We start from the raw sequence: 72,089 nt of genomic DNA, 5'->3' as shown, positions 1-72,089 counted from the left end.
ATTGGTCTGTCTAGTAAGTCACTGACCTATTACCCTTCAGTGAGCCACCTCTGGTATATTGACTTAGAAGCCTCTAACCATATGACAGGGGCTACTCTCGGTTAGTATTCCAAATCCCATCTTCCCAATAGACATATTATCGCTGCAAATGGCGAAAAACCTAACATACTTGGTTGTAATGATTTGTATTTATCTACCGCTAAATCATCTCTGTTTCATTTATCCAAAACTTTATTTGTACCTAATCTTACCACCAATTTGATTTCTGTTGGCCAACTTGTAAAGGAAGGTAACAATGTTCCACTTACCTCTAATGGTTGTTTGATACAAGACCGACAAACTGGGGAGGTGAAGGGGAAGGGGCGTAGACTGGGAAGACTATTCACCTTGGAATTTGAGAAGAATAAGACTACTCATGCTTCTACTTCTTATTTGCTTTCTACTACTTCTAGTTTTGGATCTTTTAATTGTAATAATGATTGGCATTTTGGCCATCCATTTTCTAAGAAACTTGATCAGTTAGTTGGTTCTAGTAGTTTACCTGTTTTTGTTGTTTCTTTTAAGAATGTGAGTAAAGATTGCATCACTTGTGGTTTATGTAAGAATCATATGTTACCCTTTCCTTGTCATTCTGAGCATGCGACAATTCCTTTATATTTAATACATAGCGACGTCTTGTCATCTCTAGTTGTCTCACAGCGGTGGTATAAATACTTTATAACCTTTATTGATGATTGCACTTGTTTCACTTAGGCTTTTTTTCTTCGAAAGAAATCTGAAGCATGCACTGTATTTAAACACTTTCACACCTATATTACTATCCAATTTGATGCTCGAATTTATATGCTACGGTCAGATTTAGGGGAAGAGTATATTCATGGGGATTTCCAAAATTACCTAAAACAACATGGAATTCAACCCCAAAAATCTTATCTAGGCACCCCACAACAAAACGAGGTAGCAAAAAGGAAGAATGGGCATATCTTGAGTGTAGTTAGAACACTTTTATAGGATTCCCTTGCACCCTCTAGGTTTTGGGTGGAGGCACCAAGCACTGCTATGTATCTCATAAATCATCTTCCATCATCTATTTTGAATAACTCCTCTCCTTTTCAATCTCTCTTTTACAAACCGCTAGACCTATCCATGCTTAGGGTTTTTGGTTGTACTTTCTTTGTCCACCTTCCACCTCATGAACACACAAAATTAACTACACAAGCAGCTTTATGTGCCTTTATGGAGTATAGTTCTAAACATAAAGGGTTCCTTTGTTATGATCCTTTGGTTCGACATCTTAGAATCTCTCGTAATGTAGTTTTTCTTGAAAGTGTGTCATATTTTGAACATATTGTGAAATTCCCAGGTCCTATTTCCTTATTGCACAGTTTTGATTCTACAGGTACCCCAAATATTCCATTGTCACCTCCGCAACAGCTTTCAAACCTACTTCAGGAAGCAATGGCCTTCTTCAATCTCCAACCCCCCTCTACTTTGCCTCTAGCAGTCACTTCGGATGCCTCAATAAGTGTACCTGACCTTCTTCCTGAACCTAGTTTACACCATTCCTCTAGAATTTTTCATTCACCTAACCATTATGGTTATTCACCGGACCATAGCTCTATTATCTACCACAGAAATTCCCAGATCTTACCAGCAACCCGTAGCAAAACCACACTAGAATGATGCCATGGATTCTAAGATTCAAGCCCTTCTTGAGAATGACACATGGGACTTGGTCAAAGCTCCATGCAAGACATCTCTCATAGGAAGTCGATGGTCTATTCTGTGAAACTAAAATCCGATGGGAGCCTAGATAGATATAAAGCTAGGCTTGCTTCGTAGGGTTACAAACAGGAATATGGGATAGACTATGAGGAGATCATTGCTCTTGTAGCTAAAATGACCATTGTATGACTTCTAATGGTTGCATCTATAGCCAAACAATGGACAATCCATTAGATGGATGTCAATAATGCTTTTCTCCATGGGGTGTTGAAAGAGACTGTCTATATGAAGCCCCCTCTAGGATATTGTACAGACCCCCAGCTTGTTTGTCATCTAAAAAAGTCACTTCATAGCCTGAAGCAAGCTCCTAGGGCCTAGTTTGAGAAGTTCAGATTCGTCATCACTGATGTTGGCTTTACCCAGAGTTCTTCTGATTATTCCTTATTCATCTTAAGGTGGAAGCAGGGAGTAATGATATTACTCGTTTATGTTGATGATATACTCATTACAGGGGATGGCATAGAAGGAATTTCTAGACTACAACAGTTACTCAGTGAGTCCTTTAAGATGAAGGACTTGGGGCCTTTGACATATTTCTTGAGACTTGAAGTGAGTAGAAACTCTCGGGGTTACTTTGTTAATCAATAGAAGTATGCACCTGATCTTGTTAAATGGCAAATCTTAGTGACTCTAAGATTGTGGACACCCCACTAGAACTGAACCTAGAACTCAGCAAAGATGATGGTTCTCCTCTTGAAGATCCTACCCTTTATCGTCAGATAGTGGGCAGTTTAATCTATCTCACCATGACTCGGCCAAATATAGTTCATTAGATCATTAGATATGCGTGAGGCACCCTGTCACGCGGAATATATTCTTTTCTTCCTCATCCCCTATTAATCTTATGGCCTATGTGAATGCTGATTGGGCTGGATGCCTTGACACCCGACAATCCACTACTAGTTGGTGTGTTTTCGTAGGCAACTCTCTTATCTCGTGGAAGTGCAAGAAACAAGCTACTATGTCCAAATCTTCCACTAAAGTTGAATACAAGGCTATGTCTTCCGTGTGTAGTGAGATCATATCACTTCAGGCTCTTCTATTTGAAATACTTAATGAGCCATCATCGTGTGTCCCTCTCTATCCAGACAATATTAGTGCAATAAAAATTGCTTCCAACCTCATCTTCCATAAGCGTACCAAACACAGAAGTTGATTGTCATTTTATCCGCGATTTCCTTCTTGAGGGTACCATATCTCTTCCTCATGTCTCCTTCGAGCTCCAGCTAGCAAACTTATTCATATGAATCATATTGAGGGGGAGTGTAGATACTTGAAATCTAGTCGTAGGGCTATTTTTGTACTTTTAATTTTCTTTATTGTATAACCATTATTTGTACTATCTTTATCTTGTACATTAAGGGCGGATTTATCCTTTTACCTTTTAATATAAATATATCTTTTAGGGTATTGACTAACACAAGATGTCACACCCACCATTCAATTGTGTTCTCTCTCTCTCTCTCTTCTAACTTTCGAACTAACTCTAACAACTTGTTTACTTTCTTTCTACACTTGGTTTAGGTGAAAAGTTGAAACAAGTATCATGACCTTTTGTTGTTGGGGTAGAGGCATTCTGTAGTAGTGAAGTTTCAAGTTAGAAAGGCAAAGATGGCATGGAACATAATGCCTATTGCTACGTTCTGAGGAATTACGGAGGAAATAAATAGGAAATTCCAAAACAAGGCACAGTGAGCCAGACACATTGGTACAGAGAATTGTAGAGAAAATGTATTTATGGTTAGCTATTCATAAATATTACAAACGAAGTGGTTATAGTTCATTTTTTTGTATATGATTTAGAAAATGAGGGGGATTTTTTTGTACAACCACTTGTTGTATAGGGGCTTCATATTTTGAATGAAATTCTATATGTTCCCTTTTCTCAAAAGAAAAGTTTTTATTTGCTCTTGTACTTTTCTTTTACCATATGTGTAATGAAGTTGCCATTTTCAATAAAGAATGAGAATGAAATCCCTCTATTGAACCTTTTGATACCATTAAAGTGGGCTCTATCCATTTATATAAATTGCTTTGACATGCAAAAACTATGGAGAAGTGTGTCTTTTTACGAAGGGCTTGATGTAATTGAATAGGCACAAGAACAGGAAAGACAAGAACTTTCTGCTCTAGAATTTTGTAGCAGCCTGATTATAATTTAATTGAATGTCAAGTCTTGGTTCTTGCATCCACTCGAGAACTTGCACAACAAATGGAGAAGTGTCACACTTATGGACATTTGGTTGGTTGAAAATGACTTGCATATATAATGTGTATATTAAAAAGTGGTTTTCCTACTCATGATTTTCTACCTTGGCCCGGACCGGCCTGCAAATTTCCAGGCGGATGGATCAATGTGATGGAGTACTGGAAACCATTCGAAGTTGGTGCGAGCAACAAGAGAGAGATGTTTATTCACTATTCATGCATGTATGTATATGCAACTATGCATCCATAAATGTATATATTTATATATTTAATTATGTATTTTTTCACCACAAGTACTTATTTATATATCGAGACATGTATGCATGTATATTGTATGTTAAAATTTTAAGTTTAAAGGCATTTTGTTGCAAAACATAACAACCATACTCTTTTACAAATAAGCAACCAAGGGTGGCTCAGTTGGTATATGGGCTAGCTTGTTCCAGCGGAGATGCAGATTCGGTTCCCATTTTGGGAGAGAGTCATTAGTGTGATGTTGTGCTATTAAAAAATACAGCCCCTATGGGGGATTCAGGTGTATAACTAAATACCAATATATATATTCTTACAAATATGCTTAATTAACATGAACCTTAGAGTGTAGGAAATAATTACAGTTGGCAAAAGGAAGTAGAGAAGTCGAACTAGCCTGAGACTAACCTGAACCCAACCTATAGTTTTGGGGTTGGTTAGGGTTAGAGTTGGGGGTTCAATAACTGGGATTGGGTTAGGATTGACCTCAATCTGACTTGCACCCCTAACTATACATGCCTAATCTACTCGTGTTGGACACAATATGCATGTGATACAACACTTGGCATGCAACAGCCTTCTCTGCAAGACTGCAAGCAAACACTCTTTACACACTATAAAAGCATGGAAATCCCCTGTACATTGGAAACATCTTCCCATGAATTTAACATAGATGTACGGAGATATTCTCAATGTGCAGTTGCATGCCATGTGAGCAAAATTTTTGCCTCCAAGGGAACCGGGCTCCTAGCATGGACACAAAAAACCAATTAGCCATACTTAGGCCTTGTTTGGGAGTGCTTAAAAATAAGTGCTTATTCAAAATAAGTGCTTATTTGGGCCACTAAGCACTTATTGGTATTTGGGAAATAAGCCTGAAATAAGTGCTTATTTTAAAAATAAGAGCTTATTTTAAAAATAAGGGCTTATTTTTTAAGCCCAAATTTCCAATTTTTTTAAGTGCTTATACAATAAGCACTTATTCAATTTTTTTTCTTCCAAAATTATCCCTAGTTGAATTTTAAAATACCACAAGTGTTTTTGTAAAAGTGCTTTCAAGAAAAATGTTTTTATAAAAGTAATTTAATAAAAGTGCTTTCAAAGGGTATATTTTGAAATTTTGAATAAAAATGAAGGACAAAATAGTCATAAATGCTTATTTAAGTGCTTATTAGAGAAAAAGACTACCAAATGTCCAATATAAAATAAGTGCTTAAAATAAGCACTTGAAAAAGTTGGGTACCAAATGCAAATAAAAATTTATTCGAATAAGCACTTGTTTTTAAGCACTTATTCAATAAGCAATTATTTTTAACTTAAGCACTCCCAAACATAGCCTTAATAGCATTAACACTTTTAAATATTAAAAGTGTAGGTTTTAATAAATCATACTAAGAAATCTACAAATATTTAAAATTTAATCAAATTCAGACATGACACTTTGCTTCAAAAATTACATATAGAAGCACTAGTTATAAAAGTTGCAAGAATAATATTTTATCTCAACAACAAAATAACATATTGAGTCTAACTATTCTCTCTCTCTCTCTACCTATCTATCTATATATCTATCTCTATCTATCTATATATTGTTTAAGCGAAAGTTAAACAATAGAAATACATAAGAGTATATAATTGTTTTATATTTTAACCTTTCAATAACCAATCCGACCGAACTCAACCTGAGTTGGTTGGTTTTTTAGTATTTCTTATCGGCTTTGGCTTAGCAACTTTCCAACTCAACCAAGTTAGGTCAGTTTCGATTTGACCATTTATAAACCGACCAAAACTTAACCGACCAAACTATGAATATATATTAATATTTTATATTTTAAGTTAATTTTTTTAATACGGGAAAATTCTCATATTTCTTAGTCTAAAATATTTTATATCATGAATTTAAGTTTTTTTATTTTTTTTTAATATCATTGAAATTTATGAAATTTAAATTTAATTTTTAAGTTTAAATATTTTGAACAAACAAACCAAACCGAAAATAGACCCAAATCGATACAACCCGAATTGGTGGGTTTTCACTAATGGTCAATCAGATTCGAGTGACAAACTCTCGACTTGACTAGGTCGATTTGGTTATCGAAACAACCTGCAACTAAACTAAACCAATCCTTAAACGCTCCTAATTTCAACTAAATTAATAGTCTAATCTCTAATAAATAACAATAGTTTAATTTCTAATAGTTATTGAAAATTTATAGCAAAAGTACACAATCATTGAAAATAAATTTATAATGAAAATATAATAGGTATCTAATAAAAATTCAATAATTACAAAAATATAATACATACTGAAAATATATTAAATTAGTCAATAAATAGTGTAATATCAAATAATAGTTTAATATCTAATAAAAAATAATCTATAAATTATAAAATATATAATTAATAAAAATAAATTTATAACAAAAATACAATAAATACTATTAATGCTCAGAATGGGCTGAGGACAACTCTATAGCTTCGCTTTGTGGACGAACTGGCAGATGGGAGAGTCCTAGGGTTGCTAAGGCTGAGGACTAGTGGAGTCCAAGGTCCACTGTGGTCAAGGACCTATGGAGTCCGAGAACTACTGAGGTCGAGGATTAGTGGAGTCTAAGGTTTGCTGTGGAGTCTAAGAACTGTTGAGGCCGAGGACCGGTGGAGTCTGAGGTCTGCTGTGGCCGAGGACCTGTGGAGTCCAAGAACTGCTGAGGCTAAGGACCAGTGGAGTCCAAGGTCTGTTGCGGCTGAGGACCTGTGGAGTCCGTCCTATAGGGAAGGGAACGTTAGAGGCCCCGGGTCAATGCTCGAGGCGGAGACTCCGACGGTCAAGTTAGTAGGAGTGTGGGGACTCTGAAGCCAAGCCACCACCAACAAGGCAATGATGGTCCTAAGGGTGTTAGGGGCAAGCTGGCTAATGGTTATCCCATACCACCTCAACAGCTCAGAGTCGAGGAGATGGAGGGGAAATCTGAGGCCAAACTCCAGGAAATGCTAGTAGACACAGATCTTCCCCTCCTCCGGCGTCCATGGTCGATCACTAAGTCTATAGGACCGAGGGATGCAGTACCTCCTAGTTAGGGACTCTACCTGGTCATAATTTAGGATGCTATCATGTTCTGAGTGCTACAAACACTCTATGGTCACCCCTCGAGCAGCATATTCAGCCACTGTCCTCGGGCTCGTCTTGGCAACCGGTTCCCCCTCTACCACTAGGGGCACCCCTCGGCCTCCATTGGCATCATGGATGCAGTGTTCTCACAGAGAGAATCCTCACCCCCCAGCTACACTCAGTTGGCGAGAGAAGAGGTCCGATAAAAGCTTGCCCCCGAGAGATCCATAAGTTCATAGCACTTAGGGCTAGAGTCAGAGTGAGACATGGTGGCGAGACGTTTACCTAAGAAGAAGGAGACGAGGCCTAGAAAGTTCAAAGGAAGGCAGGTAGACGAGGGCTCTGGAAGTAAGGGTCACTCGAAGACAAAGGCGTCTGGAAGCAAATGGTGAGAAAAACGCAACTAAGGCCCCTATTTAAAGGAAAACGGATGGCCCATATCACGCCCGATCCAATGGCCGCGCAACGACCGCCTTTGCGTCCCTATCTGCCGACCGACACAGTGCAACTCGTTGGTTCGCCCAACCACGACGAACCAGAAAATGCGCGACCCGACTCACATGACTCCTGTCTCCCTTATGGGCGAGGCTTCGCAACCCAACTTGCAAGTCCGAGCGCCCATGCCGCGCATGATCCGCACCCGCCATCGAAACCCCGTCTCACTCACGATTCGTAGGCTAACCACGGCAGGTTACACCCGGTAAGAAGCTAAGTCCCAAGCTTGAACTTCCCAGTCATTCCCTCGGCACCGCTAGTCGAGGCCGAGGCCCCCACGAGTGCACCTACACAACCAGAAAGCAAGGTAGGGGGCAAGACTCCCTCCTGCCCATCTCTGACATGAACAATGGCCAAGGTCGAGGCTTCCTAGCGACGAAAGCCCTCATGACATAGCTCAGGGAAGGGAACGAAGGGTGAGTCAACACCACCGCAGACCACATCATGCTCATCCATGACAAGCCAAGGCCAAGACTCTTATCCAGAAGGTCCAACAGCGCCTCCCAGCTTGATCGATACACTCCCTTTGGCTGAAATCGATGCCTTCAGCCCAGACCTCCACCATGGCCTCGGGAGTGGGGGGCAAATGATGTAGGCGCTTGTGGTCTAATCCAATGAGAGGCTAGCATGCGTTAGGCGACGGCATCCAGAGCAGACCCAATCAGCATGCGGGTGCAGCAGTGCTCAGCGAGCTCTCCGGGACCAATGGCGCGAAGTCATCTAAAGGTCTTGGATGGCTGCCCTCCCCGCGTATGGATTGCATCCGGACTGTCTAAGCTTGTCCACCTCCAAGCAGCCTCAAGTATAAATAGGAGGTGACCCCCTCAAGGTAAGGATCCAAAACTTAAGACTCTTGAGCTACACTTGAGAACTCTTATTCTCCCTTGCGACCTCGTCTAAATCCTCGTACCTTAGACCTCGGTCATCTCGTACCGACCTCGTACTAACTTGACCGTCAGAGTCTTCGCCTCTAGTATCAACCCGAGGCCTCTAACATGTTCTCTCTCCACTCCTTGCAAGGCCGATCTACCCACCCTCAGCCACCTTGGACCTCAAGCAACTTGATCTCACCTCGGCTTAGAAGCAAATTGATAGTGTTGACCTCGGCCTATTTCGAGCATCAACAAAATAAGATAAATTAAATTTGAAGAGTTAAATAATAGTTGTTTAATCTCCAATAATAATTGACAATTTTCTGTTAAATAACAAAACAAAAATAGATTTATAAATAATTATTGAAAACATATTTATCAAAAATATAATAAATAATTACTGAAAATAAATAAATATTACGAATATACACTATTATTGTAAAATTATTACTAATAAGTATTAGTTTTCTTTGAAAGTTATTTTTCATAATTATTAATTGATATAATTAAAATTAGTTATTTACAATATTATTTAGTTATTTAAATAATATTGTTATTTAATTTTTTAAAATACCTTAATAATCCATAAAATTATAATTAGTACTATTATTACATAGTTCGTTATTTATTTTTTTTAAATAATAAATTATTATTATTAATACAAATATTATGAAATCTATTATAATTAATTTTCTACTTTTAAGAAATTTCTTAAATTTATTACATAATTTTGTTATTTTAACTATTTAAAATTTAGTCATGTTAAATATTTTGTTATTAAAATATTTAAATAATATGTAAAATTTTCATATTTGAATTTTATTTATTTTAATGTTATTACACAATATTAAATATTTTTATATAATTATTTAGCTATTTTTAATGTTTTGTTATTTAAGATATTTAGTTATTGAAATGTACATTTAAATAATGTTTTATTTTTTTATGTTAATTTTTTATTATTTGAATAACATTTAAATTGAATAATTCATAAAATTATAATTTACATTGTTACTACATAATATAATGATTAATTTTGTAAAAATATAGAATTATCAATTATATGAATGTTATTAAATCTATTGTAATTAATTTTGTGTTTTGAATAAATATTTTAAATTTAGTATATAATTTTTGTTATAATATTTAAATAATTATGATTTTTTAATTGAAACTTTCTTAGATAGATATAGATAAAAAAATAGGGGAGAGGATAAATTATAATTAGAGATAGTTTAGGAAAGAATATCTTTACTAAATTAGAGATAATTTAAGAGATGATTAGGAGTTAGAGATAATTTAGGAGATAAATAAGAATTAGAAACAATTTAGGAGAAAGTAGGGGAAAGTGGTGCCACTTGGCTAAACATTAAAAAAGCAAATCCCACTTTCTTTATAATTGTTAGAAATAGTTAAGCTTATATGATTTCCTTATTGGCTTAATGGATACTTATGTGGAATAAAAAAATAAAAAATTAAAAAAATAAGAAATTATGAAGGGGGGTTTAGAACAAGGAGAAGCATGGTGACGTGGAAACTAGGCATCTACACAAAAAAAGAAGAATCTTGATTGTATTCAAAATCCCTATGATTAGTTACAATAGGCACTACAAATGGCATAGAAATAGTGGATCTAGTCAGAGACCACCAAGGTACTAATGCACTACATATGTCCGTTTCATCCAAAATATGTCATATATATCATAGGTACATGTTTTATACATATGTGTACATATTATTTTTTGTTATTATTTTATATTATATAAATGTTATAATATGACACCTATAATACATATTACATACAATGTTTTAGGGTTCGACTATGATATAAAAAAGATATTATATCCAAATAAAACTAATCAATAAACTAGAATGAATAAGGTGTTATTGATCAAAATTCATGGGTGGGTTTTGATTGGTCAAAAGTCAAAACTCTCACCATACCATATCTTTTTTGGCATCATATATCTTCCCAATGTTTGTCTTATCAATATACATAGCCCTTATCACAGGTGTAACTGTGTAAAGTCTGGCCCATTCACCCCTAGTATCATGCCGACTAGGACGCAGGTATAATCGCTCAACAAAACCACGAATTACATCTCAAGAACTCAGGAACTATGGACCATGTTCTTAAGAAGCGATTAAAAATGACAAAACAGGAAGCTCTATGGGCTGCCAGATTACAAGAGAGATGAAAAGAAAGAGCACAAGAACCAAAGGAAGCTCTAAGGCCACATTTTTGGCAAGTGAGACCTACAAATGGTATGTGTAAGTGGAACCTACAAATGGTATGTGGGGCCCACCTTGGAAACTGTATGTGGGCCCCACATACATGTCCACACATGGACCTACATGCATGTCCACTAATGGCATGTGGAGCTCTCATTGTAAATTATATATGGGCCCATATGCATGTCCATACATGGATCTCACATACATGTCCACCAATGGTATGTGGGACCTACCTTGGAAATTGTATGTGGGCCCCACATACATCCACACATGGACCCCACATGCATGTCCACCAATGGTATGTCGGACCCACCTTGTAAAATGTACGCGAGCCCCACATACATGTCCATACATGGACCCTGACCCAACATGCATGTCCACCAATGGTATGTGGGGCCCACCTTGAAAAATGTATATGGACCCCACATACATGTCTACCTTGGAAATTGTATGTGGGCCCCACATACATCCACACATGGACCCCACATGCATGTCCACCAATGGTATGTCGGACCCACCTTGTAAAATGTACGCGGGCCCCACATACATGTCCATACATGGACCCTGACCCAACATGCATGTCCACCAATGGTATGTGGCACCCACCTTGAAAAATGTATATGGACCCCACATACATGTCCACACATGGACCCCACATGCATGCCCACCAATGGTATGTGGGGCCCACTTTGAAAAATATGTGGGCCCTAGATACATGTCCATACATGAACCCCACATAAATGTCCATACATAGACCCCACATGCATGTCCACCAATGGTATGTGGGGCCCACCTTAAAAAATATGTGGGCCCCAAATACATGTCCACATATGGACCCCATATACATGTCCACCAATGATGTGTCAAGCCCACCTTATAAAATGCATGTAAACCCCACATATATGTCCACCAATGATATATGGGATCCACCTTAGAAAATGTATGTGGATCTCATGTGTTAAATGAAAGATTCATTGGCCTACACACAAGACATTCATATATACATAATACACATATTTTCATCACATTAACAAACGGCCTTCTAGCTTTTATAATTTTTCATGAAATCTATAAAAAACATTTCAACGAAACAGTATTTAATCTTCCAATATCTATTTGCAAAACAGGCACTAAAATGGGATTGAAGTTGTTGGCTTACTTGGAATTTCATCTTTCTTCCTACAAGAAAAGCTATATACAATGAGACATAAAATATGCAAACTAGGTTTTGTATCATAATTACAATTGATTTGTTTCCTCTTTTGTTTTCCTATGTTGTACTCATTCAGAAATTGACCCGCAAATAAACCCCTCCTGATTGGATAAACGCCATGGTTATTCCACCATTTTTTTATTCTTTTTCAAATTGTAATCCATCTCTCTCTCTATTCTTTATGAATGGTGTGAACTTCTATGGTTTACTGAAAATAAAATATGCTTTCCTCTAGGTAAATGGTAAAAGTACAAAACTACCCCTACAACTATATAGAATTACAGCATGTGTTTAAAAGCACTTGAAAACTCCACTTATTTGTTACATTCCCAAGCAACAGCTGCATCCAAAGTTCAAAATTTTGATACAATACACCTGTATTTTATTGGGAGTTTGCCCATTATGTAGAGTGTAAAATGGTTTATATAAATTGTAAAATTGGGTTAGTTTTATATTGACAAATTTACCTTCTTATCAAACAGACTTTTATCTGTAATGGATGCAAACATGAATTCCAATAAAGTATATGTTTTTTTTATCAAAAGTCCATTTGAATGCAAATTTACTTCTTTTTTATAGATGTACTTTTACATCTTATTATCAATGTAAATATGGATTGATCTGTCATTTGTCAATGCATAAATGTAAAAAAAAAAAAAAAAAAGAAAAAACACAAAACAAGTTATCACTTAAATATTTTGATGAGAGGTGCCACAAGAGAAACATCATTTGAATCTCTTCCAATGAGTTGAGTCCTAATGAATCCCTTCATATATGGTTGATTTGATTAGATTATGATCAATTCAAGGGTGTTCAAACTTTCAATCTGTGGGGTAATTTTGCTTATTTAGGGGAACATGCTGTCTGCCTAGTTAACCAGTCAACTCTAGCTAAATGAGTGTTTTCACATCCATTGTTCTAAGAAGAGATGTAGTTGGGATACAAGTATTTAATGCTTATTTACCTCATGAATCTGCTTATGTTGTGACTTAGAGATGGAAAAATCTTGATTCACCAAAATACCAGAGCTTCTCATGGTTTCCACCTTCCATCTGGTTTGACCAAGAGAATGGTGAGACATTATTGGGATAGGCAATTCTTGATTTGTATAACCAATAAATACAGGTTGCTTTTGGGGTTCAAGTTGCATCAGTTTTACAAAGAACTATATTGACATACTGTGGAATAGAACTTCTGTCTTGTAACTCCTCTACTTTTGTTCTAACAAATGATAAATCTGACCATCTGAGGGTGAGGGAGTGAACTGAATTAAGGGTTCGTTTGGTTCGTAATCGGAATTGGAATTGAAATCTTCTGGAATCATAATCAGAATGGTTCATTCTCATAATTTGTTTGGTTCAAACAGAAATGAGAATGGGAATTAAAATCAGCAGGAATGGAATTACATTCCCAAGGAAGGGGCAGGGAATGGCCATTCCTTCGAATGGAGGAATGAAATTTCAGCATGAATGGAAATGGGATGTCAATTCCTCCCAACCAAACAGTTTGAATTGGAATAGCTCATTCCTATTCCGATTCCAGACCCCTATTCCTGCTAACCAAATAGACCCTAAATTCTATATTAGGCTGTTTTAACATGTTCTCCAGTGGCTAACCATCGAATATTTAGGGAGGTGTTTGGTACAGTTGTGTGGATTGATCAATACAAATTTGTATGTGTAGTTGAGAGAGAGAGAGATTTTGTGTTTTGGGTAGATCAATACAAATTTGTGTATGAAATAAAGATTTTTACACCTGAAATGTTTTGATTTGAACAATACAAATCGCCATTTTTACCTAAAATGTCAACTTGATACTTCTCCAGCACATCTGCACATACATTCTTCTAAGTGAGATGACACTCATATCTGATGTGGCAACACATGTTTATCAAAAATTTGTATTAATCAACCCAAAGCGCAAGGGCAATGCAATATCACTCTACCAAACACCCCCCAGCTATATCTATTCAGTAATAGATTAACAGTGCTGTCCATAGATTGGATCATGATCCAAATATGGATCAAACATGAATTCTACATAGTTTTCCTGTTTATGATCGGACCACTTTTCAGATTCACCCCACCTGATCCATTTAAATTTTACACATGAATTCACTAGTACAGTTTATTTTGTCATTGTATGTCATATTTTAAACTAAAAGGTTGTAGCTAGGATCAAATATTGTGAAAGGTTTCATAAATTGAGTCCAATCAGAATCTCTCTGATCATATTCTGCTTGAATTTGATTTCATGTGTGTACAACCATTGACAGCCTTAATTTCAGTAGAGCCCTGGTCCAAGTAGACAGAAAACTTTCTGCAGGTACCCGGATCCTGATATCAGAGGACCCGCAGAAAAAAGACAGCTTATAAGGATGTACTCTCATCCACATGGATAACAAGTGAACCTCCTCTCACCTAAAAATACAAAAATAAAATAAAACAGAAGTACAAGGGCAACCCCTTTAATGATAAGATAAGCTTGCTGAGAACCGGGCAGTTTCTTACACTGACCAAGTCTCAACTGATGAGACCTCACCAGACCCACTACTTGATGCAAATAGATCGGATTAGATTTGAATCAGTATATTCAAATTTGGTCTGATAATATTAAGGGGAGATCCAATCAAATCTCATAAACGTGAATTTAAATTCGAATCTGATGAAATCATTGGATCTTCGGATCTGATCCGATTCGATCTGATTTTTTTAAAAAATAAATAAGTTATTAAAAGAAAATAAAATATAACAGTTTAAATAAAGAAACACAAAAAGTAATATCTTTTCAACTATTTTAATCATATATATACATATTTTTTGTAAAAATAAATAATATAATAAATTTACAAAAATGCAACATAAATAATATATTTATAAATAAATAAATAGCATATATATATGTGTGTGTGTGTGTATTATTTATATAAATAAATAAATAACATATATCGGATCAGATAGGGGGTGATCTGAATCCGATCCAAAGATCTGAATTGAAGAGATCCAAATTCGGCAAAATAGGATCGGATCTCAGATCATAATCTGATCCATTTGCACCCTACAAAGAGAAAGAGACCCTTTTCCTGCACATGGGTTTCCCACAATGTCAACGTCAAGATGCCCCACAGCACATCCCAACTGTGTATTGGGAACATCTCCTCCCTACAAGGGGCCACTCCACAGCACACCCCCGTCGTATATTGGGAACATCTCTCAATGATAGTACCAGAACTGATGAGATGTTCCCAATACACGATTGGGATGTGCTGTGGGGCATTGTGGGGTGGCCCCTCGTGGGGAGGAGATGTGAACCCACCCTATGACAATGAAGCATGGGAGAGAAGTGCATGTGGGGAGCGCTCTGTGGGGCGCCAATTGGAACTCCTAGACTTGGGGCTGTCAACCTTTAAATCTTGATCCCTTGATAGAAGGAGCTTTTGTTCATCTTTCCAATATACTACAGAAACAGTGGGAAAAATGGCCAGCTCTCAGTCAGCTGTGGTCCATTCCCTCCATTCATGAATCATGATGAGTCATGTCCCTTTGGCAGAAGATGGAGGAGGAACCTGTTCACACACGGGAGAAAGGATTTTCCAGGCAATATTGGGACCCACACGAATAAATAATTGGAAAGAAGTGGGAAAGACTTTTCTGGCTTCAGACACATAGAGCCAAGCTCATGAACAGTTGTGTTTATGGTACATATCATGATACTACATGAAGAATTTCAGATTTTTCTTTCTCCCTTTTCCACCCCACAATGAGTTGATCACACCATCCCGAAAGGATCTGATCAGATGATCAGACCATCACATTAATGTGGGTTTTGGATCATTCGATCAGTGGCCCCACCTCCTTGATACACGGTCAGATCTAGAGCTAGTGATGAGAACTTGAGATTGTTGAGGGAATGATGGTGTCATGAAAAGCTCCATATGACATCATTGATTTTTAAAGCTATAGTATGATTTTCTTTTTTAACTCTCACTGTCTCCGCCAAAAAATCAGATAAATAAAAAGTTTGTTAGAAAGTAGAAAGCAGAAACCACAACTGGTGGATACCCTCTTGGCATTACCTGATCAGTCCAAAGCCCATATTCATACCAGGCCCAAGCCCACTAATTTTGAAATTTCAATTTTAAAATATATTTATTAGTTACTGTATCTGGGTCTGGCTGCTCTCCAAGTTTCCTGCTTTCCTTGTCTTATACTGTTTTTACATGTTTCCACATCGCTGTCCTTTTCCTTCCGGCAACCAACCGGGTTCTTGGAAACGCAACCGGTGGGCCGGGCCCACCAGGTCCTCGGAAAGGCAAACCCACATCTCATGAAGGTACAGGAACAGGAGAGACGGATCTGCTCCTAATACATGTGCCTCACACCAATCGCACAGGCACATCCCACCGTGTACTGTGTGTTATTATGTATAGGAGATATTTCCAATGCACGTGGGATATGCTTGTATGGTCGGTGTGAGGAGCAGATCCAAATTCCAGGAACAGGGGGTGGGAATTACCCGGAGGCATCGCCAAATGGGCCAGCCCACCAGGAATTTCTGTAAAGATTCGGGCTGTCCTCAGGCTTGGGCCAATTCGAATATACTAAACTCTGGGCCCAGGCCTGACAGGGTAAGTCTTTTAAACCTTACAGCCCGGGACTTACTCCGATCAAGTACAACCTGGATTATTACAAAAGTGTTTTTTGCGCTGTAAAAGTGCTACGGCCTTTTGTGACTTTGTTTTTTGAGGACAGTTGATAATTGTTAATTTGTTATTGAAGTCTTATAGACAACCACTATGCTCTATAATACTCATAAGAAGTATAGAGAGTATACATCTGAGTATCTGATGCATGTTTGTGTTATTTGTTTATTCATGCAAGTGGTGCCCACATTCCAATAGATTCCCACATGACAAATCTTAGTGGCCAAAAAACTATTATTGATAGAACAGAGAATTCCCCAAATAACAAACCAAACCCATCCAGTATCTTACTGCTGGAATATTCTTTAAATCAAATGGTCATTTTGTTGCAATATAGATAAAAATATTTGATTAGGGCTAGAGCTAAATATACAGACCAAGTACCATAATATCATGAATCATCCACTGGAGTGGCGGATCCACCTGAGAAACCATAACATCATGAATCATCCGCCAATGTATAGACCTAAGGTTTGTATCGTATCGGGAGCTTTCCGATACGCCCCTACAGAGAATATCGGGGTTTTGACCGGTTTAGGGGTGAATGGACCTTAAACCGGCCCCTTTGAACTGTATTTGAAAAAAAAATTAAAAAAACAATTGATATTGCTCAATATGCCACTACCAATTAACCGAAATTAAGGTTGCAATTTGGGCAGGGTTGGCCCGAACCTAATCCAAAAAAGTTGGGTTGGGATTTATGAACCTGACTTTTACTTCGGGTTGGGTTAGGGTTGACCCCTTAGCTAACCCGACCCAACCCAAACCCGACTCTATAATACATATCATATATAAATATATGTTATATGTAATATATAACATACATGGATTTGTTTAGATGCATGATATTTGTATAGCTCCCATCATATAGCATCATGTATTTCTTTCAAGGTAACCACTTCATTTTATTCTAATAAGAAAGACTAAAACCTTAATAACATTATTTATGTTTTCAGAAAATTTTATTCTTTATCTCCTCTATGTTGTTTGTCACCTAAGAAAGATCTATCATAAGTCATAACTCATAATAAACTATAGTCATTTTTGACACTTGTTTTTCTAAATTTTGTACCAAAAGAACGAAAACCAAAAAAAAAAAAAAAAACATCAACAAATAAATACTAATGAAACATAGAATTAATATATGTAGTGAGAGTTGAGTTAAGATCTAAAATCGAGAAATTCTATGAGGTTTTAAAGGATGGGAAGAAAGTTGGGTTGGGCCCAACCCAACCTAAAATTGACTTCAGATTGGGTTGGGTTGGGTTAGGGTTGGGTTGGTTTGGTTGAAGGTCGGGTTGGGTTAAGGTTAGGGTTGGGGTTTAGAACTTAGGGTTGGCCTCAACCCGACCTAACCCGGTCCAACTTGGAACCCTAACCGAAACTATGTATATGTTTGGCATCGATGATGCAGATACAACACTGTTTTCTAATGTGTGGGTTGGAAGCACTATTTTCTAAGAAAACAATGTCTTTTTTTTTTGTTTGGAAACGTTGCTTCCAAGTAGGGCATTTCTTGGAGCAACAACAACGTTTTCTATTTAGTACCAATTCTCCAGGAAGCATTTTCAGCATTGGTACCTATTATCCAGTGCCACATCATGTCCCTGTCACTACCACCTCATGTCCTTGTTGGCATCAATGAGTTGTAGCTCTAGGAAACGCCAAATTCAATGTTGCTCCAAGCCATGTCTTCTCGATTTTCAATGAATAACTTGGAGCACTGTTTTTTACAGAAAAACGGTTCCAAACAAGCAGGTGTTTCCTAGAGCACTGTTTTTTCCAACGTGACACTGATGTGTTGCCATTTTATGGAGCAACGACATCGATGCCAAACAAACTCTATAACAACGTTTTAAAAAACGACCCGGAAATGAAACCGTTCTGACCACCGGTTTCTGGGTCGATGGTCCAACCATCCAATTCAAACAGACGATCTATTTTGACAAACAATTTTACAAAATAAAAAATGGTCAAAACCATTAAATGAGTCAACGGTTCGACCACTACATCAATGGATCGTTGACTTTTTCAACGTTTTTTACCAAAAGCAGGTTTAAGGTAAAACAGAATCGATTGCCTAGACAGTTCTCGAGTCGAACGGTCCGACCGTCAGATTAAAGGTCTGTTCGAAAACCTTGCTCTATAATAATCAATTCAAATTCTAAATTTTTCCGTTTTTCATGAATGTAATGATAACTGATAAGAAACCGGTAGACTCCATCACTGTTGTAGAAAATTTGGAGCCATGATTTCTTCTAATGTAATGACACTCGTGTAATGATAACTGATAAGAAACCCTACAAGATCTCGTTAGAAAAAGTAGAAAAAGAAATGGGTCAATTTGGATGGTCTATAAATCTGTGTATCGAATTTATGGTTTGCAACAGTTGGAACAGTGGAGCAAGAGGGCAAAGTGGGAAACTTGGGATTCCAATTTGGTGGTATAAACAGAATCCCAATCCCCAAATTAAATAATGAATTTCTTCATTTGGCAATCTTGCACAGTTCACAACAACAACGTCGACAAGTACATTTGGATTTTCAGTCCCCCCATAAACAAACTCAGAGACCAATCTTTAAACTAAAGCCCTCTTTTTGTTTGTTGATGTTTTGGTCCGTCTCTCCTCCCGAGTATTCAGTATTCTCTCCGGTTCGAACTTCATGGGCTATCTGTCTTGCAGAGCTGACTCTGCCGTCCTAACCTCCAACTCCCACACCACCACCGGTACCGGCACCGGCACTGTCAGAGCCCAAAGGAACAGTCACAAAGGAGAAACAGAGAAGCCCATCAAAATCCAGCAATTTGAATACAGTGACCTCGAAGCTGCCACAAATGGTTTCTCGGAGCAGAAACTGCTGGGTAGGGGCAGCCATGGCTGCGTCTACAAAGGGGTGCTCCGCAGTGGCCGCCTCGTGGCCGTCAAGAAACCCTCTCGAGGCGCTGCCCCACATGTAGCATCAGCAGCGGACAACACTAATGAGGTAGACAACGAGATTGATATCCTCTCCAAGCTCTACAGCCCTCGGCTCGTGAATTTGGTGGGCTTCTCCAATGACTCGAAGGACCGGCTTTTGGTCGTGGAGTTCATGAGCAATGGCACCCTTTACGACGTTCTTCATACCAGTCCTCGTCCGCCCACTTGGGGTCGAAGAATTCGACTTGCCCTTCAGACTGCCAAGGCCATAGACACCCTTCACTCGTCCGTTCCTCCGGTGATTCACAGAGACATTAAGTCGGCCAATGTGTTAATTGATCGTAATTTCAATGCTCGGTTGGGCGACTTCGGTCTGGCATTGCGGTGCCATGTCGACGATTTCCGGCTCCGGTCGACGCCGCCTGCAGGCACAATTGGGTACCTTGATCCTTGCTACGTTACGCCGGATAATCTGAGTACTAAGACAGATGTGTTCAGTTTTGGTATTCTTCTGTTGGAGATTATCAGTGGCAGAAAGGCGATTGATGTCGGGCATTCTCCTCCTTCAATCGTGGATTGGGCTATACCGCTTATACGGAAAGGGAAGCTTCTTGTTGTTTATGATCCAAGAATTCCACCTCCGAAGGACCCGTCTGTAAGGAAACAATTGGCAGTCCTCGCAGCAAAGTGTGTGCGGTCTAGCAAGGAGCGTCGCCCTTCCATGAAGGATATTGTTGAGTGCCTTACTCTTCTGAGTAAGTCCGTTCCACTCCATTCATGGAATGGTTTCTCTGTTAATCCATGCTTGATGGTTGATATAGTGGGACGCCCTGTTGGACATGAAAATACCCACTTGAATTCAAGGCCGAGGCAGCAAGTAGGAGAGAATGGGGATGTTGGGGATACCAGAAGTGCTCGACAGTTGAGGAATTTGAGAAGGGTGTATTCTGATTTGGGCTTCGGTCCCAGGAACAATTTGATGGATCTCATGGCTGTGATGGAAGGGGAGTCCAGTTTTCGTGGTGAGACCTGTGGAGCTCAACCTGTTCCTGTAGCATTTCAAGGTTGTGGCTATAGAGTGGGGAGTGGAAGATTTGTTGGACGGCGGAGAATTCGTTCTGTAGCTCGTGGTTTTGATAGGGATGTCTTCCAATTGAGGAGAAACCAATCTGTTGGGAGACGCTTAGAGACATTCACCAGAAGGAATGGGGCTGTTCATGAGGATAGTACAGCAGTTAATGCTCAAACTAAGGACCCTGTTTAGTTCTTCCTGATATTTAATTGAATGGCTATGTGGATCCTCTTTTTGCAATTTGACAAGGGATCATGGCTGAAGCTTACAACCTCCACTTGTCGGTATATCATTGTTGTAGAGTAGTAAGTAGTTCATTTGTCAATGCCTTTCATTGGAGAGGCCTTTCTATCATGTTCATATGTTATTGTTTTGTTGAATTAATTATCAGCCTAAATGTAAATGGAATGGACATCTCCCATGTCCCTATTATCAATGTGTTCATCCTTGTCTCTAATTCACTTCCTTTTTGTTTTAAGCTGATTCGCAATGTTTAGGTTACTGAAGATCTTAATCGATAAGTTCAGTTAGCTTCTATGGAACTCAAAGTATTTAGGTTGTAACGCTGTTGAGCTTACATGACTACCTGCTACCTTTTTTCTTCTATGTCTGCTATCATCATTGTTCTTCTTTCCACTATTGCCACAGCAACTGTAAATGGTGTACACCACAGAGTACTCATTATGCTGGATCTTCTGATGGATGTTATGTGACTAGAATTTTGAACCCCTGTTTCCCTCACTTCTATTTGAATCCCTTGAAAACATTACTGGAATTTACATATTACTTATGGATGGAACTCTTTCATTTTGGAAGTAGAGTGGCTCCATGTATAAGGTTGTTGTAATTTATACAAAAATGGTCTCATCTCCCTTCTGTTAGATCAATCTAAATTCTTAAACTGGAAAGTTCCCCTGCATCTTATCTCTGTTTTTGGGCCAGGAATGGAATGTCAGTGGCTTAACATCTCTGAATTTTGGTAACCATTGAATTGATGAATTCTCAAGATGGCATTGAAGTAATTTAATACGCATTATGGATTCTGGGTGATGCCCTCCTCCTTGAGATAGACATTCAAATTCTGAAAGCCAACAATTCCTGCACTTCTATCAGAGGCAATCTGGCAGGCATTTCTTGCGGATATGTAGTTCCTTACTATGTTATTTAGGTACTTTTTTCCCCAAAGTGCAATAAGTTGTGACCTTTTATGTTATAGTAGGAAAGAGAGCTGAAATTTGAGTCTTTGAAGACAATCATACTTGGAGAAGGGTTTCAAGGACTTGTCTGACAGTTGGTAACATATGTCTCTTAATCAAATATGAATCTGCTTATACCTTTGAATGGGTTTATGTTTTGTGGGCATTTCATGGAAAAACTAGAGCTAAATGAAAAAAATTAGCAGCATGGAGATTAGTTGCTGAACATCTGGCACTTGGATAGCAAACTTGGTAACCAATATTGCTTATACAAGAACTGACCATAAGCTGTCTAAGATAATCTCCTTTGAGATTTTGTATCTCAAACTCATTCCCAAATTTTTCTCGTTTACATCATTGTATTATCAGACATAATTAATGAATGAGCATGAGTGGGCCTTCTGTCATTATTCTTGTTATGCTATTATTTTCTTTTTGGTTGACGTGTATATTCAAAGTTTCTAAACAGTCATTTAATTCATCTACAGTCCTATCTGATTATTAAAACACTATACTGAGGTTCTTATGATAATTGAACGAACATTTCTATTTGGAGTCAATTATAATATTTTCTTCTTCTCTTAAGAGGAATAGTTCTGTGAATTGTAACTATTTGTCTTGGTCACTGGCTTGTGATTTGCCTATGCAAGAGGTTAATACCCAAAACCTAGCTTTTCTCACTCTGATAATTCTATATTTCATTACAAACCAGAATAATTCAAGAAAATTGAAACTTCTCTTGTCATCTCTTATGCTTCCCATGCAATCAAGTATTACTTGGACACAAGAAGTTAAATGCTGACTTTAGGATGCAACAGAGATCAAGTTTCTGGTTTCACATGCTGAGGCCACTTCATTTAATTATACATTTTATTTGTTAAGACTATTGGATCTTTCTTCTTGGACTAGCTAAATAGCTTGTGGGACCGTTCCATTCATTGAAGTTGTTTACTGTATTACAATGGGCACAATGGGCAGTCTTACAATTTGTAATACTTGATAATCTGTATTAGTCTAATGACAATAATAGGTAGCAGAGTGGTTGTGTCATGTATTTAATATTTAGTTTTATTTTAATATACACAACCTCTTAAATAATAATGGGGATATACATAATTATATTGTTATATAGGCTATTTTTAATGAATGACATGCTTTCTAGTCTCCATAAATATCATGTGCTTGCTTTTATTTTATGTTCTTACCTTCCTTTCCATTGAAGAATTGTTTTCAGTTGCACATAATATTGTACTTGTTGCTGTCGTCTCTTTAATCTAACGATATCCAACTTATGTTAGAAACAAAACCTTCTACATGTGTATATTTTCTTTTTTATCTTTTTTCCTGAGAAAATAGTATGACTGATGACTGGTTTTAGCTTAGTTGGAAGTTGTCACTACTAAGATACCGACTCATATTTTATGAGACACTTTGTCATTGGTAGCTCTAATATTTAGGTTCCTAATTTATTACTCCTGATATCTAATATAAAACTTGCTCCCATGAAGTATAATATAATAGAAAGCCCACAGTTTGCCATTTCATGGAGGGCATTATTTATTTCAACTTACTTTTTTGTTGGACTTTGTATCGATGTGTGTAGGGTGGGAGTGATTTAGTCTTTGGTTATGTCAACCAGTACATTCATTCTATTGCTGATAGATATTAATCATCCCCCAAAACATGCAAAATCTTTGAAAGAGAGGATTTAGAGATGCATCCGACCATTCTACCCAAAGTCCAACCAAATACCAAAACAAACCAACCTGTTTCATATAGAGATTACAGACAAAGGTTGGAGTTAAGATGTTTATGTATGTATAGGGAGAATAGATGTGACAGGGATTGATCAAACTTGAAAGGAAATACATGGTTTCCCTAGCAAGAAACAATAATTCAAGAATTGCATTGGATTTACAGCTCACAACTTCCCATTTGCATGTGCTGCATTCTTCATCTTCACCTTTCAATTGCTGAAAACTTGTGTTCTGTTGTGCAGTACATGTTGTAGACACATATGTATCTACACTTTATCTGGGTTAGGAGAATGGAGGTAAGTCTAAGCGTCTAACTAATTACAGAGGTCAGTTCCCCCCTCCTCTCCCTCTGTTTTTAACTTGCAGACATGTCATCAATCTCAATTTCTAACCAGGATCTTCCAACCGCGTAATGTTCGATTTATTATTATTTAATTTCTTTCATTGGTGGTCCAAGATCTAGCTCTGAGTGTGTTGGTCAGGTGTTGGGGTCCATGATTTGTGTTGTTTTCTTTTCTAACTAAATCATTAAAGAGTTGTCTTTTTGAGTCTTGAAAGAGAAAAGGTGTAACATCTCCATCGACAGGAAACTTTGCTGGTTTTGACCTGCTGGATCTTGGCGCCAAGTCAGCATCACTCATTCCTTCCCCTAACCCGTGTTTGTTGGTACTTCTTTGTGGGCCGTCCAGATTCCATTCTGAGCAGGCGATAAGAATTCATGGGGGGCCCTTTCATTTGGTAGCACATATTGCCAAAGATTGGATCAAGTGGGTGACTTGTTATTGTGTACATCTCTTCTGTCATTTTTTGTCCACTATTTTTCCAAGAGAAATGCCTAGGATACCAGAATTCTTTTCCCTTGTACCCCTTGAATATACAATTTTAAACTGCTAGGACCCACCTGAATCAATATGATATTCCATATGTGTGGTGTACAATTCATTTATTAGTAGAATAAAAACATGTCTCCTTCAATTGCTTTTTTTTCCCAATTGAGAACTGAGGTCCGTGAACCAAGAAATCTGTTTGATACTTCTTTTCTTATCCAAATAAATAAATAAGAAAGCATTATATTTGCAGTTAATACATTTTAGAACTTGATTAAAACTTCACCAAAAAAAATGTAGTGGGTTTATCAGACTTGTACATTTTCAGAATAAATATGGTGAAATCTTTCCATCGTTGGTGAAAAAATAGAAATAATATATATATATATATATATATATATATATTTATCCCAGTCAAGAGTAATTCTACAGTGCAAAAACACCATTTGCAGCACCTATACAAAAACACATTTACACCTTGGGTTGTAAACGTTACTCCCTTTGTTTGCAAACGATATTGCATCTGTGTGCAAATCAAGGTGCACTCCACAGATTCCACAACATTGTTTCTGATCACGGGATGCAATGTTAGAAAGTTGTAAGTGCAAAATTTACAGCCCAAGGTGCATTTCACAAAAGTGAAAAAATATAATAAACAGGAAAGTGCGTTTGGTGGGTGGGTCTTTTACCGAATCACATTTGTTTGACAATTCTTTTGTTTTTTACCATATAATCCATTTCTGGTAGTTTGGTACCAAGTTGCACACAAACATTCCCTTAACATGTGGCCCATTTTTTGGACCTGTACAGACTTCAAGATCATTTGATTTATTTACATCTCAAATTCTCTTATATTTTGTATTTAAAATCATGCAATCATACTACTTAGTTCGTTTTATTTGCACTTGCAGCAAACAACTGGATCTGATCAAAGCCGGGCCCATCCTAATGTTGCACAATGGGTATAGAGAAGTTCTTGATGGGTCTATTGGATCTTAGTTCCCAAATCCAATAAAAAAACAACAGCAGTGAAAAAGGTGTATTTGACTAGGTTTCACTTTCACCTGAAGGTCCTGATTTCTGAACCTTCAGCTTCAAGTTGGGTTGGAATTTTTTGTCCAGACATGAACTGGCCCAATTTTTTAGGCCCCCAGTACTTGTTTATATCTAAATTAATCTTGTCCAACCAATGTGGCCTGATTCAAGCCGGTAAGTGTCTTCTGAGCAAAACCCATCTGATTGGAATCTTTTCTCTTGGGAATTGGGATTGATTACGACCAGCATCTGAAAGGAATCCATGGATTGGAATCTTTTGCTTTGGTATAGCCTATAGAGGGTCATACCTGAATGAATATTCTTTAAGATGCCAGTCTGCTTATTATCAGCAAATAAAACCTATTTTCTTTTCAAAAAAAAAAGAACTTTTTATTGTCAATGCTAAAAAGAAGTAAAAGAAAAAAAAATATATTTATTAAAATTTCTTTCTCTAAAAATAGGTCTAGATTTCTTCTGTCAGACCCCTTGTTCTCATACAGCTTTAGAAGAGGGAGAAGAAGGTTAAGGTTGGTTGTGTGACATCAAAATGTGGTGATGCCTTTATCATCCTTCTGTTTGATTTTGGAAGTAGTTGGAGTGTCCCATTCAAGGGCAATCTACAATTTGGAAACACGTTTTGCAGGACCAATACTGTGAAATGCACCCTTCAGCTGTAAAGAGATGTAGAGACAAGTGATATTTTTTCTTTTTTTTTCTCTCTCTTTTGCATTAATTGTAGTTTTTCAGCTTGATAAATGTGATGGATTTATATTTAAAGAACAAAAAAATTAAAAAAAAAATCCTACCATGTTATACACTAATAGAGGGCATTTTTGTCTAAAAAATATGTGCATGCTGCTACCCTCATGAGAGTATGGAGGAAGATTAGATTTCCCCAAAAGTATAAATAAAAATATCATGTGAAAATGTATTATAATGTATTTTAATAGTTTAAATATACATGTATATATACATTTTTTTATACGGGGCTACGCGATCAGATAGCCCGTTTCCCACACCCATGACCCCTTACCCTGGTGAAGGTGGAATTTGATCTCAAGTCTCCATTACACGTCTACAACCAGACAGAGAGACCTTACCAACCGATCTAATTGAACCTTTACACACACGTAAAATATAAGTTACAAGATGGGTGGGTTTGGATCGAGCCATGCTTAAGTTATTTTCCTACCTGAAAATATAACACTCCTTATGCTTTAGGCCATGTTTGGGAGTGTTTAAGTTAAAAAAAAAAGTGTTTATTCAAATAACCACTTATTCAAACAATTGCTTGTTCAAATAATCACTTATTTACATTTGGGACCCAATTTTAAATAAGCACTTATTTTATATTGGGCGTTTGGTAGTCTTTTTCTCTAATAAGCATTTGTGACTATTTTGTCTTTCATTTTCTTTTAAAATTTTAAAATATGCCCTTTCAAAGCACTTTTAAGAAAGTACTTTTATGAAAACATTTTTACAAAAGAACTTTTATAAAAGTACTTTCATAAAAATACTTTCACAAAAATGCTTCCATAAAGCACTTTTATAAAAGTGCTTTTGTAAAAGTACTTTTATAGAAGTGTTTTTGTAAAAATACTTTCATAAAAGTACTTTCTTAAAAGTGCTTTCATAAAAGTACTTTTATGAAAACATTTTTACAAAAGAACTTTTGTAAAAATACTTTCACAAAAGTGCTTTCATAAAGTACTTTTATAAAAGTGCTTTTGTAAAAATACTTTCATAAAAGTACTTTCTTAAAAGTGCTTTCATAAAAGTACTTTAAAAAATTCAGCTAGGGATAATTTTATAAGTGGTATTTTAAAATTCAACTAGGGAACTTGAATAAGCGCTTATTGTATAAGCACTTAAAAAAAGATGGAATTTTGGACTTAAAAAATAAGGTCTTATTTTTAAAATAAGCACTTATTTCGGACTTATTTCCCAAATACCAATAAGTGCTTAATGGCCCAAATAAACACTTATTTTAAATAAGTACTTATTTTTAAGCACTCACAAACATGACCTTAATACTTCCACAACAAGCTCATGTATAACGTATGCATAAGCGAATCGCATGTTTATTGATTATTCCATGATATGGTCTTTCCGCCAGTTTATTTGTCCACCAAAGTATTTCCCTTATTCTTGTTTTACCAAACTAAAGTTATTAATTATTAGTTACCATTTGGTAACTATTGAAAGCAGAACGCTGATTATTCCCAAAAGAAAAAAAGGCTTAAATTCAAGGATATTATGATGAATTGTGAAGATGCGAAGATGAGCGGCTGATACTTGGGCACTCCAAACCTGCACATAAAGTGAGAATGGCAGTTGCCACACAATATGGGATTCGAGACACTTATCCCTCAAATAAAACACAAGAGAGAACTTCTAAATCTAGATGGGGCCGAAAATTGGAGGTTACTTGACCTTCTAAGGTATCTTATTTTTTGCACACCTGCTATCATACATATATAGATCTCTTTCCAACATTCCCTTCCTTGTTTTGAGGAGGGAACTTAACCAACTTGAACGTTTGGGGTGAAGACCAAGTCAAGGCCTCTCCAGAGACGAATGTCTCATATTGGCCAAGGATCTAACCACTTGGTCATAAGGCTGCAACTTGGGCCAGGTTGGCCCGAACCCAACCAAAAATTTGAGTTAAGATTGGGTTGGGTTGGATCGGGTTGATGTTTGGATTAGGGTTAGGGTTGAAATTCATGAACCCGACTTTACTTCAGGTTTGGTTAGGCTTAAACCCTTAGGCAATCCAATCCAACCCGAACTCGACTCTATAGACATGTCATATATATATATATATATATATATTGATTTATTTAGATGCATGGTATTTGTATAGCCTCCACCACATAGTATCATGTATTTCTTTTAAGATAATTACTCACTTAATCCTAATCAGAAAGACTAAAACCTTAATAACATTATTTTATGTTTTTTGAAAATTTTATTCTTCATCTCCTCTTCGTTGTTTATCGCCTATAAAAGATCTATCATAAGTCATAGCTCATAATAAACTATAGTCACTTCTAACACTTATTTTTCTGAATTTGTACCAAAAGAACAAAAAAAAATGTCAACAAACAAATACTAATGAAACATAGAATTAATATATGTAGTGAAATTTGATTTAAGATTTAAAATCGAGAAATTCTATGAAGTTTTAAGGGTGGGAAGGTTGGGTTGGGCCCAACCCAACCCGAAACTGACTTTAGGTTGGGTTGGGTTAGGGTTGAAGGAATTTAGTTAGGGTTAGGGTTAGGGTTGGGTTGGTTGGGTTGAAGGTCGGATTGGATTATGGTTAGGGTTGGCTTCAACCCGACCTAACCCAGCCCAACTTGTAGCCCTACTTGGTCATCTAGTCTAGACTAGGTCAAACGGATATCCATTGACCCAATAAGAGTTGGAACTAGGATCCAGAGTAATCCAACAATATTGGTATCTCCATGCAAAACATTTTCAAATAAATTTCCTTTTATTGAAAATAAATAAATAGGTAATAATTTAAAAAAAAAAATGATTGTGTGTAAAAGTATTGCATAGAGATAACTATAAAATAATCATCTTCCATCAACATATGCCTTGTCACATGGCCATTGAATATTGGAACATGTTGAGGATCAAATGAGGGCCTATGACCACTCTACCATCATATATATTAATTGTTGATACATGATAAATTTTTTAAAGGTAAAACAGTCACCCCAAGGCCCCCAACATCTTTGTTTTGTTCAGCAGGTCTCGAGTTGCTGAAACCTGAAATGCTGAATGATGGATTTTTAAATTTGCTATCTCTTCAACATTCTGCTTTCTTAACTCTTCTTCCAACAATATCACCTAATGCCATCTCTCTCTCACACAGTTGAATTTTAAACAAGTACTTAGGTTGGAAATGCCGAAATGGTGATGCCAAATAATAAAAAACAACAGCACGCCTCCCAATTGGTGATGCCAAAGAATAGAAAACAAACAACACCCATTCCAATTGGTGATGCCAAATCTTAGAAAACAACAACATCCTTTCCACATTGGTCATTAATTTTATTTGGCAATCAATACAAAACAACACCACCCTTTCTACACTGAGTAATTTTTATTTGATAATCAACTCCAAGGTGGCTGTTTTTCTTTTGGTGTTGTCTTCTTATGCTTTTGTCCAGAATTGATTAACTAATAACTTTATAACAATTGCACATGTAGGGTGACGCAAGTGTGGAGAACAATTTCTCAGCTTTGGCGCTTTTTCTTCTCGTATTCCAACTTCCAAGTAGGTTAGTGTTTCATAATTTCTTTATTTGTTCAAGCTGAACCAGAATCACATCCAGCACGAGTTATAGGATTCGCCCACGGGTGTGAACTTGTCAGTTGTTTAGCCGAGGGAAGAAGTCCCTCAACCACCAGAGTAAACTAACCTTCACAGTTCAGAGTAATGCAACTTGGACAAGGCTGGGATTAGTTGGGGCCATCCTAGCCGTAGGACTGTCAACGGGTCAGGTTCAGGCAGAACTGGATCCAACCCAATAAGACATACTAAGGATCCGGAACCGAATCAGACTCGATAGAGTTTGTAATTTTAGATCCAAAATCGAACCAATCAGTTCTTAAAACAGTTGGGTCTGACTCGATGGATTCTATTATAATAAACCTGATGTATATATCAGGTTGGGTCTGAATCGGTTTGGTATTGTATAGAATTGATTCCAAACCAATAATAATCGGAACAATATATCAGGAACCGGAATCAATACTGATCCGATCAATTCAGGTCCATTGGGTCTGTCTGGTCGGAGCCAACCCATTGACAGCCCTACCTAGCCATATGGCTGATGATCCTATCCTAACTTGATGTATCTCAGCCCATTTGATTGGAATATTCTCACTTGGTAAATGGGATTGGTGTAATAACATACTTGCAACCATGGTTTTAAAAAATGATCTGGAAATAGAACCATTCTGGCCAACAATTTCCAGGTCAACAGTTCGAATGGATGATTCATTCTGACAAAAAATTAAAAATAAAAAACGGACAAAAACCGTTGAACGGGTCGATGGATCGATCGCCCGGATCAACAGGTTGTTGACTGATTCAATGGTTTTTTACCAGGAACCGGTTTCCTGAATAGTTCTCGGGCCAAACGGTCCAACCGTCCGATTCAACAACAGTTCGAAAACCATCATGGGTTGAAATAATCTTGATCCATCTAAATTTGATGCCCACCAATGACCAATTTATAGTGCTGTCAATGAGCCGGGACTGGGCCAGAACCAACCCGACCTGAAATGATGAGAATCCAAACCCAGAAACGGACCCGATAGAGTCCATAATTTTTTGACCCAGAACCAAACCGATTAGCTCCCAGGACAATCAGGTCTGACCCCACAGACTCTATTGTAATAAATAAGAAAAAAAGAAACATATATGTTTAATATATTAAATATTCTCTCTCTCTATCTATAGTATGACCCATTGACAGCCCTACCTCTTCCGAATGGTAGGATGATTTTGGACTTGTGAGCGCCCAGACCATCTTATGGGCCCTCTAGGCCCATGCTTAAAACATATTGGCTTCTTATTATGAGCCCTTATTACATTTTTCCCCATTTCATTGGCCTAAGTTCTACAACTGCAAGTCTGCAAAGCATGTCATCTAAAACTCAGAATTAATAAACCCACAAAGTAGATCTCTTAAACAAGAAGCAAGTTGTTGAGATGCTTCTGAGCATTAATTGACCAGAAGGAATTCTTTGAATCTTTCATGGAGGGAAAATTTTATGCCCCCACCCAAAGGTTTTGCATTTTGAACATGAAACTAGCATTAATTGTATTAATTCGGTGTTATGTAGCAATGTACTTCTTAAACTTTGCTACATTAAAATGGCAGAAATATTTCAGTCACAGAGTCAAGGAAGTTCTTTGGTTGCCTATGCTCTCTATTCCTTTTGGCCCTCTCTTTTGCTAATAATTCTCAATCTTCTTATGCTTCTCATAAGCTTATATTTACACTTTTGCTTATTTGCTCTTTAAAGTACAAAAATAGCGGTGCTGTCTCATTTGATTATCGCCATCTCCATCGTAGGTTTGGGTGTGATTTGGGCTATGATCCATCAGGAAAAGAAAACATTGATTTATCCAAATATATTTAGATTAATAAGCTTGCAAAACAAGGTTTGATTGTTTGATCAATGGTGTTTGCTAACTAATAATTCCCTGAAATTTTGTTAATAAAGCATGGGTTTTGTCCAAGAAAAAAAAATATCTGATTTCATGGAGCAATTAAGAGAATATTTGTTGTCAATGCTTTGATAATCTACTATTCTCTCTCCATTTCCTGCTTATGGGAGTGTTTTGGATCTAAGGATACAGGACCCTACACGAGTATGGGGGTCCCCCATAAGTTGCCTTTTGTCAGATTTCAAGAATCTAGATTGACTGTGAAATGGGTCCCATTTATATCTATGGTTATATCAAAAACCAGTTTAATGAGATGGCTTTTTACCCATTTGAGGGCATTTTTGGTAGAACAACTTTTGAACTTTCAGGAGAATCTTTTCTCCTCCATCCATTTGAATGCAATAATACCAGACTTTGATGCATGGTCTTTGAAATCAGGGGTTGTGGATTCAGATCAGACCCAAATGAACAGTTATGGGCGGAATCCCATTGAAAATTTAAGAAAATACATAGCCCATGAGTGGCACATGCAGGCCCACATGTGAGATGTGGTTGACTTGGAACTATTCAAGGATTGGCCCCTTTTCTTTTGCCTGTAAGCCAGGCCCAACCTAAACGTCATCTTAGTGAGACTTAGTCCTTGGAGCCAAATTGGGGCTGGGCTGGAAATCTAGGACTGACCTAAACTGGACAGGTGTTGAAAGATGATTGGGTCAGATGCAGAAAATGGAAACATTGGTAATGGGATTTAGTGTCACCCGACGTAAAACTCCATTGATTTGTTGGTATTTGGACGGAGTGAATTTTTATATTATAAATTGATGTAAAATCTCATTAAACATAAAGTTTTATATCAATAATTGCTATAAATACTACATCAATTATTGATATAAAACTTCAGACTTATCATGATTTTCAAAATGTAACCGTATAAAACACGATCAATGTAAAAACGTTTTACACTGGATCCAAACGAAGTCTTAGAATGTATCGACTTTCGAATCACAAATAATAAAAAAATAGGATTCTTTCAGAGATCGGAGATAGCCCATTTTGAGATTCCACTACTGATGTGATCAACCGGGTCCCACAACAATGAAATTCATCGGGGAGCCGGAATTAATGTCAATGCTGCAAGTTTAGCTGTCGTAACCATGATTTGAACCATACACAATGACGTCTTGTGTGCATCATGATCATGTGATCCTCTCCAATACTAGGGCTGCAAACGGATCTTGGATAAAGAGTATATCCAATCCGGTCCGATAAGAAATCTGACCGATCCAAATCCCTAAAGTATGATTCGAATTCAAATTCAAATTCAAATATCCGATTTGAATGTGATTCAATTAAAATTGTAATAAAAATTTTATGATATATAAATGATATTATATAATATATAATTATATATATATATATATATATATATATATATATATATATAACGGATCGTCGTGGTATATCGGAATTCGACCCATTAACTAAACCGATTTGTTGGGATAATGGTAATATATCCTCTCCCCTCCCTAAGATGTAGCAGCAGTCCATTGATTCATCAATCAAGACCGTTCAATTGTTGGGACCCACTACGGAAGGTCCTAATACATGTATTGGTACCCGCCATGAATTTCAGAGCTTTCTCGAACCGTTCAATTTATTCAGCAATAAAAAACAAACACAAACAGTAGGGATCACGACTTGAGTTGATTTTGGGCCCAATTGAGACCCATTCAACCGTTGTCCCCATCATCCGATTACGTAAGACATTGCACATTAAAGTCCCCAAAGCCCACGGACCAATCCTGCATCGCCCTCTACGTAGATTAATAAATGTTCAAAGTCTTCAGTGAATTCAGTGGCGTGAATCCCAAGGACCGAAAGACCCCTTGCTCTTGATAAGGACGTCATCACATCTCATTCAAGACTTCATCGGACCCATCTAGATCAAATACTTACAAACCAGTAACCATACTTCAGTGGGCCCATATCCAGGTAAAAGGCCAATCATGCCGTTGATCCTCCAAAGACAGATCAAGTCAAATGGTTACAATGATCCAATACAGAATGAGACCCACCATCTGCATTCACTCTTTTCTATCACTGTCAAGATTACTGATTACAGTCTATTCAAAAGGTATGAATCGAAGATTATAATTATAACTTTACGAAAAAGAGAAGGGTCTGATCTACTTCCCACATTTTTCTCATTTCTTCAACATAATTATAACTTTATCTGTTCTTGTATTCTCTTTTACCACATAAAAAAATATTTACATATAATTAATGAATAGATCATCATAAAGTCATGTTAGGTAGGAAAAACGTCCAAGTTTTAGGAAACGATTAGAGAGACACGGACAAAGCAGGAAAAAAAAAATCTGAGACCAGACAACTGAGTACAAGTGATTTAAGTTTAACCAGAAGCTCATCTTTGGGAGGGAGGTTCTTTTATAATAAATTCTTCTTCTCTGGTGAGTTGTAACTAATCCATCTGCTTTGTGGCTTTTTGCAATGGACCACCCTCCCCCCCAAGTACATGGAGAGAGACAACAGACAGAGAGCTCCTCTTTTCCCAAAACGGCAAGTTAGGCACTCCTTGGATGCAACAGCTTTGAGATTTCATTTTAGATTTTTTCTGCAATGGGCCATCTTGGCTCACCCCTGACTTACCCGTGAACCCATAAACAGAGTAATGTTTTTTTCTCTGTTTTATGTATTTCTCTGAAGAAAGCTGTCTAGAAAAAAGATGTCATGGCTGGATTGTATGTAAAATTCTCCACCAGTGTCTTCTTACAATTGAATTTTGTTGTCCTTGTTTTTTCAATATGGTGTCCCAATGAACTTCGACACATCAGTCCAGTATTTGAGCAGAAGACTAATCGATTCTGGGAGTTTGAAGAGCAATCCAACAGTTGGGTTGAAGTGGAGTTGCCTTTTGATTTGGTTTCTTGTGTCAATGGGAACTGTACTAAGGTGGGTTCTATTTCTCAGATGAAGCAGAAAGAAGACTACCTGCAGGAAAGAAACGATATTTCTGAACAAGGAATGAAATCAAAAATCATGTTTGATGACAAAGAACTACCAGTGGAGAGTCCTGCTCAGGTTCTACCCCTCAGGAAGAGAATTTCTATAACTAAAATGTCTGAGACTTCTATTTGGGTCACTGGGGAAAGTGGGTCTATTTATGAAAGGTTCTGGAATGGGGTGCAGTGGGTAATCACACCCCATGACTTACCAATATCAGCAGGCCATGCAGTTTCAGTTTTCATTGTCAATCAGACAATACTTGCGCTATCTGAAGCTGGGAATCTATATCAGGTAATTTTCTGCATGGTCTGTTTTTTTTTAGTACCACAGAGAAATAAAAGCTATGTTGAAAAGAGTATAAGAGAGGGTTATTAAAACAGAAATTAATCAGTTCTGAAATTTAGCTTCAGTTTAATGACTAACCCCTGAATCTGGTCAACCAGATTCATTTCAGTTCAATAAATACGTTTCTGTAGGATATGGTTTAAGTTCATGCATTCCTACCATAATAGTTGCATTGGTATGTCAGAGGTGAAACTAGTACTGCAATAGGCTTCATTTAAATAGTGTTTCTTTAACTAAACACAACGAACAAAATTATTGTGTCCCTTCCAAACATATAATTCTCACTTTCTGGTCCTTTGTAATCACCATATGAACCATATCCGGATGCAGTTGACTTTGAACAGTTGGCTTCTCTGTGACTACAGGGGAGAGAGAGAGAGATCATATAATCATATTTCATCTTCTGTAATAGAAGTCACACTCAAGAGAAGTATATATTGCCACTTATCCAAAAAAAACAGTATATTTCCTTTAAGAGTATCTTCTTCTTTAAATGTAAGTGCAAGTGCAAAAATTGTAAAATATCAACTGAACGTGCTCATGCTACTAACATATCCCTCCTTGCTGTTTCCAGCTGCAGATAAGTGAAAACTCACAGCCAATTTGGATTGACTGCACACCTACACATACAGATACAGATTCAAGCTTAATCCTGATCAAGTCAGGTGCTGTTTCACATGATGGAGAGTGAGTAGTCAATCTTGTTTGGTTATCATAGTTGGCAACCTGTAATGTAATGTGAATTGTCAATAAAGCAGAAACAAGAAAAGCTGAGTTATTGTTGATAACCCAATGCTTTCTTTTCTTTTCCTTTTTTCTTTTTACTACTCAGAAAAGTTTACTTCTCTACAATGGGTGGATCTTTGTTGGAGCTTACTGAAATTGATCCTTGGAGGTGAGATTAATGGCTATACGCTTAGGTTATTAATTATAGTTCAGTTAGAGGATTCAATGTTTGATTTGATGATAAACCAACTTTTGAACAGGTGGATATTTCATGGACAACCCCCTGGTGGAAATGTTGCAACCATAGTTGATGCTGCCACTATTAGACCAGATATAGTATTTATAGTAAGGTAGCCACAATCCCACTATACTTCACACAATGGACGTCATTTTGTCTATTTCTTTCTCCAAGCATAGCAAAGATATTATCCACAACGTAATATATCACCCTTAAGGTTCAAATGATAAGGGCCATTTCTTGGTGCAATGGTAAAACCTCAGGCCAACAGGCATAAGAATATGGGTTTGAGTCTGAGAGTAGCCACTTTGTGCAAAAAAGATGCCAAAGGTTAGCACTGTATCCAGTCTACCCCTGTAAATTCTTATGCCTGTTAGCACTATATCATAGGCTTATGATGAAGAACCATGTAAATTTCCTTCTGTACTATTGTAGCTTTTCTTTCTTTTTCCTCAGTAACAGATGAAATTTTATTGATAGTAAGGAAGTGTGTAATATTACATTCAAGGATAGCATGACATCACAGAATTTACCAATAGATAACAGCAAGAGTGACCTTGCTTCATCAAGAGCCCCACCAATACAGTATTAATTTAGCCGAAAGGGTATTCATTGTAGCTTTTCATTTTTGTTTGGAAATCATTATAAATATGCTAAATATGAAATCTTGCAGTACAGCTCCAATGGAGATCTTTATGAATTAGACCGAAGCTCAAGGCCATCATGGAAGAAACATATATGGAGTGAAGGATCAAAGCGAGAAGTTCCATTGTCATCATCTGTTGGGTGTACCGTTCATGGCTTGATTGGAGCATATTCTATATCTCTGTTCCTAATAACTAAGGTATTATACTGAATTATTATATATTTATGTTGTGCCGGAATGAAAAGCACATTATATGGTAAGTAATAGAAAATATAAATGCTTTAATAGCTATTGTATGGCATTTTATAAGTTATGCAACTTAATAACCCCTTACCTTTTAGAAAAGTCATCTATAGGGGTACTACACTGTATTCCGGCTTACATAAAATTGGCTTTCCTTTATTTTAATCAAGCAATGCAAAGGTGTAATTTGGCAGAGCCAAATTTCCCTCTTTTTATTTGACTAAAATTACAACTACTCAATTTTAATAATAGGAAATACTTCCTTTTATTATTTTGTTAAAATATTTTTGTAGATATGCAGGATGGTTACTTGATTGAGAGGAGACTGCATCGGCGGAAGTGGAGATGGATAGCCCATGAAGGTCCTAAGGACCAGAACCTGACATCAATCACACCAGTTACCCAAAATGAACTAAATGAGAATGTTTTATCACTGTTCTTTACAACATCTAGTGGATCCATATATGAATATCAACTTCCTAAACAGTCAAGTAAGCTCAATTATGTCTTTTTAGTGTAGTAGTATAGTTACATTTGACAATACTTAAAGATGCAAATCAAGTTAAAAGAAAAATATCAAGCAGTGATATGTGCACAAAATGGAATTATGTTACTTCTGTTGTCTATTAGGATATTGATGTTTGCTTTATTACTTGATGAAATTAAATTTTGCAAAAACTTGTATAACTTAAACAGCATCCTTTTGGTGTTTTGTGAACTTTTGAACATTATGGCTCTGATTACACTTTAGTCAAGAGAACTTTCAACCAGGGATCATTTCTCTCCCTCATGGAAGTTTTCTACCAAAAATATAACTGGTAAATGGTAGATCCTTGTAGAGAAGATGGGCCGAATGGCCCATAGGCTGTTTATCTTTTTTATCTTTTATGTTCTTTGCTGTAATGGGCCTTAATCTGGGCTTTATTCTTTCTTATGTTATGTTTTTTAATTTTCTGCCCAACTAGGGGCCTCTCTGTAAATTACTAAAGTTTAACTTAATGAAATAGAATTAAGGGAGTAAGAGAGGAGATTATGTTCGAAAATCTCTCTCTCTGAACCCTAGTTACCACCACCTTCTTCTTCTTCTTCTCACCTCTTGAAATCTGATTTCTGCTACTTTCTTTTGAATTTTTGCAACTTTATAAACAGTCCTTTCTTCTCAAAAGGCTGTTTTTCTTCTTGGTATCAGAGCAGGCTCGTTTTTGCCTCTTTTCACCTCTTTTTTTCCCATACACAATGTGCATGGAGAACTAAATCGTATGAATAGTTAAAGAAACCTATTTCAGCCCAGTTGTTAGTGGTTTTTGGAGAGAAGGGGACTGGTTTTGTCGTCCTCTTGACAGATTCAAGTGTGTTGCCCAAAACCCTAATTTTCTGGAGAAATCTGATTGTGGGCCCCACAGGGAGTTTGACCTAGGCGCTCAGTGACTGAAGGCCTTCTCATCCTTCTTCTTGAAGATCGAATCAAGTGGATTGGTGTTTTGTGAAGTCTACAAGGAGCGGCTGAGTTTTCTCTATTTCTCCCGGCTTCCGGGTGTGACGTAGGTTGCTGGTACGGCTGCATAGAGGTTGACTCACAACGTAGTTTTTGTTCTGTCTTCATTTGTTGTTACTCAAAGTTGTTAGAAGTCATTTTTGAAGTATTTAAGAAAATGAACTCCTCAGAATTTGAAAACAAGCATGTTGTTGAATCCGGACAGGTTCTGGGAGCCTCTATAGACTCTCTACTGGCTGTGACTACAGTCAAGCTGGATGGAACTAATTATCTGGCTTGGTCACAATCAGTAAAAATTCATATCTGTAGTAGAGGCAAATGGGGTTTTATCTCCGGGAGCAAAAAGGCTCCTCCGAAAGATGATCCATCATATGAAAAGTGGATGCAAGAAAATTATATTGTTATTGGATGGCTTGTGAACTCAATGCAACCACAGATTAGTCAGCACTATTTGTGGATGAATTCAGCAAAGGAAATTTGGGATAGTGTTGCTGAAACCTATTCCTAAAAATTAAATGTGGCTAGGGTTTACAAGTTGAGAAGTGATGTGAAGAATTTGAGACAAGGGGATAAACCATTAGCTGTATACTTCTCAACACTAAAGTCTTTATGGAAAGAAATAGATTTGATAGAAGTCGTAGCCTAGGACACCACTAATGATGCTGACAGGAAACTGGTTGAGAGAAACAGGGTGTTTGAGTTCTTAACAGGGCTCAATCCAGAGTATGACATCACAAAGCAAAATATTTTATCCAAGGATAGTGTTTCACTGTCTCAAGCATATGCCTTGGTAAGTAGTGAAGAAAGCAGAAGACTTGTCCAGGTCCAAGGGGCTAGTCTAAATGATCACTTTGCTAATATGGGAGTGAAACCCAAGGGAGTTGCAGGAACTCCAAGTAGCTCAGGGAAGAAAGAGATTATCTGTGAGTACTGTAAAAAGCCAAAACACACTAAAGACAAGTGTTGGAAATTGCATCCTAAGCTTCTTCCTCTTCGGTTTCAAAAGAAGTCTAATAATATAAAGGCAGGGAGTGCCAATGTAGTTGGTGGTCCAGATAGTGACAAATACCAAACTGAAGAGATGATGGCTAGTGAGCAGTTAGCAGCTATGAAGGCAGAATATGAGAAGTTTGGGAGGATGATCATCCACCTAGAGGGTGTGACCTCTTCTTCCAACCCTCTAGGAAATTCAACCTCTTCTGCATTTGCTCACTCAGGTATACGGGCTTCTGCCAATCATGCAACCATTTCAGGTAATCGTAGGATCCCTTGGATTATTGATTCTGGTGCTTCTGATCATATGACCAGCCTTTCCACTTTGTTTGTTTCATATGATTTACTTCCTGGACATGACAAAATCACCCTAACCAATGGCTCTCTTGCCCCTATCTCTGACAAGGGAACCATCAAGGCTACAGATTCCTTGATTCTTCCTTCTGCTCTTCATGTACCCAGGCTAAATGCAAACTTCTTATCTGTAAGTAGCCTAACTAAGTCCTTAAACTGTTGTGTAACCTTCTTTCCTTCCTATTGTGTTTTTCAGGATCTAGAGTCTCAGAAGGTGATTGGGAGTGGCCGTGAGGCAAATGGAATATATCTGTTGGATACTCCTAGACAGTGCCATGAACAACCTGGAAAAACTGCTTTTGGGTCTACATCTACAGAGTCCATCAGTCGAGTCATGTTATGTCATTTTCGTTTGGGTCATCTTTCTTTTTCTGCATTAAGTCATTTATTCCCAAAACTGTTTAAGGGAATTAGTTTGTCCAGTCTTCATTGTGAGTCGTGTGAACTGTCAAAACATTGTAGAAACAGTTATCCACTAAGTAATAAAAGATCTTCTTCTCCTTTTCATATTGTGCACTCTGATGTGTGGGGGCCTTACCACTTACCTTCTATGGGTGGATACAAATATTTTATCTTGTTCATTGATGACTTATCTCGGTTCACTTGGATATTTTTTATGAAGTCCCGTGATGAAGTTCCCAGACTTGTGAGGCAAATCCATGAATTTGTCCTAACCCAGTTTGATACCAGAATTAAAATTTTCAGATCCGACAATGCAAAAGAATATTTTGAGAAAAACCTGACTTGCTATCTCACTAATTTGGGGGTTATTCACCAAACCTCCTGTGTTAGGACCCTAGAACAGAATGGAGTTGTTGAAAGGAAAAATAGACATATTGTTGAAGTTGCAAGAAGTATTCTATTTGCCTCACATGTCCCTACAAAATTTTGGGGTGATGCTGTTCTCACTGCTACCTACCTTATAAATTGTATGCCATCCAGGGTTTTGGGGTTTAAGTCTCCCTTCAGTCTTCTTCATTTGGACAAGGATCCTTTTCCTATTCCTCTTCGTGTCTTTGGCTGCAATTGTTATGTACATATCCCAAGTGTCCAGAGACATAAATTTGAACCAAAAGCCCACAAGTGTATCTTCCTTGGTTATTCCCTTACACAGAAGGGTTACTGTTGTTTTGATCCGAAGACTGGCACTCGATATGTCTCAATGGATGTCACCTTTGATGAGCTCTCTTCCTTTTATGGTTCTTCTCAGGAAAGACATTGTCCAAAGGGGGAGAATTTGTCACAATTGTTTGCTCTTCCCCTTCCAGTCCCAGTTGAGTCTTTTTCTGAGACTCTTCCTCCTTCAAATGAGTCAAGGGAGGATCAGTCATTTCACTCTCATTCCAGTGTTCCTATCCCTCCTCCTTTACATTCTCACCCTCTTTTTAATCCCAGGTTGTACCAACGATAGAGAACCAGAAATGAGCAGATTGTTTCCCCTACAACACATGAGCCTCATGCACTTCCAGTTACAAAAGAGACAACAGGTACTATTATAGCCCCTTTGAAGCCATCCTTCCCAGACCTTGATATCCCCATTGCTATTAGGAAAGGAAAAAGGAAGTGTATTGCACATTGCATTTCCAAACATCTTTCCTACAGTTTGCTCTCTCCTTCATATTTTGCCTACCTTTCTTTTGTTGCTTCCAATCCAATTCCCATGTTTGTGTCAGAATCTCTTACTATTCCAGAATGGAGGGATGCTATGAGAAGATAAATTGATGCCCTGCACAAGAATGACACTTAGGAAGTGGTTGATTTGCTTGAAGGAAAGGATCCAGTAGGCTGTAAGTGGGTTTTTACTATCAAATATTATGTTGATGGCACCATTAAAAGGTACAAGGCTAGGCTGGTTGCCAAGATGACTTTTGTGAGAGTTCTGCTATCTCTGGTTGTACACTCAGACTGGCCACTTTATCAATTGGATGTAAATAATGCATTTCTGAATGGAGAGTTACATGAGGAGGTCTATATGTCTCTTCCTCCAGGGATGTATGAAACAAATATAAAAGGAAAGGTCTACAAGCTGAAGAAATCTCTTTATGGACTTAAATAGTCCCCTAGAGCATGGTTTGAAAGGTTTAGGGCAGCCCTTGTTAGCTTTGGCTATGTACAGACACAGTCTGATCATACCCTCTTTGTGAAGAGGAGAGGATCCTTGGCCGTTTACCTGATTGTGTATGTTGATGATATTGTTGTGACTATAATGATGTATCAAGGATTAATGATCTCAAATCTTTCCTTCATACCAAGTTTGAGATCAAAGATCTAGAGGAATTGAGATACTTTCTTGGCATAGAAGTTGCTAGATCCAAGGATGGGATCCTTATCTCTCAGAGAAAGTATGTTCTTGATTTTCTCTCTAAAACAGGGTAGATGGGTGCTAGACCAGTTGCTACTCCTATTGATATGAGCCATAAACTCTCTGCTTCAAATGGAATATTATTAAAAGATAAGGGAGTCTTCCAGAGACTACTTGGAAAACTTCTCTATCTATGCATGACTCAGCCAGACATTGCATATGCTGTCAGTTGCATCAGTCAGTTCATGCATGCTCCCAGGGATACTCACATGGCAGCAGCAGAACGGATTCTGTGTTATTTGAAGGGCTCCCCTGGAAAGGGAATTCTATTTGCTAAGCATGGCCATATGAAATTTGAAGCCTACACAGATGTTGATTGGGCCAGAAACATTGATGACAAAAGATCTACCTCTGGGTACTGTAGCTTGGTGGCAGGTAATATTGTCTCTTGGAGAAGTAAGAAACAATTAGTTATTACTCGATCTTCAGCCGAAGCAGAATATAGAGCCATGGCTCATGGAGTTTCTGAACTACTGTGGCTTAGATCCTTGATGGAGGAACTGGGTATTGAGCATGATAAGCCAATGATGTTATATTGTGATAATCAGGCCGCCATCAACATTGCTCACAACCCAGTGCAACATGACAGAACTAAGCATATTGAAGTTGACAAACACTTCATTCGAGAAAGGGTGGCTTCTAGAGAAGCGTGTCTACTTTTCATCACCTCTGAAGGACAGTTAGCTTATTTCCTTACCAAGGGCATTCCCAAGGCTAAACTTCAGCATGATACTGGCAAGCTTGGCATGATTGACATCTATGATCAGCTTGAGGGGGAGTGTAGAGAAGATGGGCCGAATGGCCCATAGGCTGTTTATCTTTTTTATCTTTTATGTTCTTTGTTGTAATGGGCCTTAATCTGGGCTTTATTCTTTCTTATGTTATGTTTTTTAATTTCCTGTCCAACTAGGGGCCTCTCTGTAAATTACTAAAGTTTAACTTAATGAAATAGAATTAAGGGAGTAAGAGAGGAGATTATGTTCGAAAATCTCTCTCTCTGAACCCTAGTTACCACCACCTTCTTCTTCTTCTTCTCACCTCTTGAAATCTGATTTCTGCTACTTTCTTTTGAATTTTTGCAACTTTCTAAACAGTCATTTCTTCTCAAAAGGCTGTTTTTCTTCTATCCCATTTTAATGAAACAATCTTTGTAGGCTACTGACTAAAATAGCTATATTTCAGTTTGCCTTTATTGTGTTTAGTCTCTTTCAGCTAGATAATTGAACATCCGATGCTTTTACCTTCTTTTGGTATGCACATATACAGTGGAAAATAATGGGGGTATGCAGTTTTAATATTTTTTGTAATGAAAGTTTGGATGGTTAGAATAATTTTCATTATCCCAACCTTGCTTCTTAAAAGTTTCATGGATCAAAAGTCTTGGGGAGATGGCAGAATCTGACCACTGTCATCAAGGAGAGGTGTTGCACCTTTGTAAATACAAGAGATTTCTAGAAACATAGATGTCAAAATATTATGACTTTATGAAACAATTTTTTATTTGAATCTTATGCTTAAATCCTTTTCTACATGTAAATCTTGAAATTTGATTCATGAATCTCACAGTTCATGCAATTCAAATAAATTTAATTAGAATTAGTTCTCTACTTTGTCATTTCTTTGTTCCTTTGAACTTTAGTCAAGGGACGGAAGAATTGTTTTAACTTCACTACTAGAAAATGATTTATTTATGTTATTTTAAGACCTTTTAGAAACCATATTGAGTTTTTTTCCATCATATGTAGGTTAAAGAGCCATTGTACGTGGATTATTTGGCCTTCAAGTTGAGCTTGATTATATCATCTTAGGCTTTTCTATGTCAATGGGACGGATCTACCCAACCAAACCTAACCGATTATATCGGTTCTGGTTCTGTGATTTTGTCCCGATTAATAATTGGGTCAGGACCGGCTCTTGCTGTTTCAAACTGATTAAAACCTGAACTGAGTAAATAGCTAATAATATATAAAGGTTTCCTCGTTTTCTTGTAACTTTTATTATATTTTACATCTAAAAGGGTAAATATGATATACAAAATATAAGATGATTTTGGTTAAAAATACTTGATTTATCAACATATAAACAGCTTACTATTTTACCTTCATTTTTATTAAGGTTATATTACAAAAAATGAAGTTTTCATTTGTTACTCACGTAGTTAATTTATAGATGTTAGTATAATTGGGCCTAATTGGCTCAGACCCAATTATCCCAATTAATAATCAACAACCATTCTGGGTCTATTGTATAGAACCAATTAATAATCAGTTTGGGACTGGTATTAACCTATCCCAAACCACTACCTGTTGACAGTCCAAGGCTTCTCATGTACAAGTGGTAAACTCTATTGTTTTAGGTAATGTATGGAAGATATGTATTAAAAATAGGGTAAAATCTTTTGTCTATGTACAGTTAGATTTTAAGTATATCTATTTCTTATTTTTTTGACAAGTTAGTAAAAAAAGAAATGATTTTGCAATTTCAGATATGATTCACTATTAGATTTGATTTAGTTTTTTATATGATTTACAATACAATTAAATGATTAAAACATCGGCTAGAAACCTTAAATTTTCAATTCATTATTAGAAGGGCCATAACAATACAATTACAATTCTATCATGTCTAAGAGAAGTTTGATCATTATTGACAACATTTTGTACTTGCCAAAACAAAACCAGAGACATGAATATAATAGCAATGACATATTAACTCTCGAACAGCTTACTGAATTTGAAAGTCGATCACTTCTCTTAATAATACTTCTTATTCATTTTCAGATGGAAGTGAATTATGCCTTAAATGTAGTTTTTCTATTGCAAGACAGGTACAATTCAGGGGAACGAAATTCTAGGTCAATGGGTGAATCACATGCATCCACCTCATACAAAAGCTGCAAGAGGTATTCCAGGCCTACAATTGCAAGCTGGCAGGATAGTGTTCCCACTACATGATGGTAGACTTGCAGAACTGCATTTACCTGGAATTGGTGGTGAAAGTGCAGGCCCAAATCATCATAGTAACATACGAAAAAAGGCATCATTCAATTATGAATGGTCAGTTTTAGAAGCCCCAGAAACTGAAGGTTGGAATGCAGAGTATTGCACAGAAGAACGGGGGCCCTCAAATTGCATCACAGGCATAAAAGATGAGCCAAATGACTCTGGCATTACAAGGCCAACAGCAAGGAGGAGGAAGGGGATCCAAGCACAAGAAAGTTACCTATCTCCAAGTACATCAGAAAGCAACCTCACCAAGTCTTCAGACCAAAATAATTTCCTAATAAACAGAACCAATGCAAATTTCCACATGCGAGTAATGCAGGCTGGCAGATCATTTTTCCTCATTACAGATAGTGGTTCAACTTATGAATATCTATACACTGAGAGTGTATGGTTGTGGCTGAAACATGAGCACTCAACAATTATGAAAGGTGCAGTAGGAAACTACAATGGAAGCTTGTTTCTTATAGACATGCATGGGAACTTACTTATGAGAGAAAGAAGCAGCAATGAGCTAGCATGGATTAATTGCACTGCCATGAGAAAGGGAAAACAAGTGATTGCAGGCCCTCCATGGGACAAAATTCCTGGAAGAAATTTTAAAGTTACAGAAGAAGATGCACTCTTCTTTGTGAGCAAAAGTGGAAGATTAATTCAATTTATAGTAAGTTGTCAGAAATGAATATAAAGAGTAGATCAACTGGACCATTTACGTTTAAGGAAACATACTATATACTTTTTGTGAGACATAAGAATATATTTTTAAAATGCACTCAACAATACTAACCTAAGATCCATTTATCATACACTTTTTTGCTAACAAACTGACTTATTTTATAGGTTGCCTTGCGAAAGTTCAAGTGGAAAGACTGCCAAAATCCTCCAAATACTAGAATTGCATGTATAGTAGATCAAGAAGGGTTCCGTGAAAATATAGTGTTTGTTGTTGGGAAGAATGGTCGGCTATACCAGTACAATAAAGTAACAGAGTTATGGCATGAACACTATCAGTCCCCACATTTAGTTCTATCAGGGCTGCCTGGAACTGCTATGAGGTCATCATCTCTATCTCTAATGGGCTCTCTATTCATGATTTCAGAAGATGGAGGACTTATTGAATATCACTGGAATGCATTGGATCGATGGAACTGGGTGGAACATGGAACACCACACAAAAGTGTAACTCTAGTTGGTGCACCAGGACCCTGCTTTGAAGGTAATCAATTGTTTTTGATTGGCTCTGATGGTGAAGTTTATCTAAGATACCTGGACCATAATACATGGAAATGGAAGAACTATGGTTTCCCCTCTATGGAAAATATGTCTGTCAAAGATCAAATATCAATGGGAGCAAAATATATAAATGATGAAATATGCATCAATGAAGAAATTATGTCTAGCATTGAGGAGAACACCCAAAGCCTAAATGATAACATAAAGTGTGATGCAAAGGTCAGTAGCAACCTGTTTTGTTTAATTTCAGTAGAATCTTTTGAAACTATTATTGAAGGGATATCTTGATCTTAACAGGTGACATCAATACGACCGGTTCCATTTTCTGAAGATTCAGTGATCTTTGAATTAAAAGATGGAAGAGTAAGTGATATAAATCTTATTCATAAATAAGTATGACTTTCCCATAACATCTCAAAAAATGAGAAGCCATATTTCCTTTTCTATCAAACACCAACATAAGAAATGTTAGATGCCTGCAACTACTCTTACAGGAAACAGAATGGAAGTTCAACCGGACTTGAGATTAAATCAATGCATAATGAAATATCTGATTTTCATACTTACTTCATGTTTCTGTTAAATCAGCAAAACCTTCTCAAAATTTTGAATGATTTCTACAATTTTTTTTGTCTGAAATATTTTTCTCACTGCTAACACATAAGAAAGATGCGGACAAGTTCAGCATTGTCATGGATGCATTTTCTATATTCCACAGTTTCCACTGCTATTACTTGGGACCATTTACTCTATAATTTTTTAAAGTGACATAATTCTATCTTAATGGTTTGACAAAGTGGAGATTTTGGAATCACTTCCATAGAAATTTTTAAGATAATATATTTTAAATTCCTGTAAAACAAGGATAAAGGAAAGCAAGCAACATCTAATAATGCTATTTCATGGCAGTTGGCAGAGCTGAAACAAATAGAAGAGACAAAATGGGAATGGTCACGTATCATCAGTACTCCAATGAGCTTATGTATGACAAGTTATTGGGTTTCTTTGGAATCATGATGCTTCCTACAACCCTCTCAAACTTAGAATTTCAAGCCAGAAACAAACTTCATACTGATATATGGTAACATTGTACAGTTGACTCAGAAGTTCCAGACTACGCAATAGCCTTTCTTCCTCTTGTTTTTCTTCTTTTGTGGGAGGAAGCGTTCTATCATGTATGTATTATAAATCATCAAGCAACAGCTATACAGTGTATCCACAGGTATAATGTAACAGTTACAATAAATTGAACAGAATAGAATTTCCATTATCTTAAGAAATTTATTTTGGGGATTTTTTTCTATTTGGATTAGGAAATATTACTTTCTTAACTCTTACTATGGTTAATAAATGTGTCATAAAGTAATGGTGCAGATGCAAATAAATGTACTGAGATTCCCTTGGAGGTATCCGGTAGAGACTTTGCCAAATTGTTTGCCTGGTACAAAGCAACTATTCTTTTATGAGTCTGGCATGATGCAACTGTATTTGAGTTCATAGTTTTTTTGAGAGATCAGTATTTGAAGTTTACACAAAAGCACATTTTTCTGGAGTAGATCAACAGAAATCATTGACTTTGAACCAAGTAGGTTTTTCATGTATTGGTAGGAGAACCACTTGGAATATTTTCAATAGATCCTTTAGCTATTAGAGGTATTAGAAGTAAATATTTGTCATAGTGGTCATCCTATCCACTTGTAGCAATCTTATATATGTACTCAGTTTTGATTTCCTTAAACATAATGGTCAACATCATAGAAAAAATATTTAAAGAACATTTGGCACCTAAAGGTCCAAAACCATATTGTGCTTGCCTCTATCAGTATGTCTTCAGAAAAGCAAACTTGAACTTGTGGAGAAAACCATGATGGCCTTTAAATAAAAGAGACAACGACAGAGAAGGAATTCTGGTGGCACCTCCTTGGTGACTTTTTCATGAAAATCCACTAGTTCTAAATGGGGGATTATGTAGTTTCATTCATTCATAGAAAATCTCATAAGACTAGTCAGACTGTATAAGATCTCAAGTTATAGAGAAATTTCAAGCGTTATTCTCTGTGATTGCAAATCAGAGGAGTTTATTTAAAGGAGATAAGAAAGGGCCTCTACCTTGCATTTCATCAACCAACCACACTGAATCAGTAAATCCTTCTATGGTCATGGATTATAATTTCCAAAATAATTACATCCTTTCTTTTGGTTGGATATTGAATTGAATATGGTGCAACGTGCAAATGTGGAAAATAGCAGTATCGAGAAAGAAAATATACAAATTATTTCATATTCGGAATTCAAATTTGGGAGGGTATGTCTATTGAACATGTTTGAAAACATAAGCTTTGAGATTTGGTTTCTATAACAAACAGATAGCTAGCTAAAATGCTTAAAGAATTTACATCATATTGATATAACTGAGCAACTAGATAGATAAATGAATTTTTCCTGTGAATTATGCAAAATGCACATATGTGTGATTTGTAATTCTTCTTGAACCAGTATTTATCAGGAATTCAGCCAAATCCCATGTCTTATCTACCAAAATGTTTAACTTAGCAAGGATCAGGAAAATGAGTTGGTAACCTCCAGTTATGAAATAAATGTAAGTGGCCAAATACTTCACTAATCCGACAATACAAGCCCAGATCTGCTGAAAGAAAAAAGCATGTGAGCATGTTGAGATCATGGCATCCAGCCACACATCAGGAACATCTCCCATACATGTATGTTAATTTCATGGGGAGATGTTCCTGATGTTTTGCTGGATGCCATGCTCTCAGTGTGGTTGCACTTTCAGCTCCATCTTACAACACAAGACTCCTGCATCAGCTGATTAACAATAACAACAACAAAAAATGTGACAGCATATGAAAATAGCAAACTATAACTATAATGGAAACTGTTGAGCAGAAGAAGAAGAAGAAGAAGAAGAAGAAGAAGAAGAAAGGAAGGAAGGAAGAAGAAGAAGAAGGAGAAGAGAAGAGGCTGGACTTAAGGCCTCAAAAGAACTGCTTCATGCGAGTGAAGCATTTGTATTTATACTATACTGGTCGTACAACACAAGAGGTCTACAAAATTACAAAAATACCCCTGCGGGCACTAAACCTGTGTACAGTACATACAATACATCTGTCAACACTCCCCCTCAAGTTGGGGCATAGATATCAATCATGCCCAACTTGTCACAGAGATCTTGGTGTTTGGAATGGTTTAGCCCTTTTGTAAAGATGTCTGCTAGTTGGTCTTCAGAGCTGATGTATGGAGTGCATACTTCACATGTGATGATTTTCTCTCTGATAAAGTTCTTGTCAACTTCAATGTGCTTTGTTCTATCACGTAGTACTGGGTTAGCAGCGATACTTATAACTGCCTTGTTGTCACAGAGTAGAGTCATGGGTTTGTCCACTGGAAAACCCAACTCTCCCAATAGATTCTTTATCCACATACCTTCGGCTACTCCGTGTGCCATTGCACGGTATTCAGCTTCAGCACTGGATCTAGCTACCACGGTTTGCTTCTTACTCCTCCAAGTAACAAGGTTCCCTCCTACAAAGGTGCAATAACCACTAGTAGACCTTCTATCACTTTGAGATCCAGCCCAATCCGCATCTGTGTAAATTTCAACTCTCAAATGTCCATGTTTCTGGAATAATAAGCCAGCACCCAGGAACTTCTTAAAATACCGCAGTATTCTCTCCACTGCTTCAAGATGAGTGGACCTAGGTGCATGCATGAACTGGCTGAGGACATCAATAGCATATGCTATGTCTGGACGAGTTATAGAGAGGTACAACAATCTCCCTACAAGCCTCTGAAATTGCTTCACATCCTTAAGAGGTTCACCTTGGCTGTCACTTAACTTATGGTTGAGGTCAATGGGAGAGTCAGCTGGCTTAACCCCAATCTTTCCAGTGTCCTTAAGCAAGTCTAGGACATATTTCCTTTGGGAGATGAAAATACCCTTTTTTGATCGGGCAACCTCAATTCCAAGGAAGTATTTGGCAGGTCCTAGATCTTTCACTTCGAACTGAGTGGCAAGGAAGCCCTTCAAACATTGAATTTCATCCTTCCAGTAACCAGAAACAATTATGTCATCCACATATACTATTAGGGCAGCCATTTTACCTTCTCCCCTTTTTACAAACAGTGTATGATCTGACTGACATTGCTTGTATCCCCTCTGCTGAACTGCAGTATGAAATCTGTTGAACCAAGCTCTTGGTGATTGCTTCAGCCCATATAAAGACTTCTTTAACTTGCACACTTTCTGTTCATTTCCTTGAGCCAGAAAACCGGGGGGTTGAACCATATAAACTTCCTCTTCAAGGTCACCATTCAAGAAGGCATTCTTGATGTCGAGCTGATGTAGATCCCAATTCAGATTGGCAGCAAGAGAGAAAGGTACTCTAATAGAGTTCATTTTGGCAACAAGGGCAAAGGTTTCTGCATAATCAACTCCATATACTTGAGTAAAACCCTTTGCCACTAAATGAGCTTTATACCTCTCCACGGTTCCATCAGCCCCGTGCTTAACAGTGAACACCCATTTACATCCAACTGGATCCTTTCCCTTAGGGAGATCAACAAGTTCCCACGTGTCATTCTTGTGAAGAGCATCAATTTCTTCCTTCATGGCATTTGTCCATTCTGGTACTAAGAGAGCTTCTGCCGCATTCTTGGGAATAGGGATACTGTCAATGGAGGTAAGGAAGGCACAAAATGAAGGTGAGATGTTCTCATAGGAAACAAAGTTGGAAATGGGGTGTTTAGTGGTGCACGACCTAACACCTTTCCTGTGGGCAATAGGAAGGTCAAGATCATTAGCAACAGGGAGGTCAGGACCATCATTGGAAGTCAAGTTACGTGAGTGAGTATGATCTTCCCCCGAGGAATTTGATGGCACTTGAGGTACAGCTTCTGGATTCTCCACAGCTCTTGAACCTAGTTGGCCTTTACGACGACGAGAAAAAACACGGAAAGGTGGAGGATCAGAAGGAGAAGGGGAAGGAGGAGAAGGATTAAGAAGATGAGGAAACTGAACCAGTTTCTCCTCATGTCTACACTCCCCCTGAGGAGAAACAGGAAAGAAGGGCTCATCTTCAAAGAAGGTAACATCCATGGAGACACAGAGTCTCCGAGAAACAGGATCAAAGCAACGATACCCTTTCTGAGAGAATGAGTAGCCAAGAAATATGCACGAGATAGCACGAGAGTCCAATTTCCCTCGGGTGGGAGATAGGTTTTGGACAAAGCACCGACAACCAAAAACACAAGGAGGGATAGAAAGAAGAGGGGCCTTAGGAAAGAGAAGCTGATGTGGGGCTTTGTACTCTAACCAACGAGAGGGCATTCGGTTAATGAGATATGTAGAACAAAGGACATCCTCAAGCCAAAATCGTTTAGGAACATTCATGTGGAGTAGTAGACCCCGTGCCACTTCAAGGAGGTGTTGGTTCTTCCGTTCAGCCACACCATTTTGTTGTGGTGTACGGGCACAAGAGCTCCGATGAAGTGAGCCATGTGAAGCAAAGAACTCGGTGAGGTCGCTATGAAAAAACTCTTTTGCATTGTCTGACTGAAATATTTGAATCTTGGTCTGAAATTGGGTGAAGACCATCCGCTGAAAATCTTGGATAATTTTTGGTACTTCCTCACAGGTTCACATTGGATATACCCAAGTGTATCTGGAATAATCATCAATGAAGGTAATGAAGTACTTGTAGCCACTCTCAGAAGGTAAAGTAACAGGGCCCCACACATCAGAATGCACAATGTGAAAAGGAAACTCAGATTTACTATTTCTTTGAGGAAATTGAGTTCTACAATGCTTGCTTAACTGACACATTTGACAAGAAAAATTAGAAACAGACACTGACTTACACAGTTCTGGGAAAACAACTTTTAAGGACTCAAAAGGACAAATGACCCAGACGACAATGCCACAAATATATTTTACTCTTTCTGAATTGACTCGTAGACTCTGTAACATGAAGGCCAGCCGTATTCTCCAGCATGTAGAGTCCATCAACCATACGTCCCCTACCAATCGTCCTCCCCGAGGCTAGATCCTGAATCACACAATAGGAAGAGAATTTGTAGAACAAATTCATAGGGAATTTTGGAACATGAAGAACATCAGAAAGAGTAAGGCCAAGGGGAAGAGAGGGAGTTCCTTGACCAGCTATGGAAGTGTATGATCCATCAACTAGTCTCACTTTATCTCTTCCAGAAAGAGGGTGATAAGTTTGAAAGTAAGAGGACATACCAGTCATGTGTTTTGACACTCCAGAATCAATGATCCATGGAGAGTCAAGGTTGTGAGAAGCAACATGGAAAGTTGTGGCAGGATTACCTGATGTGGATGCAAAAGAGGTGGTGGGAGGAGCATCCACCTGGCGAATTGCTCTACCATAAAATGGTCACGGAAGGAGTTTACAATATCCTCCCTTGGGTCAGATCCAGAGTAGCTATGTTGGCCATGTGGTGTTTGAGTCACAGTAGAAGTGGAGGGCTAATTCTCCCGAGTAACCATGTTGGCCATGTGGTGTTTCTTGGTACCTTGTTGCCCGGGCCTTCTAATTACATATGAGCCTTGCTTCTTAGGTAGATCCTGAGCCCACTTTGGTTTCCCATGGAGATCCCAACAAGTATCTTTGGTGTGTCGGGGCTTTTGACAATTAGTGCACCACAATTTTTCCTTATCTTCTACTTTCTTCTGGAGATCCCCTCTCTTGGAAGAAGGTCCACCACTAGTAAAGGTACCCCCCTTTGCCGCCAACACAATTGCATCCCCTCCGGTTCTGTTCATCAAGTTTCTTCTGCTCTCTTCAGACTGGACAAGAGCATAGACCTCCTGAATTGAAGGAATATCCTTAGAACTTAGAATTTGAACTCTGATGGATTCATAGATAGGATTGAGACCATGTAAAAAAGCAAACACTCTTTTCTGTGAGACAAGTTTCTTATACAATTTTGCATCTTCATCACACTTCCAATCAATATTCTGGTAATGGTCCAACTCCTTCCAAACAGTGGTGAAGTCAGAGTAATAAACTGATAAACTTCTCTCCCCCTGTTGACAAGTAGATGAGGCTGCTTGCAGTTGATAAATCTTGGCATAGTGTCGAAGTTCAGAATATATGGATCTTGCCTGTTCCTAGATCTCATTTGCAGTTTCAGCCCACATGAAGTTCTTCCTTATTTGCGGTTGCATGGAGATCAAAAGCCATGACATAACCATACTATTCTCCTGATCCCATTTATCATGTTTTGCATTTCCAAAAGGTGGTTCTTTGATTCTTCCATTTATGTAGCCTATTTTTCCCCTTGCAGTTATGTATAACTTGATCCCACTTGACCACTCTAAGTAATTTAACCCATCAAGAGGAACAACAGCCATAGGGAAGGATAGGTCACTGCTCCCACTCATTCCATTCAGCATTGTGGAGATTCCAGATGTAGCTGAATCTTCACTATTCATGATTCTAGGTTTAGAAGTACACAAAACCAAAGGCACACTACCTTATAGAGCTGCTACAGTCCACGACTAGACACTTGCTGATTTTCGGTTTCACAGAGAACCAAGCACAAACACTACAGCTGCAGTACTAGTTTGTATGACCTACACTTTGTAGGAGTCCACAGAACAATATACGAACACTGCACTTGCAGTGTAACCAGGTCTGAATGACCTACAGTTTTACAACTTTCATGAAGCTCTCTCAGTAGGAACAGCAATACAAGTGGTGGTTCACCACACCTAATCGGCTGATATCCACTTTCCAGGGCAGCCGAACAGTCACTTAGGGTTTAGGGTTCATCAACAGTCCCTTAGAGAGCTGAATAGAGCAACACACAATCGGAGGAGGGAAAAAAAAAACAGCCGAACAGTCCCTACTCAGATTTTAGGACATTAACAGTCTATCGAAATAGTGCAAGAAGAGAACCATAAACAGAGAAACTTCAGTTCAGTACCTAGGTCACCCGAACTGTGAATAGGCAGTACACTCATGGACTCAATCTTCTCTGCAGGCCAGAACCCTTCTTCGTACATCTGGGATGGTTTTCTACAGTCTTCTTAGCCGAGCAACTCCAGTCACCAGCACCTGGACTGGAGGATAAAGAAGAAAAAACTTGTAGCAGAACCCTTTTCTGTGCTAGGAAGTTGAACAGTCAGCTTTCTTGTAGCAGAACCCTACTCGGCAGTGGAGACTAACCGCAGCACTAGAGAATGCTTCCTCTTCCTTGTCTTTGAGCATCAGGACTATAGCTTTTACACAGCAGTGGAGAGAGACCTCAGCTGGTTGTTTTCTAGGCCTGGTCGGTTCCACTCTGATACCATGTTGAGCAGAAGAAGAAGAAGAAGAAGAAGAAAGGAAGGAAGAAGAAGAAGAAGGAGAAGAGAAGAGGCTGCAGACTTAAGGCCTCAAAATAACTGCTTCATGCGAGTGAAGCATTTGTATTTATACTATACTGGCCGTACAACACAAGAAGTCTACAAAATTACAAAAATACCCCTGCGGGCACTAAACCTGTGTACAGTACATACAATACATCTGTCAACAGAAACTAATGCATATACATCGACAGACATATGTGATATCACATAGATTTGAACTACTGCAATGGTGATTTCTTTTTCTTTTCTTTTTTTTTTTTTTTTTGAGAAAGGCCAGGTAATTTTTATTGAAGATAGCGGGAAAAAAATACAAGAAGGCCAAATAGTAACACCAAGGAGCTCAACACAAGCAGTAACTTACATCAGAACATGACCATCATGATACAAACATAACACAGGGGAACACAGATTAACAACATTAAAAGTTGAGACCCAATGGTAAAATTTTGGGCTGAATGTTCGAGAATATGGGTTCAACTCTACTAGCTGTCACTTTTTATAAAAAGTGCCATGAGGTTAGGTCCAAATCCAGTCCACCCCTCGCAAGACTCCAGATAGCCAGGACCAAATTTGAGTGTTAGCCCTTTGTCAATGGCCACATAATTTTAAACTATAGTACCTTCCATGTACCACTAAATTTACAGGAATGGATGGGAAATTCTCAATTGTATCAAAATAGCTGCATACCATACAAGTGGTGCATGCTGTTGTAGGTTACAAAATTGTGGATCTAGATCATACAAATTTTGCATAGTTGTGGTATACACTTGTAAACATAATAATCAGAAGAGCTAACCTATATAATATTGCCCCTCATTGTAATACATTGTGTTGAGTTGGTCCGAGTTGTTTTTTATTTAGTTAGGAAGTTGTTGGGCTTTAGGTCCATTAGTTTATGTTTTTTTTTAAGTTGTGACTGTTCAGCTATATTAGTAGCCGCCCTACTAAGGGCATCCTTGTAATATCTCATCCTTTAAGTATAAATATAATGAGAGGTTGGCGGCTAGGGTTAATTTGTACAATCCTGGTTGACTTCCTACTCTTTTCTTCTTCTCCTTTCTTCTCTACTTCTGAAATCTTCATCTTCCTCCTCTTTCCTTTCACAAGAAACTCAACTAAATCTGCAATTAGTGATTTCTACTTGGTATCAGAGCAGGCCGAAGGTTCCTTGAGTTGTTCTCTCATGCAGCTCTAGATCGGCTGACTTCATGGTGATTTAAGAGGCTGATCCAAGCTCTTAGGTAAGCCCAGTTTTTGGATTTTTTTGGTGGATCTGTGTGCCCTGTAGCTGGTTTAGGGTTTCTCATCAAAATCAGGAATAACTGGAGAAAGGGGAAGAGTCTTGTTTCTGTTGGACTCTTCAATTTTGACCTATGAAGTGGCGCCCTAATTTTTTAGGGTTCCTTGGAGTTTTCTGTAAGGGGCGATTCATGTCTTGCCTGATTTGGAGGCTTCTAGAGAGAACGCCTACCTCTTCTCTCTCTTCTCCCATGCCACAGAAAAGGAATATTCTGTGGGAAGAAAGTCTAGGACACCCGAAAGGTGTTGTTGGTTCCAAAAAGTGTTTTGTTTGATCTTGTTGCAAACTTCAGTTATTTTCTTTACATTTTTTGAGAAGCATAGAGGGCCACAGAGTTGAAAATAAGCCCGGGAGTGAAATGAGACCAGTGGGAGGAGGTGCTGGAGACCCTTTCGGGGTTGGGACCATTACTATAGTTAGGTTGGATGGTGCAAATTACTTGGAATGGTCACAATCTGCAAAGATGGCCATTGGTGCTCGTAGGAAATTAGGGTATATCACTGGTGAAGAGGTGAAACCCGAAACTAGAAACTCCCGATGGGTACAGGAGAATTATATGGTGATGACTTGGTTGTGTAATTCCATGTTGCCCCATATAAGTAAATTTTTTTATGGGAAAATACAACTAAGGAAATATGGGATGGGGTTGCAGAAACCTATTCACAGAGGGAGAATGTTGCTAGGGCTTATCAGTTGAGAAATCAGATTATTTCTACAAGGCAGGGAGATAGACCTGTTGCAACCTATTTTTCAGCCCTTAAAACCCTGTGGCAGGAGATTGACCATTTAGAGACATTTGCTTGGGAAACCACTAAGGATGCAGCTACCTATCAGAAACATCTAGAGAAGTATAGGGTGTTTGAATTTCTTGTTGGCCTTAATCCTGAGTATGATATTGCACGACAACATCTTTCCAGGGACAGTGTTACTCTCTCCCAGGCATATGCCTTTGTGTCAGGGGAGGAGTGCAGGAGAGATGTGATGATGAAAAATCTTATTTCTGATCAATCTGCCATGGTAAGTGTTGTGAAACCTAAACAAAGTGGAGATCGGGGTGGCAATGAAATCAAGAAGGAAGATAAAAGAGATTTGATCTGTGACTACTGTAAGAAGCCTAAACACACAAGAGATACTTGCTGGAAGCTTCACCGACATCTTGTGCCGACTAGACTAAAAAATAAGAAGGGAAATGCACACATGGAAGTTACTGGTGACATTCCGACCTCTCCTACTACAGCTACTCTGGAGTCTGTTGCAGCTGCTGCAGTAAGGGCCGAACTTGAGAGGTATGGGCAACTTCTGAACCAGCGGGATACAACCAGTTCCAGTTCAGCCGCAAGCGGGCAGCAAGGTATAGGTGGCACTGGTGGAGTCCACTCTACTTCCTTTGCTCACACAAGTAGTTCACACGTCACTGCAAATCATGTTTCTACTTCAGGTAAGGAGGGACCTCCTTGGATTATAGATTTTGGAGCCTCAGAGCACATGACCCAGAGCTCTACTATTTTTTCAACTTACTAGCTCTGTTCTGGAAGAGATAGGGTCTCCACAGCTGATGGATCCCATGTTCCTATTGCTGGGAAGGGATCTGTCAAGATTAGTGATTCTATTTCTCTACCCTTTGTTCTTCATGTTCCCAGATTGAGCACTAATTTGTTATTTGTTAGTAGTTTGATTAAGAACCTAAACTGCTCAGAAATTTTTTCTCCTGGTCATTGTATTTTGCAGGATCTAGATTCAAAGAGGGTGATTGGGAGTGGTCGTAAAGTGAATGGAATCTACCTCCTAGATGTACTTCCACCTCATCAGAGTCATCATGTCAGCAGGGATAGTGAGTTAGGGTCTGTGGGTCAAATTATGCTTTGGCACAATCGTTTGGACCATTTACCTTTTTCTTCTTTGAGTTTTTTGTTTCCAAAACTTTTTGAGTCTGTTAGTTTTTCAAGTCTGTAGTGTGAAGGTTGTCAACTTGGAAAGCATTGTAGACATTCATTTAAACCTAGTAATAAAAGATGTTCTTCTTCTTTTGATGTTATTCATTCGGATGTGTAGGGCCCTTACCATGTTCCTTCTATGGGAGGCTATCGATATTTTCTCTTATTTGTGGATGATTTCTCACAATACTCTTGGATTTACCTTATGAGATCCCGCGATGAAGTACCATCCTTGGTGAGGCAATTTCATCAGATGGTGCTAACACAGTTTGGAACAAGAATAAAGGTGTTCAGATCCAACAATGCCAGGGAATATTTTGAAAGACACCTTGCCTCATATCTGTTAGAATATGGTGTTGTCCATCAGAGCAGTTGTCCCTACAGTCCACAGCAGAATGGTGTTGCAGAAAGGAAGAACAGACACAATGTTGAGATTGCAAGAACCATGATGATCACATCTACAGTTCCAGTTCAGTTTTGGGGTGATGCAGTTCTCACAACAGTATATCTGATTAACAGGGTACCCTCTCGTATACTTGGATTCAGCACCCCATTCAGTCTCCTTTTTCCTCAGGGGGGCATGTTTCATATTCCTCTCAAGGTGTTTGGGTGTGTCTGCTTTGCACATATCCTTGGTCCTCACCGCTCGAAGCTTGATCCCAAGGCAAAGAAGTGTGTCTTCCTTGGATATGCAAAGAATCAGAAAGGGTACTGCTGCTATGATCCAGTCTCTGGGAGCCGATATGTTACCATGGATGTCACATTTTTTGAATCCACGTACTTCTTCTCAAAGAATCCTTCTCAGGGGGAGTGTTTTGGGGAAGTGAGTCAGCAGTCTATTCCTCTCCCAGTTCCAGTCCCTATGTCTGCTCCTGTGCTTGACCACCACCCTATGTCACCTACCTTGCCACCTCCTTTGCGTTCTACTTCTCAGCATTACTTACGACAGAAATTTCACAAGGAGGTTGATTCCACTATAGAAGAACTCACATCACTTTTTGTCGATTCCTTGGAGACTCCAGATTTGGCTAACCCATTCAGGTATTCCTCTTGGTCCTGCTACTGTTTCAGTTCCCATTGATTCTACTAGCCCTGTTACAGATAACCTTGATCTCCCTATTGCTCTCAGAAAAGGGAAGAAAAAGTGTACTGCTCATTGTATTTCACAGAACTTATCCTACACTGGACTTTCTCCTTCCTACCGTGCTTTTCTTTCCTCTCTGGACTCGGTGTCTATACCCAAGGGTGTTAGTGAGCCTCTCTCTAAACCTGAGTGGAAGACAGCTATACAGGAAGAGATGGCAGATTTGATTAAGAGTCAGACATGGAACATTGTGGATCTACCAAAAGGCAAGGAGACAGTTGGATGCAAAAGGGTACACACAGACCTATGGCATTGATTACTTAGAGACTTTTTGCAAAAGGTACAAGGCAAGACTTTTTGCAAAAGGGTACACACAGACCAGTTACAAAGATGACCTCTGTTCAGATGCTTCTTTCTCTTGCTGCCTCATACTTGGACCTTGTTTCAACTTGATGTGAAGAATGCTTTCCTAAATGGGGATTTGCAAGAAGAAGTGTATATGGATCTTCTTACTGGCTTCTACAATGATGCTGAAAAGGGAAAGGTATGCAGGCTTAAGAAGTCACTTTATGGCTTGAAACAATCTCCCAGAACATGGTTTGACAGATTCAGAAAGGCCTTGACTACTTTTGGCTACACTCAGATTCAATCCGATCATGCCTTGTTTGTGAAGCGAAGGGGATCTTTGGTGTCAGTCCTAATTGTTTATGTGGATGATATTGTTATCACGGGGAATGACCTAAGTGAGGTTGATTGTCTGAAAAGGAATCTACATAAAGAATTTGAAATCGAGGATCTTGGAGAACTGAGATACTTCTTAGGCATTGAAGTTGCAAGGTCAAAACATGGAATTTTTATCTCTCAAAGGAAGTATGTCTTGGATCTTCTTCAAGAGATAGGGTAGCTTGGAACAAGGCAATCAGTACCCCTATTGATCAGAACCACAAAATCAATGCATCAGAAGGTGAGCTAGTAAAGGACATTGGGAGATATCAAAGACTTGTGGGTCGGCTGCTATACTTGTTTATGACAAGACCAGACATTTCCTATGTAGTAAGTGTAGTCAATACATGCATGCTCCATGAGTCCAGCATTGGGTGGCAGTTGACAGGATTCTTGCTTATCTAAAGGGACACCCGAGCATAGGCATATTGTTTACTGATCATGGATAGTTGAAACTAGAGGCTTATACAGATGCAGATTGGGTAGGATGACTTGATGACAGGAGATAAACTTCAGGAGTGTGCACCCTTGTTGGGGGTAACCTTGTCTCATGGAATAGTAAGAAACAAACAGTGGTGGCAAGATCAAGTGCTGAAGCCAAATACAGGGCCATGGCACATGGAGTTTCAGAATTTCTCTGGATTCGTCCCTGTTAGAAGAAATTGGTGTACAGGCAGAAGAACCTATGATGCTATATTGTGATAACTAGGTAGCAATTAACATTGCCCATAACCCAGTCCAGCATGACCGAACTAAGCACATTGAAGTGGATAGACATTTTATCAGAGAAAGGGTAACTTCTGGAGAAGTTTGTCTTCCATACATTGCTTCTGATTTGCAGCTCGCTGATGTTCTCACAAAAGGTGTTGCAAATAACAAGCTGGAGCATGATCTACGCAAGTTGGGAATGTGTGACATTTACTCCCTACTTGGGCTTTAGGCCCATTAGTTTATGTTTTTTTTTAAGTTGTGACTGTTCATCTATATTAGTAGCCGCCCTATTAAGGGCATCCTTGTAATATCTCATCCTTTAAGTTAAGTATAAATATAATGAGAGGTTGGCGGATAGGGTTAAATTTTACAATCCTGGTTGACTTCCTACTCTTTTATTCTTCTCCTTTCTTCTTTACTGCTGAAATCTTCATCTTCCTCCTCTTTTCTTTCACAAGAAACTCGACTAAATCTGCAATTAGTGATTTCTACTCATTGTAACCCTTATATTGAAAAATTTAGCATGCCATATCTCTGTACCAATATTTATTTGGATTCACAAATAGTGCAAGTGAGCTTAACCAAGATTTCCCTTTCCTTTCCAAATATCTATTTTCTTTTGGTAAAAGGTGGTGTTTGGTCATATTTTAATTCCTCTCCCTTCTGGTAAGCAATTGGATGTAGATGGATGTATGTTGCGAAGTTTACTCCAGATGGTACAGTGGATAGGCTTAAATCTCGTTTGGTGCAAGAGGGTTTACTCAAACTTGTGGTGTAGATTTTGATGAAACCTTCTCTCTAGTTGCTAAAATTATCTTTGTCCGTGTTATTATCTCTTTAGCTACAAATAATCATTGACCCTTGTATCAATTAGATGTTAAGAATGTATTCTCGCATAGTGACCTTATGGAAGAAGTGTACATGAAGCAACCACGTGGGTTTGATGCTTATGGGGAGTATAAGGGTATGGTTTGTAGGTTAAAGAAGGAATTGTACGGTTTGGAACAGTCACCATGTGATTGGTTTGGAAAGTTGAGTGAAGTGGCTGTGGAATTTGGCTTACATAGATGTTAGTTTGACTATTCTATGTTCAATAAGACTTCTGAAGGTGTCATTATTCTTGTTGTCTATGTAGATAACATTGTCATCATAGGGAGTGATTCACAAGGCATCAGTGAATTAAAGAACTTTCTATTCTACAAGAGAGACTTTATACTAAAGACCTCAGCAAATTGAGATATTTCCTTGGTACAAAAGTTATGAAATCATCCACAGAGATCTCTCTATCACAACATAAGTATACGTTGGATCTACTTGAGGAAACAAGCAAGGTGGGATGTAAACCAATTGCTACACCATGGATCCCAATACTAAACTCGTTTTAGATCAGGTGGAGTTAGTCTCTTGTAGGGAAGCTGAATTACTTAACTATCACCCGTCAGATATTTGCCTTGATGTGGAGGTTGTGAGTCAGTTTATGAGCTCTCACGTGTTCTGCATCTTGAAGCTATGTAAAAAATCATAAAGTATCTTAAGGGATCACTAGGTATGAGGAATATTTACATAGATTATGGTCATTTGATTTGTGTCTGGGTTCAAGATGCTGATTGGGATGGATCACCAACAAATAAGAGGTTACCTACAGAGTATTGTATATTTTTCTGTGGTAATCTCATTTATTGAAAGAGAGAAATAAAATTTTATGGCTAGATCAAGTGCAAAAACTGAGTATAGATCCATGAGTCATGCAATAAGAGAGTTAGTGTGGCTTTAGAGCCTTCTTTGAGAAATTGGAATTCCAATGAAGACTCCTGTGCACTAACACCATGATAATCAATCTGCCATTCATATTGCATCAAATCCTATTTTCCATGAGAGGACAAAACATATTGAGGTAGACTACCACTTTGTTAGAGAGAAGATTCAAAGTGGTAATGTTGACACATCATCCGTGAAGACAAGAGACCAATTATCTGATTTATGGACCAAGGCCTGTCATCGTCCTCATATTAACTTTATCACTAATAAACTGGGTCTATATGATATACACACACCAACTTGAGGAGGAGTGTTGAAAGAACATTAATACGCTCTAATCTCTCTCTAAACAGTTCAGTGGTTTTTTCCTCTCTTCTCTTCCCTTCTCTTCTCTCTTTCTCTCTTTCTCTTTCATCACAGTTTCTTGCTGTTTAGTGCCTCTATAATACCATATTTTACATTTTTTTATTTTTGAGAGCAAAATCGCATTCAGATGAAGCAGCAACCGTTCATTTTCATAAGGGTGTCAGACCCTGATAGCAACTTAAATTCATAATCATAGTTTTCAAGGCGCCAAGGCGAGGCTAGGTGACTGGGGGGCCCCTAGTCGCCTAGGCCTAGGCGACCGCCTAGGCAATGGATTTTTTATGTTAAAAACATAGATCCTAGGGTAGTTCCCTAGGTACCATAACCATATTTCTTTAATAATTATTCAGGATTTTCATAAGAAAAGTATAAATTTCATATTAAAGTATAGAAAATCAACATATTCATGAGAAGAAAAGGAAGAAGGAAAATAAAATTCAAAAAGTATTGGGCTGAACCCTTATTTTTGTTATAGGAAAAGAAGAAAATAAAAAGTATTGGTAGTAGTAGTAGTAGTAGTAGAAGAAGAAGAAGAAGAAGAAGAAGAATATATGGAAGAGGAAAATGTGCTGATTAGATAAAATTTTTAGTTCTTCCTTACTTATTGGTTCAGGTTTTTAAGTCTTTGAGGGTTCAATACAGCATTTAGCAATGTTTGTGTTGATTAAACCCTAATAGATAAGAAAATAATAAAAAGAAATTAGTATATAAACACACAAAATGATTATTTAGTTTAATAATGTCCATTTTATAATTATAATCTCAAAAAAGAATGAATAAAAAAGTTTTTTATAGTAGGAAGCAGAAAACTGTTACACGATTAGGCGAGGCAAGCCTCAAAGGGCACCTTGTCGCCTAGGTGTCCGCCTAGGCATCGCCTTGACAACTATGTTCATAATTGAACATGATGTAGGAGATTAAATCCCACTGATTCACATTATGGAGTCATATCTCATAACTTTTCCAGTGCTCACAAAATCACAGGTTCTTCTTTGGTGATCTATTAATAACAAGAAACAACTGTATTAAAATTTAAAAGAAATTATAATGTGTCTGCATGCTCCAATAATGAAATGACATTGTGATAAAAGCTTGATTATTACTCTTCTTGCACTGTCAAAGGAAAGGCACTATATATAATTCATGATCCACCATATTGAAACTTTCTCCTTTTATGGGCTTAATCATGTTGCATAATCAGCCATAAAAATTATGTTGCATGTCTGCTTGTGAGATAACAAAGAGTAATGCATAACCATCTTTAAATCCTGAACACCTTTTCTCTTTGACACCAAAGCCTGAGGGCTAATTTTTCTGTATACTTCTATCACTTTATGTAATATTGAACACCAAAACCACCAATGCTAGTGCATAGAATAAAAATAACTACCATGTCCCTGATTGGGGAAATTCCACAAGGCAATTGAACTTTTTCAACTTTTGAATTGACACATCATGTGTACATTGATTTTGAACTGAATTTATTTGTTACATTAATGAATCAAAATATACGACACATCTGAGAATTTACATCAACTGTGGAGGAAGGCAAAGTAGGTTTGACTATGAAGAATTAATTCCTAAACCTGTAACATGCAACCTAAGATAAGTGCTTATCTGGTTCCAAAAAGAGAATCTTGATCCAAAGAAACGCACCATCACTAATTTTCTTGATCCTTCTCTAACAAATTCTAAATTCCCGGAGGTTCCATATTCAATAGATTCAGGATCTTCCAGAAGAGGTAATGTAACAGAACCCTGTGAATCAAGGTTTCTGATCCATCCACGTAGTAAATAATTCACAACCTGATCAATGAGAACCCAATTTCCATAACTATTCAAATAATGGAGAATATAAAAGCAAAATGAAAGTAGCCATATAATATGAGCTTAACAACCCAAGGAAATAATGTAAAACTCAATTAAAAATTTTCCTGCTTCTAAACTATGAAGAAATAGAGTTGTACCTCAGGAACCTCATCATGGGGGCAGTGGCCAGCTGGGCTGATCTCATAATATGGAGCTTCAGGCAGTTGTCTTTTCACTTGATGCCCCCACACAGGCATCACCCAGGGGTCTTCTTTCCCATACATGAGACAGATTGGGACATTGTTCTCTTTGCACCTGAATAAGGGGATACGAAGTCCTTAACTTGGAATAAGAACAATGAAAATATCAATGATGTTTCTGTATCAGTTTGTATTCTAATATTACACACCTAGATAAAGCTTCACGGAAAGAAAGTTGTCCTTTAGGAGCAAACATGATTGAAGCAAATGATGCAGCTGCTGCAGGATGCTGTGTGACCTCAAGTATACGAGAAAAAACTTTATCAACCTTTGTGGAATGATCAGCATATACCTGCTCAAGTACATCAGCTATGCTTCTGGGATCACTTATCTTTTGCCATCTGCATTAGAGAGAGTGTTTTTTCAGTAAACCAGCTACTGGTACAAAGGAAAGACAGAGAGAGAAAGGATATTCTTCTTTCAGAATATAAGGTCAACATGAAATATAAGAAAGTTCCATCTCATAACAAGATGATATTTTCCATCCTTAAGCAAGGAAATGAAGGATTATCTACATCTATTCCCAGAAAATTGTCAACACAAGATTACCTTAGTGAAAGAACTGGCATTCATCTTTCACATAAAATGGAAAGAAAACTATTAATTTGATTGATGGAAGTAGAAAACTTACACCAATTCTGTGAGCTTTTTGACATTGGTTGGCAGCGGAAAAGTCCCAGCCCATGGGAAAATCCTGGCTAACTTCGGAGAACTTATAGGATTAGGAAGAAATCCCCAAAATGGTGTTGCATTTAGCAGTGTAACACCCTTTACTAGCTCAGGATAGCATGCTGCTAAGTACAATGCAACAAATCCTCCTAGTGAATTTCCCACAACATAAACTGGTTCTCCAATAACCTGTATCAGGAGTCAGGACTAGCCACTTCAGTTTTCTCCTACATAAATTGGAAAAGAAATAACCCCGTTTTAAATTATATAAAACATGGTGAACAAAGATTTATTTAACCATAAGGTTATATTGCTACGATTAACATTTTATCAAGCAGCAATGATTGAAATATTGGATTAACAGAGCTACCCCGATTCACTATTCATTGAAAACAGATTTTGAATTTTATACTGAGAAGCAAGGATTAAGAAATAAGAACCTGAATCTTCTTGAACAGCACACATAAGATCCTATATCAGTACAACTAATAATCTTATAGATTAGTGCAATTTGCAAAGATATATAAGGATGGAAGTACTGCACAATTTGCACTATCATTATGGTTTTACTTTTTTTTCAGTAAAAAAAAAATTATTGATCAAAAGAGTTAAAAACACTGCAGTGTTTGATGACACTGCACTATCAGTAACAAAATTTGCACTATCAGATGCAAACAACACAAAACAACAAAAAATTATAAATATAATTACAATCATCCAGCACACAACCATTCCTCCCTGGAAGATACAGACATTTAACAACAGCACAATTTTATTATTAGAACAATAACTAGTGGGAGAACACAATTAAGGGAAGACCTCAAACATCCATCAGCAAAATAGATGTGGATAGGCTGACCAAATCATCTACTCAAAAGGCCAAATGATCTTAATCCAGGAATGTGATTCCCCAATACAATGGATTCTTTGGTATCCCATCCCAAGCTATATTGTCTGCTAGAAAGTTTTAAAATATTGGTACCAAAGAGGATAAAGTGTTAATGTAGTTAACTAAGGATCTTGCCTCTCTGATGAAGTGTCTAAGTTCCCATAGCCCCTCCTTGAAATTCCTCCTTCCTATCACCATTGCTGAGTCTCCTTCAGCTTCAAATATTTTAAGTTATTTTCATCCTTTCTGACAATAGAAATAATATACTGGAAACAACCAAGTCAATAGATGTTAGGCTCATTCCTGTCTCTTTATCCCCAGAATATGTAGAAACATAAAATAGCAGATCTTTAATTAACAATGAATTTCCTACTACCTATCATTCTCTAGAAGTTTTGAATCCATTAATGTAATCCAGATATCTTTTCCATGGATTGAGGAGTAACACAGAGTGTACCAGTCCACGTAATATCAATTAAGCGGATAAGGAGCTCAATGTTCTATTCATAATTTCATGTTCAAATTCTAAAGGCAAGTGTAGTTGTGGTCTTTTTTTGTTGCACAAAATAGTTGGCCATTGCATCAAAGTAAGATAGCAATGAATGACATATAGATTTTCAACTTGAAAGGAGAGTCTCACTTCCTTTGATGGGAATGAAAGTTTGCAACATCATTGTAACAGCATAAGCATACAATTAATTAGAAGAAAAAAAACAACTTTCAAAGCAGGATAAAACATAGAAAATCCATTTGAAGAGCATTGAAAAAGTAATCGAAAGACATTAATTAGGTATTGTCTAAGAAATAAGTAAAATATGAAAATGTTCAAGAATATGTTGAACTTTTATAAGATTTACTACGTCTTCTGATGTACAAGTGAGTAGAGTGAGAAGGAATTTCATACATTTACAGAAATGGCTAAGCGTAACCTAAATGCAAGATTTCTGGACTTCGTAGTGCACTCTGACGTTTCCTATTTGATAAAAAAAGGCCATTACCCAATGCAGTGCATCCCTTGGTGTTTTCCAGATGATCTACAACCAAAGCTCTCCATGTTTTTGGAGCACAGAAACATGGGGTTTTAAGCCTTAATGACCTTTCAGATATACTAGTCTCTTTTCTTTTTTCCATGTGGGTCAACGTGTTTAAAGCCATAGGATGCTCAAGGTCATGTCCAGAAGATAGCAAGAAAGTTGGTTTGATAATGGCATGATAAGTCTAGGACTAAAGCCTTCTATTCATGCAACCCTTCTGGATGGTTGAGACTGCACTTAGAGGGTTGGAATCATAGTTTAAGATCTCTGAAGACTTCCTTTTAGTGTTTTGTTTAATTTTAGTACCTTTCCAATTGAACTAATGCCAACTTCAAACATGGATTGGATTGGTTGCATGAATATATATAATAAGAAAAAACAACTCAAAAAAAGTCCCCACTCTATACAATGATATTTGACACTCTTGACTCTCCAAATTGGACTAATGCCAACTTCTGCTTTGCAGATTGCATAGGCATCCAGTTGTATCATGACTCTCAAAATCTTGCTTTGTGGATGGGTTTACTGGATTGCATTGGTCTTTGGTTTTTCCATCCTGAGCCTTGTTAATAATGGAAAACCAACATAGTCAATTGACACAATAATTTCAACTACTGGGAGATTTCAAACTCATGAAGATAGGTTAATAGTAAAATGCATGTTTTTTTTTTCTATTAAATTTTGAAAATCAAACAAACTCAGGGTAATAGGTAACTTGTGCAACCATCATGTGAAGTTTACTTGGTACTTCCCGTTTCCTATTATATAACACCATAGAGGAAACAGGGCAGAACTGCTTGCAGTTTTACAAGGAGTACAAATTGCTAATGAATTGAATATAGCCAATATTGTGATTGAAGGGAACTCAAAATTGGTTGTGGGTTGGCTATAGGATCCAGAATCTGTAATATGGTGCTATATGGATGAAATAAAAAAACTTAAATGGATCACCAAGAATATGAACTTGAGGATACAATGGGTGAGGAGATCGGCAAATGGGCTAGCAGATACTCTATCCAAGCAAGGAGTGAATAGGCAGTCTTTGTTTTCTGTTTTGTTTACAGAGAGGTAGTATCTCATGCCTCTCTAAGGGATGCTTGTAATGGTTATACTTTCAGCTTTAATAAAACTTAAACCCATTTATCAAAAAAAATATCATAGAGGAAACAGGCTGCTTGAGGAAAATCCTTTAAAATAAAGATGCACAAAGTTAATGTGATGCAATCCCAACAAGCATCTATCCTGTGACATAATTTAATGCAGTGTACACAGAACAAACCAATCAAAATTACATTAGGGCCAGACAGTAATAGATGATTTCATACATCTCCATGGAATTGGCAAAGGTACTCAATGACAATGTAGAAACAATGGGTAAAATGCAGTTCATATATTCTAAGACTCATTTAAATACCTGTTGTACAAAATGGTGAACCTGATCTCGCCATAGATCAACTGAATATACCAGCTGATCTGCCCATGGTTCAGTTTCATTTCCAAACCCCCAAACCAGATCCTTTTCTTCTGAAGCACCTTCTTCCTTAGCCAGAGGAGCTGGGTCTTCAGATGGCAACGACAAACCCTGTCCTAGAAAATCAATAGCCCAAACTCTGAAGTCACGGCCCAGATCCTTCAATTGCTTCTCATAGTGGAAGGATCCAACACCAAAACCAGGAAGAAATAGTATGGGTGGTGAATTAACATTATTGGACCCAGATTTTTCATAATGCACAGTAAGTTTTGGTTTCCATTCCCAGAAGCAACTAGTGATGGGAGAACCATGGTCACCATTTGATTCCTCTGGCAGACCAGGAATTAAGACCTTTGTTATCACCTCCCCTCTTTCTGATAAGTTTCTTATACCCTCTCTCCCATCAACTACATAACAATTATAGCTTTTGCTCAAGATTCTGGATTTTCCACTCTGCTGAAGCTGATCAAAACTCTGGATCTTGGAAAAACTTAAATGCTCTAAATTAGATAACTCAAAAGAATCCAATTTGGAATTAACTCCAACATGTCCAAGTCGAGTTTTCCTATCAAGAAAGAGCTTTGACCTATTCAAATTCAAGCTCTTATCAACTAAACTCCACTTCGATCTATCAATGTGACAGTACGGCATATGGTGGCAGAAGGAGAGCAGTTCCATCGCTTAGAAATTGCTTCCTGTTATTAAAAAAAAAAGGAATAAACTGCAATTTAGAGATAAAAAGGTAAGAATTTTTGCTTCTGTAAAATTTATTATTAAGGAAAGAGGAACTCAAAAAAAAAAAAAAAATCGCAAAAGTAACAAAACTAACTTTAACAGTTCAAACACGATTGGTGGGAGAAAAAGCAGATACAGAACAAACTAACCAACAAAAGGCATCAATTTTGAACTGTTAATGACTATGTCCGATAAAGAACCGAATACTTAACCAAAAAACAAAAGAAAAGAAAACAAAGTTCGCCGGTTGGTGATCGGATTTGATTAGAACAACTGAAAAAGAAAAACAGGTCTAGAAGCTTGTACCTCTGAATGGCAGATCGAGCTACGATTAAAACCATATATATCTTGCAACTATAGTTTCTATGAGCGTAAGAGTCGAGGAGACTCCAGAGACAGAAACAGTGACAGCGAGAGAGAAGGTTGCTTACAATCTTCACCCTCTCCAAGAAAACGGTCGAACTGAGGTGAGAGAGAAGAAGACGGGAATTATTGCACGTGCGATAAGATCAAGCTTTTTCTAAGTTAGTTAATTCCGGTAATTCACACGTGTGGAGTTTCAATATGAAGTTTTTAAGGAATTGGGATCTGCTCCTCACACCGACTTCACAGGCACATCCTCCCTATATTGAGAATATCTTCTATCAATAATAAAACATATATACATGAGTTGTTCCGCCCGTGAAGTTGGTGTAAGGTGCGCTCTGTGCGCTGTGAGGAGCAGATTCGGTCTCGTTTTTGAAACCATTGACATTAATGCTGAAGTGGCTGACTGAAACCGAACCGAGTCCGAATCTCCTCCCAACAAGAGAACCGTTCCAACATTATCTCTATCCGTGCATCTCATTAGGGCCCACCATGCATGAGATGTATGGATACAGATAATGTTGGAAGCTGTTGGAACAGTTTCTGTTGGAGGAGATCCTAAGTCGGCTGAAGTGAATACCAAACGGCCGGCCTTATGGGCCATGGATTGGCTGACACCTGATTGCTTATTGGGTTGTTTGGACTTTAGCCAACTATGATTGGGCCAGTGGGTCCAACTGAAAAGTTATTTGGGCCCCTTGTTGAAAAGAAGGAAGAAAGAAAAGGAAATATCAAATGCCACCAAACCAACTTGTTTGGCCGGTTTAGACTTTTGGACTGTAGACCCTTTCAGAGGAGAGACGGTATGGTACACGCAAACTCTCAGCTTCATGAATGCGTATGCGTGTCAATGACTCTCGGTAGAGTCCTGAGTTTGATATGTGTCGGTGTTTGACAAAGTATAGTTTGACACGTGGTAAGAAATGAAGGACTGAAACCTTTACATTCATGGAATCACTAGAGAATTCACTAGATAATGACCCCTTATTAATTACAAGGTATTCACTACTATGTGTATAATTTACTTAATAGTTTATTATTTAGTTATCAAAAATTAATATGGGTCTTTTATTTTTGTAATTGACAATTTATTCTAACCTATTTTATTTGAAATCTATTATTAATTTATTTTTTTAATTTGATTTAAGATATTAAATGAGATCTTATTAGTAAGTATTTACTATTTCTCTAATAAATCTATTTTGAATTATTTATTTTTAAAAGTTAAATTAAGTTGGTTCCTAAAAATCAAATCAAGTTTATAATTAATAAAGTATTTTCTTTTTGAAAAAATAAATATTTAAAAACAAACATGGGTTTATGGTAATCTTTTAATGGGTCCTACCATTTTTATTTAATAGACTATGGATAAAAGTGTTTTAAACTAATAAATAACTGTCTATTGGAAATGCTTTGGAGTGAAATTAATCACTTTTTGAATTCTATTTCTTCAATTAATAGGATGCCATGTGTTTAGATTTCCAAAAAATAAGAAGGCCACTTGTTTAAATGGTGATAGTCGATTATGGGCCAATTATTGCTTATTTTTTTGGTTAAATACATTACATTTATTAAAATTTTTATTTAAAGCTTCCCACTTCAGAGGAAAAGAGGATTTGATTGAATGCAACTGATGGTGGTTCAGTTCGTAAGTTTTCTGGCTGGTTGTAGCAAATATTGGTGTGACTTGGGTTTGGGGGATTACGTAGGGATGTAATTTGGGCGGGTCTGATCCAAATCTGGACCAATTTAGCCTATAATTTATGCATATGTTTGGCATTGATGTTGCAGATACATCAGGAAACGGTGCTGCAATGGTGTCTTTTTTTTTTTTAAAGAGTTGCTGCCAGGTAGGACATTTCCTGGAGCAACAACAACATTTTTTGTTTGGTACCAATGCTCCAGGAAACGTTTTCAACACTGGTACCTATTATCTAGTGCCACGTCATGTCCCTGTTGGCATCAACAAACTGTAGCTATAGGAAACACCAAATTCAGCGTTGTTCCAAGCCATGCCTTCTCGATTTCTAAAGCATGGCTTAGTGTCTATTT

The 72,089-nt window shown here is 37.7% G+C and overlaps 2 protein-coding genes and 1 pseudogene across 14 annotated transcripts; 2 read left to right on the top strand and 1 right to left on the bottom strand.

Annotated features, from left to right (window-relative positions):
- The first annotated feature begins 19,330 nt into the window (after positions 1 to 19,330).
- LOC104606293 (serine/threonine-protein kinase-like protein At3g51990 pseudogene) lies at positions 19,331 to 21,318 on the top strand (annotated as a pseudogene). The gene has a single exon (XR_016082010.1). The product of XR_016082010.1 is annotated as a serine/threonine-protein kinase-like protein At3g51990 pseudogene (transcript).
- A 12,867-nt stretch (positions 21,319 to 34,185) lies between these two features.
- On the bottom strand, positions 34,186 to 70,134 carry LOC104606291 (pheophytinase, chloroplastic-like). Of its 12 annotated transcripts, none has more exons than XM_088898614.1 (7): positions 69,884 to 69,992; positions 68,880 to 69,631; positions 65,505 to 65,731; positions 65,023 to 65,214; positions 64,772 to 64,928; positions 64,461 to 64,610; positions 34,186 to 34,881 (listed from the first exon to the last, which is right to left on the bottom strand). In XM_088898614.1, exons 2-7 carry the CDS (start codon positions 69,612 to 69,614, stop codon positions 34,690 to 34,692), a joined length of 1,653 nt encoding a protein of 550 aa, XP_088754740.1. In that variant the 5' UTR covers positions 69,615 to 69,631; positions 69,884 to 69,992; the 3' UTR covers positions 34,186 to 34,689. The 12 variants fall into 12 exon arrangements, with proteins under 12 accessions (XP_088754740.1, XP_088754739.1, XP_088754742.1 ...); XM_088898613.1 differs by having other exon boundaries at positions 69,766 to 69,988; XM_088898616.1 differs by having other exon boundaries at positions 69,821 to 69,988.
- Positions 34,888 to 47,803, top strand: LOC104606292 (uncharacterized). The gene is made up of 10 exons (XM_010271409.3): positions 34,888 to 35,187; positions 35,816 to 35,928; positions 36,074 to 36,136; positions 36,228 to 36,317; positions 36,884 to 37,049; positions 37,396 to 37,585; positions 45,126 to 45,964; positions 46,141 to 46,752; positions 46,831 to 46,896; positions 47,443 to 47,803. The coding sequence occupies exons 1-10, from the start codon at positions 34,915 to 34,917 to the stop codon at positions 47,548 to 47,550; spliced, it is 2,520 nt and encodes an 839-aa protein (XP_010269711.2). The 5' UTR covers positions 34,888 to 34,914; the 3' UTR covers positions 47,551 to 47,803.
- Positions 70,135 to 72,089: the final 1,955 nt, after the last annotated feature.

Source organism: Nelumbo nucifera, chromosome 2 (genome assembly GCF_055504915.1).
Source record: "Nelumbo nucifera cultivar China Antique chromosome 2, China Antique-T2T, whole genome shotgun sequence".
Lineage (NCBI taxonomy): Eukaryota > Viridiplantae > Streptophyta > Magnoliopsida > Proteales > Nelumbonaceae > Nelumbo > Nelumbo nucifera.
The sequence above is the reverse complement of the archived record's forward strand: the minus strand, read 5'-3'. Positions and strand labels throughout refer to the sequence as shown.

Bases quoted from the DNA above. Each gene is read 5' to 3' on its own strand.
- LOC104606291 (XM_088898615.1), bottom strand. From the start codon at position 69,614: ATGGAACTGCTCTCCTTCTGCCACCATATGCCGTACTGTCACATTGAT. The intron at 64,929-65,022 runs GTGTGTAATATT...CCCCTTATTCAG, and splicing joins TTCCGTGAAGCTTTATCTAG to GTGCAAAGAGAACAATGTCC. The intron at 64,611-64,771 runs GTACAACTCTAT...CTCATTGATCAG, and splicing joins CCCATGATGAGGTTCCTGAG to GTTGTGAATTATTTACTACG.
- LOC104606292 (XM_010271409.3), top strand. From the start codon at position 34,915: ATGAAATCAAAAATCATGTTTGATGACAAAGAACTACCAGTGGAGAGT. The intron at 36,137-36,227 runs GTGAGATTAATG...ACTTTTGAACAG, and splicing joins ACTGAAATTGATCCTTGGAG to GTGGATATTTCATGGACAAC. The intron at 37,050-37,395 runs GTATTATACTGA...GTAGATATGCAG, and splicing joins CTCTGTTCCTAATAACTAAG to GATGGTTACTTGATTGAGAG.